Here is a 72,089-nt window from a genome sequence, read left to right as displayed (position 1 = left end):
GTAGTCAAACCCTTATAAATGGCTTATAGCACTTATGTCCTGGATCTACACGAGTTTATCAGCAACGAATTAAAAGGGGCATGAGTTTCGCCGGTATATCACGAAGTAAAAATAAACCTCATTATTGCCAGCTCTTCAAACTAAGAGATTCTCCACGTTGGCCATTATACCAGAGGTATAGGTAGGCAGTGCCTCTTAAATGGTCCATGGGCCATGGCACTTATGTCCTCGACCTGTACGAGTTGGTCAGAAGAGGGTAAGGGGAATACTCTAGTATATCACACAGTCCACCAAAAATAGTGACGGCTGCCCAAACTAAGACATTTTTAGGTGCGCCCTTATACTAGATGTTGGAGTAGTCATTCTCTTTAAAATGGCTCATAGCACTTATGCTATAGACCCGAACGAGTTTGTCAACAATGAGTTAAAAGGGGGATGAATTAGCCCGGTATATAACGAAGTTGAAATAAACTGTTGCCCGCTGGCTAAACTAAGAAATTATCCACGCGGGCCATAATATGAGAGGTAGAGGAAGGGATTGCCTCTATAAAATGACCATGAGCACGTATGACCTAGACCCGTACGAGTTAGTCAGCAAAGTGTAAGGTTGGTACCCTAGTATATAATAAAGTCGAACTAAACTATTGCTGGATGGCTAAGAGATTCTCCGCGTGGGCCATGATACCAGAGGTAGAGGTTGTCATTGCCTCTAAAATGGCCTAAATCACTTATTTCCTAGAGAAGTACGCGGTATCATCAAAGGGTTTAAAAGGGAGTTGGAACCTCTGTTTACAAAGAAGTCGAAATAAATTATTGCCGGCTTGCTTAAGTACGAGATTCTCCAAGTTGGCCATTAATCCTAGGTTAAATGTGTGCATTGCCTTTTAAATGGCTGATAAAACTAACGCCCTAGACCTGTACGAGTTTGTCAGCAAAAGGTTAAAGGGGGGATGCGATGCCTCTTTTTACAACGAAAATATAAATTAAGCCGACTGGCCTAACTAAGAGATTCTATACGCGGGGTATTATATCAGAGGATGAGGTAGGCATTACCTCTAACATAGCCATAACACGTATGTCCCAGACCCGTGTAAGTTAATCAGCAAAGGGTAAGGGGGGTACCTAAGTATATCACAAAGTCGAAATAAACTATTGCTGGCTGGCTAAACGAAGAGATTCTCCACATGGGCCATGATACCAGAGGTAGAAGTGGCCATAGCCTCAAAAATGGCCACTTATGCCGTAGACCCGTACCAGTGCTTCAGCAAAGTGTTAAAAGGGGGAGGTGGCATCTATGTTTACAACGAAGTCGAAATGAATTATTGCCGGCTGGCCACACAAAGAAATTCTCAACATAGGCCATTATAACAAAGGTAGTGGTGGACATTGCATCTAAAATGGCCCATACTTCTTATTCCATTGATCTGTACGAGTTTGTCAGCAAACGGTAAGGAGGGTACCCTGGTATATAACAAAGTCGAAATAAACTATTGCCGGATGGCCAAAAATAAAAGATGATCCACGTTTATCATGATACCAGAGGTAGAGGTGGGCCTTGCCTTTAAAATGGTTTATAGCACTTATGCCAGCAAAAGGAAAGGAGGGTATTCTAGTATATCGCAAAGTCGTTATGAAATATTGCAGGCTGTTCAAACTACGAGATTCACCACATGGACCATGCTACCAGAGGTATAGGTGGTCATTGCCTTTAAAATAGCCTATAGCACTTATATGGCATATACCCGTACGAGTTTGTCAGTAAAGAGGTAAAATGGGGAGGTGGTACCTCTGTTCACATTAAAGTCAAAATAACTGTAGCCGGTAGGCCAAACTCCGGGATTCTCTACGTGGATCATTATACCAGAGGTAGAGGTTTATTTCGACTTCGTTGTAAACAAAGGTAACACCTTTTATTTTTAACCCCTTGCAGGCAAAATCGTACAGGTCTTTGGAATTAGTGTTATATGCCATTTTAAAGGCAATTACCATATCTATCTCTGGTAAAATGGCCTACGTGGAGAACCTCTTAGTTTGGCCAGCCGGCAATACTTTATTTCGACTTTGTTGTAAACAGAGGTACCATCTCCCCCTTTTGATTCATTATTGTCAAACTCGTACGGGTCTAGGGCATAAGTGCTATAAGAAATTTGTATGGCAATGCCCTCCTCTATCTCTGGTAAAATGGCCTACGTGGAGAATCTTTTAGTTTGGCCAGCCGGCAATTATTAAAGTGTATTTCGACTTCGTTGCAAACAGAGGTACCACCTTACCCTTTTAATTCATTGTTGTCAAACTCGTACGGGTCTTGGGCCTAAGTGATCTGTGCCTTTTTTAAGGCAATGCCTACTTCTACCTCTGGCATCATACCCCACGTGGAGAATCTCTTGGCCAGCCGGCAATTGTTTATTTCGACTTTTTTATATACCAAGGTACTTCCCTAACCCTTTGCTGACTTACTCGCTGGCTTATCCCTTATTGTAAGTGAGTAAGTTCAATAAATATAAGACTATATGCCAGGTCTTTCTGACAACCAATTACAAACAAATTGGGGTTTATCTAATGAGGCTTTTCCCAGGATGCAATTGCTCGTAGACTGTATACAGTTGACCAAATAATCCACAAATTCCGCAAAAGGATCTTTTAATTATAGGCCATGTCCATTTAGACATTAAGCAACAAAAGCCCAGCATGACCGATGCATTTGTCTTTAACATCTCCGATATTGATTCCGCGTGGCCTTCCAATTGACATGAGTGTCCATTGGTGTTCATTGTTAAACCTTTGGAGCTATATCAGTTTGTGTGGAAATTAAGAGCACGATGACCTTCCCTTGGTGATAACAACATGACCAACAACCATATCGTGTGTTACCAAAAGCCGTCAGCGATAGTCACACCGACAATTTGCTACCTTCGTGGACAAAAGCCTGGCTTTTCGCTGGATCCTAATTAACATCTAGTGTTGTCACTACCATTTGCTGTAGAGATTTAGTTGCACAACATAACAGAAACATTCTTTGTAAATACTCTATGTTGATATTTTGACATTTGGATGGTTCATATACCAATTGTAGCCGAAAAATGATAATGAAACATTTCTGTTTAATATCGATCTATTGTTGGAATTGTAAATTTTCATATTCAATTTTTGTTTGTTTAAAGATGACCATTTTAAATAAAGATTTTAATTTTTTAAAAAGCAAGTGTTAGACTTGTGCTTTTATTGCCACTCAGTTCATATAACCTGTCATTTTAGTCGAGCCTGTAACTTTTGTTGCAGAAAGCTCGACATATGAATAGTGATCCGGCGGCGGCGGCGGCGGCGGCGGCGGCGGCGGCGGCGGCGGCGTAAGTTAACTTCTGAAAAGCTTAATATTTTAGAAGGTGGAAGAATTGGATGCTTCATACTCTGTATATAGATGCCTCATGTTACGAAGTTTCTGTCAGTCACATGTCCAATGTCCTTGACCTCATTTTCATGGTTCCATGATCACTTGAAAAAAAAGTTCAGAATTTTTGTAATGTTGAATTCTCTCTTATTATAAGTAATAGGATAACTATATTTGGTATGTGCGTACCTTGCAAGGTACTCATGCCCGTCAGACAGTTTTCACTTGACCTCGACTTCATTTCGTGGATCAGTGAACAAAGGTTAGAATAAGTTTTTGTGGTCAAGTCCACATCTCAGATACTATAAGCAACAGGGCTAGTATATTCGGTGTATGGAAGGACTGTAAGGTGTACATGTCCAACTGGCAGGTGTCATCTGACCTTGACCTCATTTTCACGGTTCAGTGGTTATAGTTAAATTTTTCTGTCTTGGTCTGTTTTTCTCATACTTTATGCAATGAGTCTACAATATTTGTTGTATGGAATGATTGTAAGGTGTACATGTCTAGCGGGAAGATATCATCTGACCTTGACCTCATTTTCATGGTTCAGTGGTCAAAGTTCAGTTTTTGAGTTTTGGTCTTTTTATCTAATATTATATGCCAAAGGTCACTATATTTGGTGCATGAAAATATCTTATGATCTATATATAAGTCTCCCAGGTTTTATTTGACCATGACCTCAATTTCACGGTTCATTGCACAGTGTTAAGTTTTTGTGTTTTGGTCTGTTTTTCTTAAACTATAAGTAATAGGTCAAGTATATTTGTTGTATCGAAGAATTGTTAGCTGTTCATGTCTCCCTGGTATGGTTCGTCTGACCTTAACCTCATTTTCATAATTCATTTGGTCTTTGTTTAGCTATCTTGGTTAATGTTAAGTTTATGTGGCAGTTGTAATAAATCTTTATACTTAGGGCTATCAACATAATATTAATGATGAGTAAAGTAGGCGAGACATTTCAGTGTGTGCACTCTTGTTTAAATGTGCTTATTTATCCGAGTCCTGGACTGCATTCCAGTGGCTTTCATTCGTTTACTTTTGTGTAAATTTTATACAGATCAGTATTTTTTCAAATGTTTTACCAATATTTTAGCTGCATGTAACATCTTGAACACTCAGAACAGCAAAAAAAAATTTAGATTTCAGAAATAAATAGCCTTTAGTCATCGACGAATAGCCGATGATTTCAAGAGTTGTTTCCGTTAAAGGATGATTCCTTTTTTTTGTGCAATACTTGCTCTTTCGGAGGCTCGAGGGTAATTTCAGCAAAAAATTTATCATTTTTAGCTCACCTGGCCCGAAGGGCCAAGTGAGCTTTTCCCATCACTTGGCGTCCGTCGTCCGTCGTCGTCGTCGTCCGTCGTCCGTCGTCGTCCGTCGTCGTTAACTTTTACAAAAATCTTCTCCTCTGAAACTACTGGCCCAAATTAAACCAAACTTGGCCACAATCATCATTGGGGTATCTAGTTTAAAAAATGTGTGGCGTGACCCGGCCAACCAACCAAGATGGCCGCCATGGCTAAAAATAGAACATAGGGGTAAAATGCAGTTTTTGGCTTATAACTCAAAAACCAAAGCATTTAGAGCAAATCTGACATGGGGTAAAATTGTTTATCAGGTCAAGATCTATCTGCCCTCAAATTTTCAGATGAATCCGACAACCCGTTATTGGGTTACTGCCCCTGAACTGGTAATTTTAGGAAATTTTTGCTGTTTTTGGCTATTATCTTGAATATTATTATAGATAGAGATAAACTGTAAACAGCAATAATGTTCAGCAAAGTAAGATTTACAAATAAGTCAACATGACCAAAATGGTCAGTTAACCCCTTTAGGAGTAATTGCCCTTTATAGTCAATTTTTAACCATTTTTCGTAAATCTTAGTAATCTTTTACAAAAATCTTCTCCACTGAAACTACTGGGCCAAATTAATCCAAACTTGGCCACAATCATTTTTGGGATATCTAGTTTAAAAAATATGTGGCGTGACCCGGCCAACCAACCAAGATGGCCGCCATGGCTAAAAATAGAACATATGGGTAAAATGCAGTTTTTGGCTTATAACTCAAAAACCAAAGCATTTAGAGCAAATCTGACATGTGGTAAAAGTGTTTATCAGGTCAACATCTATCTTGTCTTGAAATTTTCAGATGAATCGGACACCTGTTGTTGGGTTGCTGACCCTGAATTGGTAATTTTAAGGAAATTTTGCTGTTTTTGGTTATTATCTTGAATATTATTATAGATAGAGATAAACTGTAAACAGCAATAATGTTCAGCAAAATAAGATTTACAAATAAGTCAGCATGACCAAAATGGTCAGTTGACCCCTGAAGGAGTTATTGCCCTTTATAGTCAATTTTTAACCATTTTTTCGTAAATCTTAGTAATCTTTTACAAAAATCTTCTTCTCTGAAACTACTGGGCCAAATTAAACTAAACTTGGCCACAATCATCATTGGGGAAACTTGTTTAAAAAATGTGTGGCGTGACCTGGCCAATCAACCAAAATGGCTGCCACGGCTAATAATAGACCATAGGGGTAAAATGCAGTTTTTGGCTTATAACTCAAAAACCGAAGCATTAAGAGAAAATCTGACAGGGTTTAATTGTTTATCAGGTCAAGATCTATCTGCCCTGATGTTTTCACATGGATCAGACAACTCGTTGTTAGGTTACTGTCCTGAATTGGTAAATTTAAGGAAATTTTGCCGGTTTTTGTTATTATCTTGAATATTATTATAGATAGAGATAAACTGTAAACAGCAATAACGTTCAGCAAAATAAGATCTACAAATAAGTTCATGACCAAAATAGTCAATTGACCCCTTAAGGAGTTATTGCCCTTTATAGTTAATTTTTAACATATTTCATAAATTTTTGTAAATTTTTAGAAAATATTTTCCACTGTAATTACTGGGCCAAGTTCATTATAGATAGAGATAATTGTAGCAACAAGAATGTTCAGTAAAGTAAGATCTACAAACACATCACTTAATCACCAAAACACAATTATGTCATGAATTTATCCATGTCCATTGTTTAATATGCACAAGACCAAGGTGAGCGACACAGGCTCTTTAGAGCCTCTAGTTGTTTTCATTACAAATTTTATTTATTACACTATTAGTTATAACTTTATGAATTGGCTTAAAAATCAACCCAAAAAATCGAATGATTTTGGCCTCAGATTTATTTTTCAAATGTTTATATCACTGTAAAAGCTCCAAATGGTCTCCCTTTAGTGCAATAATGACATTTTGATTTGGCATTAGAATTAAAATGTCTTTTTCAACTCATCGGTGACCTATAGATATTTTTCAAATATGCTTTACGTAAACTAAACAGTTGTAAAATTAAATCGATTTCTGTAATTTAGTTCTTTTTTTATTTCGATATATATATCTCTCTATTTCTCCTATTAGTTCAACTTAAAAAAAAAGTACCTTAACAAAAATGGTTGCTTCTTTCGAGGGCAGATTGTGAGCTTAAGTGAACGATAACCCCATGTTTTTATTTGATTTTTCTATTTAGTATATGATAAAAGTTCATCTATAGAAAAACAAGCAAAATCCTACATGTATATTTAAAAAATAAGGGATTAATACCCTCCAGTCCCCTTAACGACAAAAAAAAAATAAATAGAACATTACGTTTAAGTATCACCTACAGTATTTTACAACCTCCATTGGTGATACATTATATGTATTTCTGCTGTTGTTTTATATAAGTTATTGTCCTGAATAAACATCTTTATGCGTTTTTGCGTTTTTGCGTTTCAGTTTTTATTGTGAAATTTCTTCAATCAGCCAAGACAAACTTTAAATTTCGCCTTAACGATGTTTTCGCGAGAAATCCATGTATTATTATCGAATTACTACATTTAATCATTGTCTAGTGCCCTAAAATGAGATTTTCTGAGACGCTGGGTTTGAAATGGGATACCCTATTTAATTTAAACAATATTTGCAATCTTTTCAAAAAGATGCAAATGGGAATTTTCGTTCCTTATGAAAGTGTTCGCAAGGAGTTAAATTATAAACTCCTTATAGGATTATCAAAAAGCAACTATTAAGGACCCCCTTGGAATAAAGATCTTCCAAGACAACGTGTTCGAGAGTTTGAGTTTAATACATGACTTTTTAAAACTTAATGGACGGAGCAGGATTATCTTACTCTTCCAGTTAACCATACATCATCACAGTTGCATTGGTTCTTGTTGCTCAGATTTTAAATTTCAATGATTTCGTCCGAGACCACAATTGTCGTCTCTTGATTTTCGTTATTAGTCCCTAGTGATAACAGTGGGTTACTTGCCAATAATTTTTATACCCCTTCCAAATTTATTTCTCCTTGTTTAATGCCTCACATTGTAAGTAGGGGGGGGGGGTGATTTGGTCCAGCTGAAAAAGGTTAAAAATTAGCACTTCGAAAGCTGTCAAAAGATTTCAAGACACCCTAAACACAAAATTGTCCATATTTTGAGTTAGACGCGATGAAGTTTTCTATAATTTTGATATAATTTGTCCCAAAATTAGTACAACACACTGTAAAAGTTTCATTGAGAAAGCGCAGGTGGGATTTTTTAAATTTTCATTTATGTTCTAAAAGAAATGCACTACGAATTAATTGTGTTCTCGGACCATTTGTTTTGTGGACTGTTGTGTATCTTGTTGTTTTTCATTCAGCTGCGGCTTTGTTGGTTTGTTTCAACCCTTTTTAGTGTGATTATCCTTTGGTACACTTTGCCTCTCTCTTATATATGATATCGCAATAATTATATATATGTAAGCGTTCATATACATTTATATGGATACAATATTGAATTAAAATAGATATAATAATTAGATGAGTGAAAAAAAAGAAAATGAAGTAATAATTGTACGTGTGAGGAGTTGGCATTCTTATAAAAAAGAAGATGTGGTATAATTGCAAATGAGACAACTATCCACAAAAGACCAAAATGACACAGACATTAACAGCATTAGGTCACCGTACGGCCTTCAACAATGAGGAAAGCCCATACAGCATAGTCAGCTATAAAATGCCCCGATAAGACAATGTAAAACAATTCAAACGAGAAAACTAACGGCCTTATTTATGTCAAAAAAATAAATGAAAAAACAAATATGTAACACATAAACAAACGACAACCACTGAATATACAGGCTCCTGACTTGGTACAGGCACATACATAAATAATGTGGCGAGGTTAAAGTCTTTTACACTAGAAATTTATGTATTACTGAAAAATTATTACACCAGGGTTTTCGATATCACAAACTAGTCAAAACATTTACTAAATTTTATCATCGGTATAAAGACATCATTCGTAAATATAGCTCCACATGCAGACTTCTAATACGTTCAGGTATTTCACATCCAATTTTTTATGGAAATATTCTTTATAAAGCACAAAGGTGTCAGTATTCACCTCAGAAACTTACAAAACCTTTGAATAGACTTATTAAGAAGGGATATAATTACGATACTGTTGTCAAGTCATTAAAGATTGCATATTTTGGCGTTAATATTGAGTCACTGATAAGGTCTTTGCATCGGAACTAAACACATTTATTCTAAAAACAGTTGTTGGCATGACACGGGTTATGTTCTTCTCGTATATGTTATGATGGTATGATACTAAACCCCTAACGGGAAGGATTGTGCCTGATGTTCATATGATGAAATCATAATCTTTCAGTCAGTTTAATAGAAGTCTGGAGCTGGCATGTCAGTTAACTGCTAGTAGTCTGTTGTTATTTATGTATTATTGTCATTTTGTTTATTTTCTTTGGTTACATCTTCTGACATCAGACTCGGACTTCTCTTGAACTGAATTTTAATGTGCGTATTGTTATGCGTTTACTTTTCTACATTGGTTAGAGGTATAGGGGGAGGGTTGAGATCTCACAAACATGTTTAACCCCGCCGCATTTTTGCGCCTGTACCAAGTCAGGAGCCTCTGGCCTTTGTTAGTCTTGTATTATTTTAATTTTAGTTTCTTGTGTACAATTTGGAAATTAGTATGGCGTTCATTATCACTGGACTAGTATATATTTGTTTAGGGGCCAGCTGAGGGACACCTCCGGGTGCGGGAATTTCTCGCTACATTGAAGACCTGTTGGTGACCCTCTGCTGTTGTTTTTTATTTGGTCGGGTTGTTGTCTCTTTGACACATTCCCCATTTCCATTCTCAATTTTATTTTACACTAGAAATATTTTAGATCTTGTTATATAGACTAATTCTTATTCATTCTGGTCGTAAGTTAGTCTGTCATCCTCAAACGTGTGAGCAATGGTGTACGTACACCAATTTGTAGAATACATGGGATATTCAAAGACTTAAACGAACGTTAAGTCTCAGAGGCATGACTTTTTATTAGTTGTTAGTGGCTTTGAAATAGCTGTCAGATAACTGCGAGTACTCTCAGATCTGTTCATTGTGACTTTTTGTGTCGGGATGTATAAGTACCCGGCCACGTCCACTTGTATTTGTGTCTATCTGATGAGTTAAGCCTTTTTCAACTGATTTTTATAGTTCGTTCTTATGTTGTACTGTTATACCACTGTCCCAGGTTAGGGGGAGGGTTGGGATCCCGCTAATATGTTTAACTCCGGCACATTATTTAAATCTGTGCCTGTCCCAAGTCAGGAGCCTGTAATTCAGTGGTTGTCGTTTGTTTATGTGTTACATATTTGTTTTTCGTTCATTTTTTTACTTAAATAAGGCCGTTAGTTTTCTCGTTTGAATTGTTTTACATTGTCTTATCGGGGCCTTTATAGCTGACTATGCGGTATGGGCTTTGCTCATTGTTGAAGGTCGTACGGTGACCTATAGTTGTTAATGTTTGTGTCATTTTGGTCTTTTGTGGATAGTTGTCTCATTGGCAATCATACCACATCTTCTTTTTTATATGCTCGAAACTTTAGAATATTTTAGAAATTTATCAAATCAAATAATCCTTGAGTGATGGTTTCGTTATTGAAATTCTAAATTGATGTTTAAATATTATATATGATAATCATACGAATAAGTCAGGAACGGAGTTTCAATCTGTAATTCAATAGTTGTTGTTTGTTTCTGTATTTGTTTGTCGTATAGTGTTTTGTAAATCAATGGTTTTCTCGTTTGAATAGTTTTATCATTATGTTAAATGGTGTCGGCGTTTGCTACATGTGGAAGTGCACACATTTACGACATGTTATTGCTTAAACGCACAGTTTCTTCTTCCCGCTAATAATATATAGTCACCATTTGCACTTATATGCGAATGGCCGATTGACAGTCGCTCCAAAATATTTTGCAACATTTCAGTTAAAAAAACTTTTTTAAGTCTGGTAATATTTTCGTCATATTTCCAACAACTTTATTTTTCTTAAACATTACAAATATTACAAATATAACAAACAAACAAACTTCATTTTTGGAACACTATCACAAAGTTTACGTAATACATGTGTAGCTATTTATTTAGATAAACTGTATTAATCCATACATTTCGGAATTATTTAGCAACTATATCCAAATGACGAGGAAGTTCGAGGTTATTCCAGTAATAAGATTAAGGAAACTTTGGTTAACACAACAGCATTTTCAACAAAGTAGTTTATTTTTGTTTGACAAACTCGAAAAGAGGGGGAAAAGTAGTAAAATGGTTACTTAAGCATTTACTTAATTTCTATCACGAAATGAATGCGTTTAATATTTTAGATACAGATACAATATAGTGCATTCGTAAATGTAAAACACTTTTTAATAGAAAAATTAAAAGAGATACATCAACAGTGTTTATTTTAGAATTGCTCAAGTCTGTAGGGCTTATTCCCGATTGTCCCACTTTTTTTTAAATTAAGAGCTCATATTGTCCCACATGAAAAGTTCTGACTGGTCCACATTATTTTATGAGGCGAAATGTTCTTATCCCTTGTTAGATTGTCTCTATGGTTTTGTTTCAGATATATAAGCCAAAATCTACATTTTATGCGATGCTCTTCTTTTAGACATTGCGGCCATCTTAATTATTGGGCGGGGTCATCGGATACTTTTTTGAAACTAAATACCCTAAGGATGATTTTGGCCATGTTTGCTTTAATTTTGCCAGTAGTTTCAGAAGAGAAGATTTTTGTAAAAATTAATGACGACGACGAATAATGAGAAAATGAGAAAAGCTCACTTAGTCCTATGGTCCAGGTGAGCTAAAAAGCAAAACGGACAAAAAGCAACGGACAAAAAGCAAAAAGTGTCGGACAAAAAGCAAAATTATCGGACAAAAAGCAAAACGGACAAAAAGCAACGGACAAAAAGCAAAATTATCGGACAAAAAGCAAAACGGACAAAAAGCAACGGACAAAAAGCAAAAATATCGGACAAAAAGCAAAATAATCGGACAAAAAGCAAAAGCGGACAAAAAGCAAATCGCGGACAAAAAGCACCGTATCAAACGTCACTTTCTTACATGGCATCAATTGACAATTGATGCTATGGGACGTACGCGCAAGCGCAGACGGCATATGACAGATTTTAAATACATGTTTTAACGTTGTTTTCTGTCAGTTTCATTAGAATGGAGATAACAATATTGTATTTTAAGCTCTGACGGCATCAATTTGGGATTCGCCAGTAAACTTAATTTGCGACCATCAAATCCCCAATTGATGCCGTCGGAGCTTAAATACAACACAGTTATCTCCTAATTAGTTTTTGTCGAGGAAGAAATGATATGAAATTATAATAAAGCAGGGTCACCTGAATGACAAACCAGCCGATAAGTACCTGACATAGATTTGGTATAAAATTTGTATGGTAGGGTTTTATTCAGAAAATGTCAATGTGACCATTCAAAACTTTTTTTGGTTGTTTTATTATTTTGCAACCAATGCATAGGCATTGAAGTTATGATACAAAATACCCGACGTCGGCAAATGACGTCGGCAAAATGATACCCATCAGCCGAGGGCTATAAAATTTCACATAACTACGTGTTTTCATTTTTAAGGAGAGACGTATATTTAAGCACAGATACGGAAGCGTATTAGCGCCACACATTTTTTTTTTTATTTTTCTTCCTATGTTTGCATTATAACGCAAACCTTTGCGTTATAACGCAAACCTTTGCGATATAACGCAAACCTTTGCGTTACAACGCAAACCTTTGCGTTTTAACGCAAACCTTTTGCGTTATAACGCAAACCTTTGCGTTACAACGCAAACCTTTGCGATATAACGCAAACCTTTGCGTTATAACGCAAACCTTTGCGATATAACGCAAACCTTTGCGTTATTACGCAAACCTTTGCGTTATAACGCAAACCTTTGCGTTACAACGCAAACCTTTGCGATATAACGCAAACCTTTGCGTTATAACGCAAACATTTGTTTTATCTTATTTCTTATTTAAGATTCAAAGGAAACAGTAGTTATTAATGGAGGAGGCTGGATATAATAAAATTTATCACCTTTGTAGTAATTGCAAAGTAAACTGCTTGAATAATTAGATCATATCAATGACTAATAATGAGCAGAATAATATAAGAAGATGTGGTATGAGTGCCAATAAGAAAACTCTCCATCTAAGTCACTATTCGTAAAAGTAAACCATCATAGGCCGAATTACGGTCTTCAACACGGAGCATTGGCTCACACTAAACAACAAACTATAAAGGTCCCCAAAAACGATATCCAAGTTACTACTAGTATATATATTACAAAGAAAATTGAGTAAATTGAGGTTATACCTAAGAAAAAAATCAACCCTGCTAATATAGCTATAACCGAATATAAATATACTTCCAAAGTAAGCTCTCGTTTGAGAACTGTGTAAAGTAGGTTACATTCAAACAAGCTACCCTTTGGCAATAAATGTATAGAATGAAAATGTTTTATTAATAAAATTATGTTCTCTCTATTCAAATTGCTACCCAAGCATCTTAAAAATACTTCATTATATTGAAATGAAAATTCAATGACTTTCTATCAAAGAATCTTGATCATATTCTGAGATTTAAAAAAAATGTTTCCTTATTAATAATTCATTTTAAAGCAGAAAGATCATTTTGTCTATTTGACTTGGAGGTTTCACAATTGTATGACATTATTTTTGATCTTTCAATTTTAATATGACTATATACTATATCTATTTTCTTGTTAAATTATATACTTTTCTGATGCACAAATCAGTCTTAATTTATGTATAATTGCACTTCAATTATTCCATTATTCCTATGCATATTTATTATAATGATTTGGCCTTGTATGTATGTTTCTTTTTTTATCTACTAGTAAATCACATCCGAAATGAATGACAGACGGACATATATACAAAACTTAATGAATAATTGAAATAAAGATGTTTGCGTTATAACGCAAAGGTTTGCGTTATATCGCAAATGTTTGCGTTATATCGCAAATGTTTGCGTTACAACGCAAACCTTTGCGTTACAACGCAAACCTTTGCGTTATAACGCAAACCTTTGCGATATAACGCAAACCTTTGCGTTATAATGCAAAGGTTTGCGTTATAACGCCTTTGCGTTATATCGCAAAGGTTTGCGTTATAACGCAAAGGTTTGCGTTGTAACGCAAAGGTTTGCGTTATATCGCAAAGGTTTGCGTTGTAACGCAAAGGTTTGCGTTGTAACGCAAAGGTTTGCGTTGTAACGCAAAGGTTTGCGTTATATCGCAAAGGTTTGCGTTGTAACGCAAAGGTTTGCGTTGTAACGCAAAGGTTTGCGTTATATCGCAAAGGTTTGCGTTGTAACGCAAAGGTTTGCGTTGTAACGCAAAGGTTTGCGTTATATCGCAAAGGTTTGCGTTGTAACGCAAAGGTTTGCGTTGTAACGCAAAGGTTTGCGTTATATCGCAAAGGTTTGCGTTACAACGCAAAGGTTTGCGTTATAACGCAAACATAAGAAGAAAAATAAAAAAAAAAAAATGTGTGGCGCTAATACGCTTCCGTACACAGACCTGTTAAAACATGGTTTTAAATTGTGTTCTTGTTATCTTAGGTTTTCAATTGTGTTCTTGTTATCTTAATTTTTTTTAGTTTGCATAAATAATCAGGTTCACTGAAATATAGGTTCTTATCACAGTGCATGTTAACAGCAATATTGTTTTTAAAAACGTCCGTCTCTGACTTTATTACATATTTGTTTTTATCTTACTGAAAAAAAATGTTGACATGATTGTGTATTTTTAAAGGTACACGTTGAACATTGATATCTAAAACTTATTTATAGTATAATTAAACATTCTACAGTCCAGTGTGTCTATATACAGCTATGACTCGCGTGTTTTTTTTTCTTTTTTTCTTTGGATCACCTCTTTACAGCCACAATTTAATATCATAGGGCATAACAAGTATTGTTGACGATATCGAGTGGTAATCGCGATAACCTCAGTCAATATGTATAACTGCAGTATGTCGTGTTTTGTCCTCGTCTTCTAAGCTCCAATCCACATTTTTTTTATATCTATCATGGCATACGCGGCGAAATGTTTCGACCTTGAGTAAAGTTATCCCTGAAAACCGTTATTTTGCAATGCAAGACAACAATCATTAATCATCATTTAATAATTTATGTAGTACATGCTGACTAAAATCAACTGCCAATAAGAAATGAAAAATGCATATTATAGATCATGAAGTTCCGGTATATTGTATTGTATTACAATTAGTGTATAAGTTAATTCAATGGACAACTTGTATTATAAATCCGTAATGGAATATACTGTAATAACTGCATAACTGCTATTGTTAACAATCACTCAACCGAGCAATTTTTAATTTCACGGCGAGATAGCTTTATCAATTAGTTTCATATCACAATGATAAAACGTGCAAAAATTATTCCATTTAAATGAAGAAAAAAATCTTTGACAGCATTAGTACTCAGAAAATGATGTCAATTAAAAATTTCAGGTCCGGAAAACTAGTTATTGAGCTGGTTGCACTGATGAAGATATTGGAAATTTTATTTGAAAACAGTTCTGTTAGACTTTTTCAAGGTTCGTTTTGGTGCCACTGACTTGCCTAATAAAGACGAATCTTTTGTATGGCATTCTAAATTATAAAACTTACTGCTTAGTGCTATCTTTTATGACCTCTTGTTTGATTCTACTGCTGCATGATGAACATTTTCTCCAATAGTATCACCAGTCCATTACCTGTGCTCCTTTGCTGAAATAAAATATCAATGATGCATCCATGTTATGTAAAGCATTCAAAACGTTTTGTTCTCCCTAATCATGAATGACCCTATACTTACTCGTTTTACTAACGATTGAAGGAGTTTAGAAAACATTTTCAATGAGAATTAGCCCTGCCTCTTTCATAATTGAATGTCCCCAATATAAAAACCAACAGTCAATTTACCAATTCTCGTGTACAAGTGTAAGACAGTCACTTAAACAAGAATACTTAAAACAAGAATGTGTCCCCAGTACATGGATGCCCCATCCGCACTATCATTTTCTATGTTCAGTGGACCGTGAAAATGGGGTAAAATCTCTAATTTGGCATTAAAATTAGAAAGATAATATCATAAAATACATGTGTACTAAGTTTCAAGTTGATTGGACTTCAACTTCATCAAAAACTACTTCGACCAAAAACTTTAACCTGAAGCGGGACAGACGGACGGACGCACAGACCAGAAAACATAATGCCCATAATTGGGGCATAAAAATGTTTGTGGGAACAAGAATGTCGTTTTTGTCATTTCAAAATACGCCACGTAGGCACATATTTATTAAACACGTTTACCCAGCAATTTTACTTTATTTATATTTGCCAAACAAAGCAAAATGTCAATAAAAGTGAGTTTCAAAACAAACGATACATAATTTAAGCTTAATTGTTATCAGGTGTCATGGTTTGTTCAATCGACAAGATATTTTGAATAACAATGTATCAATATATATAATTTTCATTTATTTTACCTGAACGGAAAGAAACCAGTTTACCGTTGTTTATAGAATATGATAAAAAAAAAAAAAAATATTGGTGCAAGTACCATGAATTAGTAATTATCCGATGTTTGAATGGTTTTCTTTTATTTCTACTAGTAAAATCAACTTTTTTATATGCGCCGTACAAGCTGTAACATATACACTAAACCTCAAAGGATGTTACATTCAAATAACCATGACACGAGAAAACTGAGCCCAATTCATTTAAAAAAATATTTTTATGACAAACAAATTGATAAAAAAGTGAGTTCACTAATTGTGTCTGACAGGGTTTGCTGGGATGTTCGATTTCAATATGTCTAATATATAATGTAAATCCGCATTTACGCGATATTTTTAGATATTGTTTTTGATTCTTTTTTTTTTTTTTAAATGTTTTGACATTTGTTATCTGTTTTTAAGACACATAAAATATAAAATTTGAATTTCGTGTACAAGTATTAATTATTTGAAATACAAATATTTTGGTCATCATTTTGCATCTGTGAGTTGCTTATATTTGATGCAGTTATATTCGAATCATTCAACAAACAGAAATACTTTACTTACGTAGTGAAATACCTCTCTATTTCACCCACTTTGTCCATAGAGTTATGGATCTTTTCTCATCTCTTGGCGTCCGTCGTCCGCCGTCGTAAACTTTTTCTAGAGAACCACTGAATTTAACAAAACCAAACATTGCATGAATATTCCGTATGGTGTTCTGACCATTGTTGTAACTTTGTATGCGTTCAATCATCCAAGATGGCCACCAGCGTGGACTTAGTTTAACATAGGACTCTATGAGCAATACTTACACATGTTTTGTTTTAAAGAACCGCTGAATGGAACGAAGCGAAACATGGCATGAATGATCTGTATGAGGTGCTGACCAAGTGTTGTTACTTTCTTGCAAATCCATCAATCAAGATAACCATCAGAGAGGGACTTAGTTTAACATTGGATACTATGGGAAATACAAACAAATGTCTTCTTAAGAGAACAACTAAATTGAGAAAAGCAAAAATTGGCATGAATGTTCCTAATTAGGTTTTGACCAAGTGTAATGACTTTGTAGCAAATCCATCTACCAAGATGACTTACAACGGGGTTTAAGAGAGCGACTTCACTCAACTTAAAGATGCAAATTTGATCAGATGAGACTTTGCTATGTAGTACCACTTATATATTCGTATAAGTGGATCTTAAATGGAGTGGCAATTTTTGTATCATACATTCCGTTTTATTGCAAATACAAACTTACATTTGATGTGACTCATACTTGAAGCAGCTTTTCATTTAAAGAAGAAAGGCAAAAAATACCATAGGACATTGAAAACTCACAATTCGAAGAACAACTGACAACGCCAAGTCAAATAAAAAAAAAGCCAAGAAATCGTCAGACAAACAAATCCAAAAACCATTAGAAATTAAGAAGAACTCCATAAAAAACTCGGGGTTAACTTCGGTACTCCGGAAATGTAAGCAGTTCCTGCTCCAAATATGACATCCATTATTATCTCATGCAGGTTAAAATCTGGTAATAATTCTCATGAGACGATGTCACAGTCGAGAACAAGAGGGCATACATGTACTGTGGTTTCGACAACTAAAACATTCCGTAACACAGATATTCCACAACGTTCAACCAACTCGTGATGGCGTATGTTAAACTTTCAAAATTCGCCATTCAAGAACTTTGCAACAAATTTTGATGAAGAATACAACTTATAGACGAAATCTTTAAAGGAGTGTTCCAACGAAAGCTGTTAAAGCCAATCCAAAATGTAATTTGCAAAATTATTGTTTGTTTTGAAATTTCTCAGCAATTACTATTTATACTTCCTTGTATAGGAAAAATATAACATAATGATTTCTTTAAAATTAAAATATTTTGAAATAAAAAAATAAACTGCAGGAATTTTTAACACGCCTTAAACAACACTAAGGAAAGGTGAATTAAACTAGAAAATTCCTGTTCGTACAGATCAACTGTATTGTAAAACTTTCCCCATTGTTCATGAAATTTACTTTAACAGGAAAATCAATCTGAACAGCAATGGCAGTACCACGGTTGCTTAGTGACAAGTGGAAGTCTATGAGGACATGTTATATAGATCTATATTATATACAGCCGAGATCATTGAGAAGACGTACGACATTTAAATTTCAACAATGTCCGTAATACTAACTGCATGTCGGAATGCTAAGCAGAGAAGCATTGAAAAGGCTTTAAAAGAGAGAGCAAAAAAACAGTAAGTAGAGGTCTTTTAATAATTGATGATCAGTGCTATCTATTTCTAGTTTCAGGTGTTTCAGGTAATATCATTTTCACTATTGTCAGGATTCTTAAACTTTTCATCGATTTTTGTCAATACCTTTTAATTGTTCGGCAATGATGATTATTATTCGACGATGATTTTTCAATCGCACGCTAGCAAGTCAATGAAGCAATTATTATTATGTTTATAAATCAATATCGGTAAAATATTTACTAGATCCGAAATACCTGTGTCTGAATATAGGTTGGAAATACAGCTGATTTTATTTAATATTGTGAAAGTAAAAGCTGAAATATGTCAAGCCTTTTGACAGCTTTCCGTATTTCTCAAATGAGGAAAGCTGAAATTAAAAGAAAGGAGAAAGCAGCTGAAAAAAAGAGAATGAAAGTGCTACGGTAAGACAATTTTCATGTAAGGTATACATTTATTCAAGTTGTGCCTTTCAACGAATTAAATTTTTAGTGTTAAGTTAAAAAAAAGCTGAAAAAAATATATCTAAAAAAAAATGTTGACGCAAAATCGTGGAAAGTGTCTGCCAACAAAGCCATTAGGTGTAGTTATAATTAAAATCAGCATTTATTGAACTTTTGCCAGGTAAATATTCATACCTTTATTTACATTCAGATCCTTTTCAAGATCGATTCGAGATAAAAGCCTGGCTTTTCCATTAACTTGGATGAGTTTAACAAGCGGTATACTTATTAATATACAATATTCAATGATTACTTAGAAAGCTTCCGTAATTCCATTATTATAAAAAAAAACATATTTATAAAAATGATGACCGACTTAGGGTGAAGGGGTTACATTTATCAGTCTCACAAATCTTGATATTCATTGTTTTAAAGTTGTATTCTATTGACATTACTATACCGTCTTAATTGCAAATACTTCTTCTGTTAATATTTTTTGTCGCATGCTGATCTATGATTAGTTTTTCCCCACGTGTGAATGTTAGAAGACTTGAGTCGTAAACACACTATTAAGATTCGAATAATACTTAAAGATATTAACTTCTGATGACAAATGATATATTTATAGACATTACTTAATGATTTTTGGTCAAGCACCTTACTCGTGCCATGAACAAATGTTTTGTTCCAGCTTTTTAAAAATATCTATAATTATTTAAGGAATGACTGTAATATTTTTTCTGTCTATGAAGAAATAACATAAAAATTTGGTGCACACTGAATAACGCGCGTAGCGGGTTATTGAACAGTGTGCACCACATTTTTTATGTTATTTCGAATAGACAGAAAAAATATAACAGTCATTTCTTATAATTTAATTCTAAATTCCATTTTAAACCGTAGAAAACCTTGAAAAAACGTTGATGACGTCACGGTCACATGACTAAATTATGTCTATGGTCTGATAACAAAATAACGTCAGCCAATCAGAAGACGCGTTACATCCAAAATTAAATTATTGACAAATATAATTATGGAATTATTATTACCAACAATCTTCATAGTCAAACAATAAGCATGCTTTGATTTGAATTTCAGATACAAATCCGTTAAAAAATAAACAATGTTCTTTGGCACCTAAAATGAACAATACTGAATTAGAAAATTCATAAGTAAAGACGGTTACTGAACTTCAAGAGAAAAAAATGCGCATATTTTGCAGTTGATTTATTAAAGCTCTCACTGTGTCAAAGATGATTCATAAACTTAAATAATCACTCAGTAAAAAAAAAACTAACTTTTTTAAAGTTTACTCAAGCCCAGTTCACTTGATTCAGTCTTTTTAGAACTTCCTAGATACCGGTGTCCGATATAAAACAAATACCAAAATGAATATATATTTAGAGCTGAATTTCGTAATTGAAATCGTTAAAAATATAACAGCAACTCTAACTATGTCTGAATATATTACCATTATCAAGCAAAATGCACACTCAATTAAAAACAAGTCTGACGTTCTTTGAAACGAAGACCACTTATATTATAGTTATCTCGTACCATTGCAAACTCGTACCTATGTCAACTCGTACCACTAAAAACAAACTGGTACCAATGCAAACTCGTACCACGGTTAAGTCATAATTGTCTCTAAAAGGAATTTTATTTAATGAGATAATTTATTTATATTGTTTTAAAAGGTTTAAAATTGTTTATGACCAACATTTAGAAAGTATGAAATTTATTTATATACAATATTCAGCTCTATGCTGAACAATACGACCATGCTTCTTTCTCAAACGGAAGGTCAATACAAGTCTTCCCTATTGTCAAAAATCATCTGTAGCCGCAAATTGGCATCTCTCCTTTAATAAAGGTAAGCAATTGATATATGAAATTTATAATGATGTGTCTAATGGTATTGTGACTGGCAAGCATACTGGTAGGCAGAATAACAAAGAATAAGTTTCTTTTTGATGCTTTATTTACCACAACTTCAACAACATACATGTATAAAAAATCAACAAAACATCAAATATTACTATACTTTTTTTCAAGAAATACACCTTATCTTTATTTCACATATGTATCATACACAAACTATTACATAGATATAGAAATGTCTTTCACATAGCATTAAAGTAATATGTTTCCAAACAGATAACTGGCACTATAGTTACATAAGAACTGGCACTATTGTTACATAAGGTATAAAACCTAAATAAAGCACTAAGTATATTGAACATATTTTTAATGGTACTAGTTTGCAGTGGTACGAGTTCTGAATGGTACGACGTATGGTTAACTTGCTTCCATTTAAATCTCATACAAATCTCATAATCTTTTATTGGTTGTTTCATTTACATTATGAATAATAAAATATATATATTTAGTATCAGTCTCAAGTTTCATAAAACTCTTAGTGATAAAATTTCGTTCATGTATTTACAACAACCACCCACCTTCTATCGTATCTATGACGGAAACCACACACCCTGGTTGCTTTTCTTGGAAGCAAGAACTCATGTTATTTTCTAGCCTCAACAGCTACTGATCTTCTGAATTTATCTTAATATTATATTATTGTTATAATTCTGTCCTCAACGATGATACCTGGATAAAACTCTTTTATTTTGTCACTACTGATTAATTAATAGTATCTACTTAACGTCCAGTGGTAAATATTTCATGCTTGTTTAGACGGTGAGATACCAATAATCCAACGCAGCTTAGAAAAAAACAATAAAAAGAAAACAAAAACCCGCCGCCATGTTTTTCTATCTGTTCAGCTAAGCTCGGGATTTTAAATGGAAACACCGTCTACTGGTTCTGTAACGATGTTTTCTTCTTATTATGTATATTGTTCAATAGATTTTTTTCAATTTTGAATTTTGCAATCGTATATAGCTACCCGGCTCCTTTCTACTCTTTGAATAATGAATAAGATGCGTCCGTGAATAAGTTAATCTCGCGTGGAATAAAATTTGTTTCAGAAACCACAACAAATGATATTTGGCGCGTGTAGTGTAAAGAAAAAAAACCCAAATCCCCAAATTGATAGAGAACTTTACAAAAACAATGTATATTGAATTCAGTTATTTCTTCCTTTAATACACACTTGTACTTTGTAACAATCGATTAAAAAATGTTATATACAAATATCTACATCTTCAAATATTGACAAATTTCGTGAAAATCGAAAAGCTGCACAAAAATCCATATTTTTAAACCTTTTAAACCAAAATATTACAAAACAGATTGACAAAATGTTTTAATAACGAGCGCCCTTCAAAGAAAAAATTGATTCAAGATATTTGTATGTAATTGAAATCATCGTTAAAAAAGACCAATCTCACAAAAAAGAAGGGTGTTAAGTTTAGTCCAATCATTGCTACTTTTTTTGGAGAAAGTCGGGCAAGGTACTTATATATTCCGAAAGTGGTAACCAAAATAAAGATAAAATGCAGTGCTGGATTCAAATAATGGAAATATCATTTATAACATAACTTTTCAATTACATAAGTTGTCATTTTTCGGAAATTTAAAATATAATGTTATATATACAAAACTCTAAATCGTAAAATGGATATAACGTTGTTTTTGTCAAAATATACCGTAGCATGCGACAACGACAAAAGATTAGTTTATATTTCAAGCTTTTAAAATTGATAAAAAGCCAAATAGAAACATTCAAGATTTATCAATACCAAATTCTTTATAAAAAAGACTTTTTTTTATACATAACGAAAAACATCCACTTAAGATAGGAACATGCAGATGAGAGGAGTTAAGTTAAGGCTAGTCCTTAGACAATGCAACCCACCTTAAGTAATCTTGGGAATAGAATAATAAATTAATAGAAAAAAAAACCCTATTGTGTCTGTTTGTTTTGTTCACGCATCGGTGACAATATAATGGAATTTGATGCGACTGTCATACAAGTGAGAGGTTTAGCTAGCTATAAAACCAGGTTCAATCCCCCATTTTCTACATTTGAAAATGCCTGTACCAAGTCAGGAATATGACAGTTCTTGTCCGTTCGTTTTTGATGCGTTTTGTTATTTGATTTTGCCATGTGATTATGGACTTTCCGAATTGATTTTCCTCTGAGTTCAGTATTTTTGTGATTTAACTTTTTAAAGCAAGACATAAAAAGTTTCGGACGACACACCTGTAAATGTAAAGGAACCCAATACTAATTATTAAGAAGTAAAATCACAACAAGTACTGAACTCCGAGGCAAAATTCGAAACATATTGTAATCAAAAGACAAAATCGAAAGCTTACACACTTTAAACGAATGGATAATAACTGTCACATTCCTGACTTAGTACAGTCAGTTTTATGAAGCATATGGTAGATTGAACCTTGTTGTATAGCTATCTTAACCTCTCTCTTGTATGACAGTCGCATAAAATTCCATTATATTGACAACGATGTGTGAAGAACAGACTTAATAGGTAAACATATCAGAGTATACCCATAACCATGTCGTACCCATAACCATTTCGTGCCATCAATTTCGAATTATACCAAAAACCACTTCGTACAAAAAGCCATGTTCAGGAACTTATGGTACGAAATCGTAATTTGAGGTACAGAGTAGCAATGTCAATAAGAGAAAAATCGATTGTACTGGGTATTGTTATAGCATAAGACAGTGTGAAAAACTTAAAACGGTGTCTTCGTAAATTTTGACATTAAATAGTTTTATCATCAGTAGAGATTGATGTTATTATTTTTCATTTCATGTTAAATTCTGTTATCATCAATTACGTTAGCAGATCAATATAAAAGCGGTCATCATATAAAATTTGTCACATATATTATACAACAAATTAAATGTTTTATGACTTTCCTAGTAATCGTTCCAAATATAAGATAAAAAGATATCAGTACTAGTTAAATTCGGCATTTGATATGCATAAAAAGTCTTCTTCCGCCACGGAATGCTAATAAAAGTTTTTATACCTCTAAAACTCTTAGGTTTTTAATGTTATAAGTATATGTATTTGAAAGGTCAGATAACTTTATCGGAGTAGTAGAAATGTCAAAGTATACTTCTTGTGACTTAAAAAATCAGATTTCTTATTTCAGTTTCATTAATAGCTTATCAATATTTTCATGTAATATAATATGTAATATTTTAATTTACTTTATATTAGGTTTACTGGTAAAACCTATGGTTCGATATATTGGTCATTTTTTTACGTGTTTAAAATTACTTAATTCAATAATCATTATACAACTTCGAAAAAAAAAAAACCAATACCGAAATTAAGACTGGTCTGCTTATCTTTAACACTATGAATAAATATGTTGGATAAACTTTAGAGTCTTCACGAAAAAATATTTGGTGCTGTGTGGCACTGTTAAAGTGCACAACACCGCTAAAGTCCACAACAAATGTCCGCTAAAGTCCACATCGCCGTTAAACTTTTTTTTTTTGATTATCAAAAATCAATTCGCTTTTTTTACACCCTATAGTATAGATCTAATAAAAAGCGCAATCACCAAATACGTTATGTTCAAACAAGTTTCTCCAATCATAAAAAGCAGACAAAACACTGAGTTTTATCAATATCTACTTGAAAACAATTGATATTGGAAATACATGTATACTGAAAGATTATCACGTTTTGGATATTACTGTTACAGTAGACTAAGACATAGCATAAGACATCCTGGTACAAAATATACTGTAATGAAATCAGGAAAAAGCAACAAAAAAATGAAACAAAAATAGCTTTGAGTTTATCAGAAGCAGATGTAACAGCACGATGCCAATGTGCATCAAATATTTAATATAATATTGCAGGGTAGAATTAAGCATAGTGAGGGATCGAATAATTACATCAAAAGTGTTAGCTGAATGAAAAATATTATGAAGTCAATGTATGACAAAGTATAAGGGTTGACAAATTGGATTCTGTATTTAGTGCATGGATATCACCATTAGTATAATTAAACTGTTCTTGTATTGAGAGAGTAAAATACCATGGTGTGTATTGATGAAACATCTGAATCAAGAGAGGTATGCGTTAATAGTATAAATCAGCAACCAAACGGTGGCAACAAAAGATAAAAGTAAACATTTTTTCGTCAATCGGGAAATGTCTAGACAATGTGTCAAGCTCCATATCAATACGAGGCTCAGGCAGAGAAACAAAAAGCCTATAGAAAAACTAACATGCATTCAACGCCCTAAAAATAAAGGAGAAAACTGATTAAAAGTGAAAAAAAAAAAATGTTTAAACGTAACTGGTGTACAACAAAAAGTTTCTACAAAAAGTGGTTCGATATCATTGTTGGTACAAGTTTCACCATCCCAGTAGTCAGCACATATAATTATTCTCACATGAAATATTATTGAAACATAACCTTTGTCAACTTAGTTTGAAGGTTAAAAACCATCAAAAGTCTTCGATATATTTAAGTACTTATCCCAAGCATGGATTGCCTTAGCGAGATTTTGCACAACTTTTGGAATATTTGGTTTTCAAGATTAAAAACGTATTAACTTTCTTATTGGTTTTACAATAACCTTCTGCAATTTTTGTGTTCATAAGGCGTGTATCTAGCGTACACAACCATAGATCTGGTGTCTTTGATGAGTTTGTGTTCAGTGTACAATAACCGATACATGTGGCAAGACATCTGAGTTAATAAAACATGGAAGGAAAATTGACTTTCCCTTCCCAATTTAGCTTACTTCATTTGGGTTCATGCAGCCTTCAAAGACTGAATGATCAATCAGTGGCAGTCCAAATTTCCCGCCACTAGTCAAGGTCTTTCAGTTTTGCAGTACCTACATATTTTATTGGCGCTTTCCTGCATACATATGCATGAAATAAATGCCGCAAGATGTCAAGCAAGCAACAATAAATCAATCAATGTATGACTGATAACGAATATTTCGTACTGGAGTATTTACCCCCTTGTAAAACATGCATCGTGTCGCCATTAACACAATAAAAAGCTGTCGTGTAAAAAGTTTGCTTTAGCTATAGATTTTTCAGTTCTCTGTAAAAACATATAAGTGCTGTGACATTTAAAATAACACCATGAAATATATAACAGCACTGATTCGAACAAAAAATTCTCTGAAACTGATATTATCAAGATGCTTGATTTCTTGATTGACAACATATTTGTTACGTTCGGGGGACGTGTTTTTCAACAGACTGTCGGCATTCCAATGGGAACAAACTGTGCCCCTCTACTTGCCGACTTGCTTCTTTATTATTATGAGGCTGACTTCATGCAGGAACTTCTTAGGCAGAAAGATAAGAAGTTAGCAATATCCTTTAACTCTACTTTTCGCTACATAGATGATGTTCTTTCACTAAATAATTCAAAATTTGGTGACTATGTGGAACGCATCTATCCAATCGAGCTAGAGATAAAGGATACTACAGATACAGTTAAGTCGGCCTCATATCTTGACTTGCATCTAGAAATTAACAATGAGGGTCGGTTGAAAACAAAACTTTACGACAAAAGAGATGATTTCAGCTTTCCAATTGTGAACTTTCCATTTCTAAGTAGCAACATTCCAGCAGCACCTGCATACGGGGTATATATCTCCCAATTGATACGATATTCCCGTGCTTGCATTTCCTATCATGATTTTCTTGATAGAGGGTTGCTGCTCACAAGGAAGCTATTAAACCAAGAGTTCCAAATGGTGAAGTTGAAATCATCCCTTCGTAAATTTTACGGACGCCATCACGAGTTGGTTGACCGTTATGGAATAACCGTTTCACAAATGATATCGGATATGTTCTTTACGTCGTAACTACAATCCCCTTCCCTTTCATGAATGTGACCTACCGAATTAGACCATTTACCGGATTTGGTATCACATAAGCAACACGACGGGTGCCGCATGTGGAGCAGGATCTGCTTACCCTTCCGGAGCACCTGAGATCACCCCCAGTTTTTTGGTGGGGTTCGTGTTGTTTATTCTTTAGTTTTCTATGTTGTGTCGTGTGTGCTGTTGCTTGTTTGTCTTTTTCATTTTTAGCCATGGCGTTGTCAGTTTGTTTTAGATTTATGAGTTTGACTGTCCCTTTGGTATCTTTCGTCCCTCTTTTGAAATAGTCCACGACTTAGTCGTGGCCTGTTAAATGACAGTTTTCTTTTCGTTTGTAATTATAAGCAAAAAGCTTTCTGTACATGTTTTGCATATATTTTCTAAAATAAAACTAACAATTTTAAGTCAATTGCAATGCTAAAGTTACAAAACTAGTATGCAATACTTCATGTATATTTTAGAATTTTCTTTTATTTGTCATACCACATCCTGGCCATGTCATAATGCGAAAGTCCATTCGGGTTTTAATATGTTGCTGCTTTATTAGAAGCGGAATCTCAACATTAACTGGGTTTTTCACTCTTTTAAGCACCTTTTGTGCCGACATGAATTGTCATTGATATGGTTATATTTATAAATTTACTGTTTACAAATTTTTGAATTTTTTGAAACACTAAGGCTTTTCTACCTCAGGCATAGATTACCTTAGCTGTATTTGGCAAAACTTTTAAGAATTTTGGTTCTCAATGCTCTTCAACTTCGTACTTTATTTGGCCTTTTAAACTTTTTTGGATTCCAGCGTCGTAGACGAAACGCGCGTCTGGCGTATATACAAAATTTAGTCCTGGTATCTATGATGAGTTTATTTACAACCATTGGGTCTATACCACTGCTGGTGAAGATTTATTTCTCCGAGGGTATCACAAGCTAAGTAGTCAGCACTTTTTGTGCTGACATGAACGTTCCTTGAAATGGTTATATTTATTAATTCACTGTTTACAAATTTTTGAATTTTTTGAAATACTAAGGCTTTTCTACCTCAGGCATAGATTACCTAAGCTGTATTTTGCAAAACTTTTAGGAATTTTGGTTCTCAATGCTCTTCAACTTCGTACTTTATTTGGCTTTTTTAACTTTTTGGGATTCGAGCGTCACTGATGAGTCTTTTGTAGACGAAACGAGCGTCTGGCGTATATACAAAATTTAGTCCTGGTATCTATGATGAGTTTATTTACAACCACTGGGTCGATGCCACTGCTGGTGGAGATTTATTCCCACGAGGGTATCACAAGCCCAGTAGTCAGCACTTTTTGTGCTGACATGACTTGTCATTGATATGGTTATATCTATAAATTTAATGTTTACAAATTTCCAGATGGAATTTCCAGTTTATGTAAAAGATATATAGACATCTATTATCATTCTTGTCACATATATGCTATTTACTGTTTCAATACTACATATTCAGAATTCTACTTCAAAAATTTTTCCAACAGAAAGAACCAAAATCGATATCTTTTAAAATCCTCCTACCTGAAATCCTGGAAGAATCTATAAAAGAAAGATTAATTAGAATAAAAGAAAGAATATATTAGCATTGATGACGTAATTTTAAATTGCAATGCTCGGAAGTTAGTCCATTTATTTGAAAAAAAATGTGATCATGCAAACCTGAAATTATACTTAAAATCGGTTATCAAAAACCTAGCAAATAACTCCCCTCCCCATTTTTTGACATTATTAGGTCTTTCCACTTTCCGTGAAAAGACCTTTTGTTTTTTTTCTGATTATTTTTCTTTTTTCTTCTGCCGACTGAGATGCTTTTTTGTTTTACAACATATCGAATGGATTTTTGGCCAATGATGTTGTACAGTAATGGGGGTTTCAAAACTCACCCTGTGTGACCGAACACTTATTCTTATAGGAGTTATCTCCCCGCGTCCTCTTTTTCTTGTTATCGCTTTATCTCTAAAACCTTAAAAGATTTTGGCAAACTGTTTTCACCAAATTGTTAGTCTACTCTTAAGAATGATTTAATTTATTTGACTTAAGTGATCGGAAGACATCTTATGGGAGTTATTCCCCTTTGAAAATTTAAGATAGGCGATTTGTTGGATAAATTCATACGTTATAAGTTGTAGAGGCCTACAGTCTTTTGATATGAAGTCCTTGGTCCATTTGAAGTAAATTGAGGTCGAGGTCAAAGGTCAAGGTCATGTAAAAAAATTTGAATTTTGCTTGTTATCGTTATTCCAAAGAAACTGTGACAATAAATGATATGATGTGTTTGCCAAATAACTGTTTACAAAAAGGCGCAACTTCAACCTATTTAAGGTGAAGAGTTTTGGTTAACCCTTATAAGAGTTTTCTCCCCTTTTGTATTTGAAATCAGTATTTCTCCACAACCATACAAGTGATTGACCTCGGGCCTTCCGATTTGAAACCACTGAGCTATGACCTTGAAATTGAGGTCAAGGTCGAAGGTCAAGGTCATGTTATAAATTTTTGAATTTTGCTTGTTATTCAAAAGAAACTGTTACTGTTAGATTTGCTTGCAGAATTACTGTTTACAAAAAGGCGCAACTTCAACCTTTTTCAGTCGAAGTGTTTGGATAAACCCTTATAGGAGTTTTCTCCCCTTATGTATTTGAAATCAGTATTTCTCCGCAACCATACAAATGATTGACTTCCGGTCTTCCGTTTCGAGTTCACTGACCCATGAACTTGAAATTGAGATCAAGGTCGAAGGTCAAGGTCATGTTCTAAATTTTGAATTTTGCTTGTTATCGTTATTCAAAAGAAACTGTTACAGTTAATGATATGATTTGTTTGCCAAATTACTGTTTACAAAAAGGCGCAACTTCAACCAATTTCAGTCGAAGTGTTTTGGTTAACCCTTATAGGAGTTTTCTCCCCTTATGTATTTGAAATCAGTATTCCTCCACAACCATACACATGATTGACCTGGGGTCTTTTAATTTTAGATCACTGACCTATGACTTTGAAATTGAGGTCAAGGTCAAATGTCAATTTGACGTTCTAGATTTTGACCTTGGCTACAAATTATTTCCTGTTTATAATAAAACAATTAAGTCTTCTGCATATATCTATTAATCTTATTTTTTTTATATCAATTTGAAGAACCAAATTACATAAACAAGGAGTGACATTTTCTAACATCGCTTTTTAAAATTTCATTCTTATTATCGAGGTTAAAAAACTTCAATAGTTCTCTGAAGAATTGGTTTTTAATATATATATATATTTATTAAGAGCCCTCTACAAAGAAATTTGTTTTACATGCACACGTATCTATAAAAAAAAAAAAGGTTTTTATCCAATGCAATCATAGGTTTGAACGTTGTTTTCCGTTTAGACTTGTATGTTATATAATATGTAGAGCCTATAGGTGGTCGGGGTCTAGCGCGCCGGGCATAGTGCAATGCGATTTGGTGCCACGATATCTCAATAGCATGTGTCGGCCAGAAAAGAACAAAAAATTTGCTAAAGCAAATTAAAAAAATCGAACATTGTAAGGGTGTTATTTAGACGAATTATATTTACTTAATATTTTGATATTTACATGAAGCTCATGGAGAATCACATTATTTCTATAATGTGATTCTCCGTGAGTTTCATGCAAATATCAATAACTATGTTTTTAAAAATATCTAAACAGTATCGTATATTGATGTATTTAAAATAATTACCACTCATTCATTCTACTTGCTTTAGGTAGCACGGTAGTACAATGTATTTGCATTCCAGAATTTAGGTTGCTCTTTTGTGTTACTCACGTTAATTTATCTGGACAGTGTGATTGGACACAACAATACAGTATCAACTGAAAGTACTTTCCCCAACCGAGGGATGTATCAGGTGTAGAAAAATATAAAATAATTTACATACAGATAAGATGTTTTTTTAATTTTGTATTCACTGCACGATAAAAGACATAAACGCACTAGTGGCCTGATGTTTTTAAAGATAGCAAAAAAAGTAAACGGTCATGACACATTTTCAAATTCATTTCTGAATAGTAATATGAAAGTACTTCACTGTGAATGTATAATTTTTGGCAGTGTTAGAAAGGGATGACAATTCTAAAAAGGCTATCGTTATCCCTTATTGGCCAGGAAATACTACAGGGGGGGGGCAAGGGGGGTCCCAATAACAGCAAAACAGCAAATTGATTTGGCTCATAACAGATAACAAGGATTAAAATGGACAAAAACAGATAACAGTAAATGAAATATTAAAATAATATGGTCTTTGACAAATCAGTATTTCTTATTACGGATATAATCCTTTGTAATGCATTCCATTTTCTATGACTATGTTTTTAGTATTAATTTATGTATCTAGAATGTGTTTAAATTACAGCTCAATATATTATAATATTTTTTATACGCTCGTTAACGGAACGTATTATGGTATACTGTTGTCCGTCTGTTCTCAACATGTCGGACATTAACTCAAAAACTCTTTTTTGCATTAAACTTTGGGAAATTGTTTATATCTATTGACGTAAGCTCCTTTTTTGCTTGCTTTTTTTTTTTTTTTTTTTATAAATTTTAGATTTTAAGTTTCTGGGTAATGGGTTTTTATTCAATAAAATTGGTGTTTTTTTCAGTTTTCTGATAATATTTCAAAAATGCTTTCACAAAGCAAGGAATTTTGGTGAATTGTTTATATCTATAAACATGAGGTCACTTTCAATTTTTATAAATTTTAGATTTTACGTTTCCGAGTTAACGGGTTTATTAATTAAAAAGGGGGGATTTTCCAGTTTTCAGACATTAACACAAAAATGTTTTCAGCAGTTCTCATGAAACTTTGCTGAAATGTTTATATCTATTGTTGTAAACTCCCTTTCGATTTTTATTAATTTTCGATTTTATGTTATTGAGTTAAGGGATTTTATTCATTAGAAAAAGGTGGTATTTTCTAGTTTTCAAAAATAACTCAAAAATGCTTTCAGCAGTTCTCATGAAACGTTGGTGTATTGTTTATATATATTGACTGAAGCTCCCTTTGTTGCTAATAAAAACAAATGACATAAAAGAGTTTGAATATTCTGACTTTTTCTAAATGACCATCTAATGAGGTGAGTGATTTTTTCTTAATAAGACTATGAGGCAAAGTGGTATATAGGGTAGAAAAATCAAAAGCACCAATTATAAGCATGCAATTTATCAAGTACTTCGAACGAATTTTGACACTCCAAAAGCAATTTTTTCCACTTTTTCAAAGGCCTTATTTGATCAATTTTTTTTATCAGGTTTTTGATTGTACCAAGTGTACTAGTAAATAGAATACATAGTTTAGTAGGGAAACAATGGCTTGAAACGAAATAAATCTTTGTTTGTAATGAGGTATGTGCAGCTTCGGACGCAAGTACATGGTTGGAACTTTCATTGTACAATGCATTTGGTTCTGCTTTGAAAAGAATCACAGAGCTGAGTCTATGTACCATATTATATAAAAGGTTAAGTGGTTGTTAGGACCTAGTCCTTAATTGAGATCCTTGTCAGATATTCCTGGCCATATGTTTTCCTTTTTGTCATATTAAGAATTGTTTTAGTTTAATATGTTCGTAGGGGAAACAAGGAACATTATTCTCATACAAAAAATTAAGATAATTCTAAATACACATTCATAAAAAAATGGAATTTATTACAAAGGATAATCATAAGATATACTTGAATTGTCCTAGACCTCACTTCTGTGATGGGTATATGTTAATGGAATCCTTCTCTGAATACGGGACAAACATATTAGTAGTGGTAGACCCCAATGTCCAATGATCTTCAATTTATACCGAATATTGACTGTCAAAAAAAAATGCTAACATTCCAATTTTCAATAACAGTTAACAGAAAATACATTATCACAATAACAGATAACAAAAAAACTAAAAGCCCAATAACAGCTAACAAAGAATACGACAATAACAGCTAACAGCAAATTCAAAATAACAGATAACAAAGAATTAAATTGCCCCATAACAGCAAAACAGTTAAACCCCTTGCCCCCCCCCCCCTTTACTACCGTTCCACCTTTACAACAAAAGTAATAACATAAAATCAAATAGTTCTTGATTTGGGTCGGCAATTCCCGGGTGCGGGAATTTCTCGATACGCTGAAGACCCATTGGTGGCCTTCGGCTGTTGTCTGCTCTTTAATCGTTAACTTGGTTATTCACCATATCCATTCTCAATGTTATGCATTCCTCTGGGTTTTGCTGGTAATGTGTTTTGAAATGATATAATTTAACAGCTTATTTATAAAAAATAAAATAAAAAAATTGTGTCAAGTCAAGAAGATCTTGTTACACGATGCCCGTAAAGTTACATAATACAAGTAATGAATTATTGATAATAAATCATAATTACACTATGAAATATAAATCAACTATAATACATTAGTGTTAATGAATAGTTACTGTTGTCAGGTCATTAAGGATGGCATATTTTGATATTAGTATTGATTGGCACATTGGGTCTTTGCATCGGAAATAAACATATTTATCGCTATTTTGTGCATTTTTCCTTTCATCTTTTTTTGTGATAATTTTCATATCATGCTACTCACTTAAGATGGATAATTATCGCTAGAAACTAAGCATGCACGTGGCGTTGCTTACGAAATTGACATGAAATTGACAACGTCGTCATAGGTAAAATATCGATTAATAGATTATCATTGTTCATCTCGACTTGATTGCCTTTCTCGCTTTCGCCGTCCCGAGAAAATCAATCTCGTTGAGATGATCACCGATAACTTATAATTATTCTAAAATCAGTTGTTGGCATGTTAAAAGTTCTTCTCATATATTTTTATGATTTTATGATACTAAACCCTTAACATGAGGGATTGTGCTTGATTTTCATGTGATGAAGACATAATCTTTCAATCAGTTTATTAAGGTCTGAAGCTAACATGTCAGTAACTACTAGTAGTCCTTTGTTAATTTATGTATCATTGTCATTTTGTTTAGTTTTTTTTGCCTGTTCTGAAATCGGACTCGGACTTCTTTAAAACTGTGTTTTACTGTGCGTTTTGCTGTTAATTTCTATTTTTTTACATTGGCCAGATATATAGGCTCCCAAAAACATGTTTAACTCCGCCGCATTTTTGCACCTGTCCAAGTCAGGGGACTCTGTTTTTATTAGTCTTTTATGTTTTTTTTTCAATTCTTGTTCAATTATTTTTTTTTTCGAGTTTAGCATGACGCCCATTTTTACTGAACTAGTACACATTTTTATTTAGGAGCCTACTGACGCCTGATTTCTGGTTGCGTTGAAGACCCATTGTATAAATGGCTTCCGTAGTTCTTGGCAGTACTCATTTTGAAACAAATTTGAAATATTGAGGTTTTTTGCTCTATATTGCATTTTTTTGGTTTCTAGATAAACATGTTATTGTTTAGTAATACATAAATCGATTAAGTAGTTGCAAATTAAAATTTTAAATCCAACAATATTCGTTATTACGTTTTGGTGATAAAGAAAATCATTATTCAAATTTTACAATTGTATAATTATATTGATATAATCAATATTATATTTTCGTAGTTAATAACAAAACTCATCGGAGAAGGAAACATAATAGAGAAGTGTAATGGAAACTTGAATTATGCATAAAAGTAGGGATAAAAGTACAATTTAGCTATCGGTACTTGATGTTTAGATACGTTTGTAAATAATTTCCGTTACAAAAGCTATTTGCATGAGGGTCCCAGATGGGTTTACAGACAAAAAAATGAATAAAAATAACGGACAAAGAAATAAAGAATTATAAAAATTAATGGGAAACACATTATAGCTGACTTTGTGGTATGGTCTTTGCTCATTGCTGAAGACCGTGCGGTGACCTATAGGTTTCTAATGCCTGTGTCATTTGGTCTCTTGTGAAGAGTTGTCTCATTGGGAATTATACCACATCGTCTTTTTTAAAAACGCGTAATGCTTTAGTATAAAAAATCTAAAATTATGGGCAACATACTAAAGAATAATAAAAAGAGTTGTCTTAGAAATCCAAGGATACAAAAGTTGATCCCCTCCCCCTCCATCAAGATCCTCATCCATCGTATTATCATTGCATCATAAACTATAAGATACAGTAATAATTGACACCTCCATAACGTTTGACGCAACATCGAAATAGATTGAATTGCTGATAAAACTCTATTGTTCAAGACAAATGTGTTTTTCCAAAATCAGCATATTAGAATGTCTGTATAATAAATACAATTGCAATGTTTTTATTTTGAACTAAAGGTTATAATCCTCTGAGATTCGATCAATCGTTTCACAATATTAATAAATTAATAGCACTTACACAATAAAATTGAGAATGTAAGCATGTGTCATAAGTAGGAAGATTTGTATCTTTGGCTTGAATCACCCGGTCGAGGAAAGTTATAGTAGAGTTTCGTCAAATAGAGGTCATATTATCCGCACTGCAGACAGTATGCAACTTAACTGACGTCACATAACCGAAGAACGTGGGATCACCCCCTTTTTTTATGGCGTTCGTATTGCGCAGTCTTTAGTTTTCTGTGTTGTTTTTGTATGCTATTGTTTGTCTGTTTATTTTTTTGACTTTTGAGTTTGAATGTCCCTTTAATATCTGTAGCCTCTTTTGTAATCCGTAATGTCTCTGTTTAACAATTCTTTAATACTTTGATGTCACAAGAGTGTAAAGATCTAACTTCCTCAAGCATTGTTAACCTTTGATTTGAGTTTTTCAGGTAAACTACCCGTTTTAGGCTTTATATTCTTATTGTTTGGCTTCGGACATTCATAAAAAATAATACAGATTCCGTATATTGCACAAAGCACAATTGATACTTTGTGTCTTCGTGTATTATATATAATAAACCAAGAAAATAAATCATATTAAAAAAAATCAGTTGAAATACTACTTTTTGGAATTATCAAGAGTGAAATAGGAGAAATCAATAATATTTTTGGTATTTTGCATTTGCTACTGTGCTCTTATAGTAGTAATATATAAAGGTTTGTTTCAATTGACCAATGGGGGTTATCTGCCTGATGTATTATCAAGTATCTATTGCAACTAAAGGGTTATTGTAATATTTGACCCTTAAAGGTTTTCTAAATCAGTTTGTGGTATTTTCAATCACTATTGATTTTGTCAAATAAAACAGATAGGATAAAACAATTTCTTTATGTTATATTTTGAATAATTTTAGTTACTTGCATTTAATTCCGATGTTTTAAATATCTTAAATGACTTTGAGTAATTTGATACTTGCAAACTGCATATAATAATTGCAGTTAATGTAGTGAGTGGAGGTATATGCAAGATGACAAACAAGTTCTATCCTTTTCAAATATGAAAAATAATGAAACCCACATATCTTTTTGAATTCAGTGAATGTGTGTTAATTGCAGAGACAAAACACAAAACATAATGCATAATGATTTATTGACAAAAGGAAGTTACAAAAATAAATGATATACATTACTTATTCATATAGTAATGCCTTTTCTTGAAATGTAAAACGAAAACAAGAATGTATTCCATGACGTAGAAATACGTTAACTTGAAGGAATGCGAATGACGTTGAAATGACAGTGACGTATCAATGTAATTTTCGGAAAGTTTAAATTCCAATATTTACTACTCACAAATAACTATCAAACAGCACGAACTACCAAAGATTATATAATACACCATTTGACATTTACAAGGATCGCGTGGGAGTTCAGGTTTATACAATTAATATCACAATTTATATTACTCAAGGTGACTGCATGAAATTGATGGGATAAAAGTTATTATATTTCAAAGATAATCATCATCTCCTATTGAAATGTATATTTCAATTGTGTTTTATGGTTTTCAATAATCTAAATATCATATTTACACGTTTGAACAGTTAGATTTAGATGAAATTTGACAAATGAGCGAAAAATGTTATTCTAAAACTCACAATATAAATCAGCTTTTATGTGGTCTAGTTTAATGCGTTTGTTTTGTTTATCTAATTTGCTTCTATATTCTTAAACTATACAAAGACGCTGTCTTTTTCTGAAAAAAGAGGATTCTCGGTTGCTGATTGGTCAACAAGTTAATCTACTGTAAGTCTTTTTGACACATTGAGGTTGTGATTTTGAACTCACACCTTACAAATGCGGTCGACTCCTATTTTTTTTTTTACTTGGATATTCATTTTTACTGCGGACTAGGATATTAATTTTTACTGCGGAAAGTCGGCGGTTCTCTCTGGGCACTGCGGCCGCCATGAAATAGCCAATAGTGTTGAAAATTCTGATAAAACACAAAAAATCATTCTATCAATATCGACCGTCGAACTCGTGAAAAAGTCTCGAAAACGCTAGGTTATCGAGAATATATTTCGCTTCATTAATTAACTAATCTTTGCAGGAAGTATAAACAATTTTATTTCGCAAAAAAATAAAAAATCGTGTAGCTACGTTTTTCAACAAGATTTTCAAGTTATTATTGAATTTATTGAAAACATATGTTGACAAAGATCTTTAAATAATTTACCCGTCATCAAAACGACCTCAAGTATCGTTGTAGATATGCCTGTCCAATGAATCAACCCAGAAAAGCAATAGAAAGTCCGGTTTTAAAACAAGTTTGTTTGTCCTTGATAGAGAAAATATTTTAAAACCTGAATATATAGTGACTAAAGTTAAACATTGGATTAAATTGACTTGTTATTTTCATTTCTGTTAAATCTAATGAAAACTGGAAACGATAAACCAACTTAAGGTATAAACGGTTCTTCTATGTCAGATTTAGCTCAGTCACAATTTAAACATTGCTCCATTTTTACCATGGAACTTAACTTAACCCTCACGTTTTGAACCATTTCAGAACAGAAGAAAATTTAAGATTTAAAATATTCAAAGAAATGCAGTCGTTGTTAGTTTAGATGTTGTTTTTAAAAATGACACAAATCATTACAAAAAAAAGTTTAGAAACAAACACAAAACTTCAGTTTATGACTTAATAACGTTTATACACTAATGAAGTTAAAAAAAAAGAAAGTAATTTTCAGTTAAAGATTGAATATTTTCATTTGCCACTACATGTATTTGAAAAAAAACCCCGGTAGTACATCTTTTGAAAAAATATTATAAATGAAAATGAAACAAAATTTGATTCTTTATGTGCTTTTCCCCCAAGTCATTTGCCTGTAGTTTAGTGGTTAACATTAATTTAGATCATGTCTGTCAAATTTGTGTCTGTAAATTATTTTGTGTAAAATTTAGCCTTTTGATTTCTCTATTGAATTGCTTCAAAGTTTTCATGATGGGCCGTTTATAGCCGACTAAACGATATGGCTTTTCCTCATTTTTAAACGCCGTACGGTTGTTTATAACTGCTTCTATCCATAATCATTTGGATTTTGTTGGATTGTTGTCTCATTGGAAATCATACCACATCTCAGTATTTTTATATTTTCTATTACTTCAGAAACCGAAGAACAAGCAAAAGCTCATATATGCCATCAATATTAATAACAACAGTTAATTAGAGGAAATATTACGATTAAACATTATTTTTGTCTAAAAGCTTTTTCTTGTATCAACCATACAATTTATTGTCGATTTCTATATTGTCTCTATAAAAAAAAGTATGTCAAACTATTTACATGGACAATCAAAATTAGAACCTAATGTAAAAATCACAGCCTTTTTCTTTTCATTGAATGATTTACTGCTTTTTCCCACGACATGCGGAATAAAATTGCTATAATCGGACTCATTTCCAATTAAACAGTATTTTTAATTCAGAAACAAACACAAATTAAATCTATTTTGGCGATAAATCTGAAATCTTTTCTATTTTCCGATTCCGCTTTTGATTTGACACAATTAATGACGTAGTTAATGTAACGGAAAAGCAAGCATGTAAACACAAGAAACAACTAACGTATTTTTGTCACAGTGAAATGAAGCAAACACGCATTTAAGTGTTGTGAATGGATAGCATTTTGTGCTATTTTGTATAGATACACACGTGAGGGCGTTAGTTCTATTTGTTGTATACATTATAAACACCTAGATAAATTGTAAATGCAAAAGAATAGATATCAATGATTTAGAAGGATGTCTTTTCCGCAATTTGATATCATGTTACGGAAAAGCATGATAAATTCAGGATATCAATTGAATGTAACAACATCGAGGTAAAATTTGAAAAAATCCAAGTTTTTATATCCCATTTATGAGCATTATGTTTTCTAATTTGTGCGTCCGTTCGTCCCGCTTCAGGTTAAAGTTTTTGGTCGAGGTAGTTTTTGATGAACTTGAAGTCCAATCAACTTGAAACTTAGTACACCTGTTCCCTGTGATGTGATTTTTCTAATTGTAATGCCAAATTAGAGATTTCCTCCCATTTATGATCCATTTAACATAGAAAATGATAGTGCGGATGGGGCATCCGTGCACTGGGTACACATTCTTGTTTTTCTTCATTTGATCTGAATGTTATAGGATATTTACTTTTTTCTAATTTACTTGGTTGCAATAAATGTTGGTTTGGTTGAATAAATTTTTGAAAAGCGAAACAACTATCTTAGTTGACGTGTCAATTTGATAAATAAAACAGAGTATATTATTTTCAGACGTGAAAGGAAAGAACAACAACAAGCAAGATTATTCGAAGAATCACAAATAGACAATAACAATCCCATATCTAATCCAGTGGATATACCGGAAGCACAATACCTGCCACCTGACCAAGATGGGGAACCAGCTACAAAAATCTGGACTTTCCTCCTTGATGAAGAACCATATAGCATCGTATTCTGTAAGTGCTAATTAAGAGATCTCAAACATCAGTCTTTATTAGATACACATGTACATGTAAACAACTCTTTTGGAAATTGATTTAAATTAAGGACCATACCCCCCCCCCCCCGCCCTCATGCAAAGCTCCGAGGTTCATAATCAAGCATCGTCTTCTGTAAGTGATAATCAAAATCTCAAACATTAGTCTTTGTTATATACATATAAGCATCTCTTTTGGAAATTGATAAATTAAGAAATATACCACATCACACAAAGTTCGGATTCATTGTCACCATTTGGTTATACTTTTGTGTTCCGCATACATATGAAACCTATAGAATATTATAAACACTATAAAGTCTCATGCTATAATCTGAATGATAATTGACAGAAATTGGCAAATGAATTAAAATCATCATGAGATCTCCAAGTTCCCAGCAGAAAGCATAGTGAGTTGAATGAGTTTGATAACACTACTTCGCCCTCCAAGTCTCTCTCCTATGTGAGTTCATGCGGTTCCAGGCAGTTTCACAACCAATGTTGTTTGTAACTGGATTTACTGATGTTAGAACAGATTGCTATGCGCTACTCTAATAATTAAATAAAATATCATATGATTACATGTACTATACCAATGCTTATTACCAAGCATGGCACAATTTCAGCGGGCGGTTGCCAAAAATTGTCCGTTGACGAAATCTTTTATAGGTTGTTCTCACTGCTGAAGGCCGTACGGTTACCTATATCATTGCTTACATGCACTTTATTTGAAATTTGGTGGAAAGTTGTCTAATTGGCAATCATACCATATATCCTTATTTTTATATAAAAAGAGGGCCGAAAGATACCAGAGGGACAATCAAACTCACAAATCGAAAATAAACTGTTAACGCCATGGCTAAAAATGAAAGACAAACAGACAAACAATAGTACACATGACACAACATAGAAAACTAAAGAATATACAATTGATCAACTACAAATTCCTCTGGTTAGAATAATAATCAAAGCCCATACCGCATAGTCAGCTATAAAAGGCCCCGATAAGACAATGTAAAACAATTCAAACGAGAAAACTAACGGCCTTATTTGGATAAAAAAAATGAACGAATTATGTCTGTTTTGTTCACGCATCGTTGTAAATATAACGTAATTTGATGAGACTGTTGTAAAAGTGAGAGGTTTAGCGCTATAAAACCAGGTTCAATCCACCATTTTCTACATTTGAAAATGCCTGTACCAAGTCAGGAATATGAAAGTTGTGGTCCATTCGTTCGATGTGTTTTGTCATTTGATTTTGCCATGTGATTAGGGACTTTCCGATTGAATTTTACTCGGAGTTCAGTATTTTTGTAATTTTACTTCTTTTCTATTGGTTACCGGTACAATAGTGTTCTTAATTTGAGCACTCAGCAGTTTTCACATATATAATTGACAAATGTCTCTGTTGGGGTCTGATTCAGACGACGTTGACATCATTTGATATTTTGCTTATCTAAAGTTTTTTAGAGATGCTAAATTAGAAATTGGTTTTGCGAATGTGGCTTTCTTAATTTTGGTACAATTGATTAACTTTTGGATATGCTTACATTGGAACACCATAGATTGCAATTGTTATCCCGATACACCTATCCTTTCAGGTTTGTTTTGATGTGAATTTGTATTGTCCAATGTAATGTTGGTTTGGTTCCGGTATGTTTTGGTCGCAAGATACCTTTTGAATTCGAATGTTACACGCATGATTATAAGTTATATGTTCAACACCATTTTCAAGCACATATTTATGTCAGTCAACAGCATAGAATTTGGCTATTAATTTTCGCATATATATATATATATATATATATGTCTTGTGGTTAAGTGTAAGCAGAGTTTGTCTTTGGTTTTTGGATATACTGTGCACTAACTAATGTTTTCTTGTTTCAGTTACTGTGACATTCTTTTAGCCAAAACCCATGAAACTACATTTTCTCCCTTCAAAGATAGAATTACAATTTTATGCTCTTTTAAATCATGGCATTATTATCAAATGTATCGCTTTTTTTCTCATTATACTGATGTATAGTGTGGTGCTTTCGTATTTGTTTATATTTAGAGGAAGCACTTATTCGTGTCTAAGTAACATTTAAATGCATTGATTTCAATGAATATAGTCTAATACACCCGGTGAGCTCTTAGAAACACGCAATTAAAGAGATTACGTCGGTCTGTTTCAATTTTACAGCATTTCAATTAATAGGCCTTTTTCATCTTTTAATTAGATAAATGATTTTGAAAAATCATCATTTGTACTATACATTTTCAAATTAGTTCTCTTCTTAAAAGGAAGAAGGAATTGCTACTAGACTTCTTTGTTCTTGTTTCGAGTTTTATAAAGCAAACAGGAAATGACGTCATAAAAACATGCTGGGCTGATCAAATATTGGTCAAACTTTAGAATTGACTCTAGCCAAAAACATACTTTGATTTTGGATTTTATTACAAGTTATAAAAGCAATCGATCTATAAACCACATTTATGAAATTCTATGATTGTAGTCCTATACACTAGAGTTCCGCTATGATGTTGTAAATTTCAAATGAAATAGATTTCCTGCGATTATCACAGTATTGAGTGACAGAATATATTTATTGATGTCTTAATGGATGAGATACAGAGGAAGATTGATTTTATGAAAATAAAAAAATTCTGACGACACAAGAAAACAATAAAATTAAAATAAGTTATTTTAAGAACACAACACAAATAATGGAAAAATTATTCTGTTATGGAAAAGATCTTTGTCTATATCCGTTCTCTTACGAAAATACAACCGAGGTTTCGTATTCCTGGTGACTTAACCATAAATAGACGGTCAATAAACTCATTAACGTACAGAATACTTATAAAACAAGAAGAGATATGATTTCCAATTTGACAATAATCAAGCAGAGCCCTTTCTATGTGTTTTTTTTGTATTTTTCTGTGTTATTTGGTATCTTTTGAAGAGTTCTCTTATTGGCACATCTCTTTTACTCTCAGGAAACAACTGTAGGTCATCGTACGGCCTTCAATAATTAGCAAAACCCGGACATTATTCAGATACAAAAGGACTCATCACGATCTAATATGAAAAAGTTGAAGAAAAAAAAAAAAACAATAAACGTAAATCACATTTGATAAACAGCAACAACGACAACCACTGATTTACAGGGTCCTGACTTGGGACAGGTTATTTCAACAGCGATTGGTACACTATTTACAATTAAGGGCAGTGGTAAAGTGATTGGGAATATTTCACATGGGTTGAATAAGCAGTTCTTGATCTAGAGGAAATGGTAAGATATGAAAAGGTAAATGGGAGCCCGACGTCACCATTAAACTATATGTACGGTTCTTTGGACCGTATTTTGACTAAAAGAATATTTTAACAATCAAAAGCTTGGAAATTGTTTTTTTTTGTTGTCGTTGAAAGGCAGATGTTATTAGTAGCTTTCAATGCTTATAGACCTTTGTCCAAAATTGCATCAAATCCCTAATAATAGACTCAAATGATCCAAAAATTTCTTCCTATATGAAACCACAAATAAGTGGTTTACAAATCACTTTAAAAAAGTCGCATCATATTGAGTTCATTCATAAAATAGCCGACAGCAAAAGGCAGACAATAACAAATAAATTTTTTTAGCAGATTATACATTTAATAAATAAAGCGAGAATTAATTATAAAATCTGTATTATCTCTGCACACATAATGTTAAATACAAGACACTGAGACTTTATTGATATTCGGTGCAATCTGTATTTTGATTAATATTAATAGTAAAATTATGAATAATTCTTTTGACATTTTTCAGATAAAGATACGCTTGATGTCTACCTTAATGGTGAGGAAATGGATTGCTTGGTAAGTTTCCATGTTCTGTGCTAATATACTGCTAAATATAATGAACACTTAGGCTAAATAAAATAGTGGTTCCAGTAACATCTTAAAAAAAGTTAGGGTTGGAGGAAGGGATTTTTCTTATTGAGTCTATGTAAGCAACATTCTGACTTAAGTGCTTTGTGAAAAATGACAAAAAATCTTTAGGGTAGGCTATTATTAAGACTTAAATTAATGTTATTAGGATATGTATTTTGATAAATGAAACATGTTAATGAAGAATACATCAATATTAAAGAAAACAAAGAAAATCACACATGCTAAGCTTGGAGATAAAAGCCTTGTTTATAAATGGTTGAATTTTTGGCACATCATGATAGTCACTAGTAATAAACACACTTAAAAAAGGTTTGTTTCCAAAAAAAAAATCTAGGACGGAGGGAAACTGAAAATGTTACAGAAAACTATTTTAATTTAGAATTCTTGATAATTAAAAACCTTATCTTTGTACTAGTTAGGATGTTTTCTGTTCAGAAAAGAGTAAAATCACAAAAATACTGACATCCAAGGAAAATTCAAAAAGGAAAGTCCCCAATCAAATGGCAAAATCAAAAGTTCGAACACATCAAACGAATGGACAACAACTGTCATGTTCCTGACTTGGTACAGGCATTTTCTAATGTAGAAAAGAGTTCGGTTTTCAGTCTATTAAGGAGGGAAAAAGAGTTTTATTTCTTCAAATTGTCAAATATTTTATATGATGAAATATAATTATAACAAAATTAAAGTGTTACATGTTTAAGTTAGTAAAATGTTAAAGGTATTGATTAGAGTCGTGACTTTTCCCCCCAAAGAATATACCTCTATCATCTTAAGATACTATTAATTGGTATCCATCATCATTTCCTGAGGAAAGAAGCCTGCGATTTTATCTTTAAAAAATCTACTGTCGTAATTGCGATTGGATTGATTACTTCCTTTGTTTTACTATCAGAACCTACGTTTTTAGGCTTTAAATATAGATTCCAGAACGACGTTTAAAATATAAGGGAATGTGAATAATTTTTCTATTAATTTTGCCATTTTAAGTTATTTTGGACACTAGTGGAAAAGTTGTCTCTCTTTGCCAATCATAACTGACATCATATTTTATATTTATTGTTTTTAGTTTTTACCTGAAAAGGAATATCACTTCACGTCCTTTGTCGAATTTCTATGTTACAAACGTTGTTTTTTCTGACGAAAGCCAGTAATTATTTCGGTTTTTGACTTATTTAAAAAGGACGCTTTTCTATTGTAACGGCGTACATGATGTCGAATTACTCTGATTGAACGAAGTAACGGATTCGAATTAAAACCATCAAAAAAGATGTATGCTACATTTAATTTTTTTAAACCCCAACAAAACCATAATACCATTAGAAGAAATAAAATTTCTTTCATGGAAATAAAATTTCTTTCATGGAAATCAAATTTCTTTCATGATATTCAAGTCTCAATCAACAGTCTTTTCGTCATATTGTTGTATTTTATGATACTGCGGAAGCACTCGGTACTTTTTGAGAAAGGTTAAACATGTTTTTACTCCTACATTTGCGTGTTTTACGAGTTGAGTGTTACAGTTGACGCAGGCATGCGAACTGAATAAATATCATGGTCCTGAATCATTAAATTATCATAACTGAACATGGAAACCTACACATGTCAATATTAACGCATTATTCTTTTTTAATCCGCTTTTGCAGTGTATATGATGAAAACTTAAAAAAAAAAAAAAAAAAAAAAAAAAATGAGAAGTATCGAAAATTGTAATGAAATATTTTGTTCAAGTTAAAACTAAGTCTAGAGCTCTCACAGACATGATTAGCCTCGAAAAAAATTGGGTCCACTGTTTAATGTGTATTTTGAGGTATCTCACCTACGACAATAACTATCCGGCGGCGACGTAAACTAGATACCCCGTTCACACTATGCCTTTTTAAACTGGGTTATTTGTATAAAGCTTTATATTTCAGTTATTAGAGTACCTTTATCCTTCAAAGCAATTATACAGATTTTCATGATTGAGCAACTGCTAAAAAATGTTTTAGTTTTTTTGTCATGTTAATTTCTCACTTTACTAGCTATATGAGTAATATGACAACTTTATTTATAGATGGGTTCCTTTCAATGTTAACATGTTCGTCCTGACCTTGATTCCATAGTCATGGATCATTTATAATGTTGAATTCATGTTATACTTGTAGGAAAACTTTTGAATTCACCTTTTCCTTAAAACTTGCAAAATAAAATCGATCATTGGCAGTATTAAAGCTTTTCTGTACAAAACGGGTACTTTTTAACCATTTATCACCTTTATAAATCATCCCCTAACTCTGATGTATTTTAAACTATATATTTATACAAAAAAATTTCACTTATAAGAACGTTGCTATTTTGCACTTTACCAGCAAAGATCTTTTTGAATAAGACGGAGATGATGGCATTCTAAAATTTCCATCCGCAACATTTTTTTGACACAGATCATTTGAATATTGACAGTATTATTTTATCTGGAAATTCCAATAGCTTGCATCATCGATATAAAACAAAATGCCATTTGATTTTCCAAGTTTCTCTTTATATGGTTTAAGAAATGAAACAAGTTGTACTCTAGATTAGACCATACGATTAAGTTCAATCTTGAGGATGTGGATAGGGGACGGGGATTTACAGATTAGAGAATAATGGGCAAAAAATAAAAAGAATTGAGAAAAATGGAGAAATATTTAAGAATAGAGAAAAATGAGGTGTTAAGAAATAACGAATATAGAATATTAGGCAAAAAATATAACTGAGAATAAAGAAAAATTGCATGAAAAAATAAAGAATAAAGATTACCCCTATAGAGATCCTCAATCATGTTATGAAGCAAAAACGCTCTAGTCTAACAAGAAAAAGCAGCATGAAGTAATTTCCATTGATGCTAATACCTTCAATATTGATGGAATCTCCGTGGGATTCCTCTCTTCAGGTAAAACCGACAACGATACATTAATTTAATGATTCTTTTTGCTTATAGGTGATATCTGAGCAGACCTAACTTAAATACACGATATACGAATCGATTATAGGACCAAATTGAATATTAAAACTTTTAATATTTTCTCGAATATATATTTTCATTGAAATAACGATTTTGTTATCTACATTCTGCAATATAATCTATTGATTAAAGTTATCCAATAGTTGTCGTCTGCTTGGCACGAGACTATGAGACATATTGTTATTAGCAAAGAGAATACAGGAATTTGAAGTCAGACCTGACGTGACAAGTAAATAATTCAATTCGAATTATTATTACTCATGCCTTAAAGGGGATACCAGTATTCTGCAAAATAATCGATTTGTAGATTAGTTTCTTGGCGCCATCATTGTTAGAAAAGTATAGTATTTCGAAAAAAAATAGCATACAAACTGTGTTCGCAAATATTGTCTCGACTTCCCCAATGTAAAAGGCATACTTCTAAAATAACAAAAGAACAATATACATGAGACAAGTTGACTAGCTTGTCATTATTGGTTTCGAATCATATAGCCATTTAAGATTTTTTTCTCACTTTTGGTACACATTCATATCCTCAACTAATCCTGTATTTTATTTAGCAGAATATTCATTTTCACCCCGTCTTGTGACCCCCCCCCCACCCCCCACATTTTCACCCCAGTTCTTTTATATGAATTAGACCGTTTGTTTTCCCGCTGGGTCCCTTAATATCTTGCTGTACTGTGTGAGACAAGGCTATAGGCGGATCCAGGATCCAGGCAGAGTCCTCCTCCCTATTATAGAAAGGTCTGCATGGATCCGCCCCTGCTCCGTGTTGAAGACCGTACTTTGACCAATAATGGTTTATTTTTACAAATTGTGACTTGGATGGAGAGTTGTCTCATTGGTACTCATATACCACATCTTCTTATATCTATTTAACGACTAGAAAATCAAATGGTTCATATTAAATAGCAATTACATTTTTTTTCAGAACAACTTTCCAGACGATGATCACAGCGATGCTACTGTTGATTTTTGTGTTGGAGCCCACAAAGCTAGGATTTCTCTACAGAGTGCCGGTTGTAGTAACGCTACAATAAACCAGATGCTCACAATTGACGGTATACCGGTCCCGGAATAGAAATGGTTCCTCATCCGGAATGAAATGGCCAGCTGTTATATACACAGATACTTTTTACATTTTTTTTTACATATGACACGAATTTTCTCTAAATTCAGACATTGTTTTTGACAGAAATTATCAAAAGGGAGATATTTTTATCTCTTTTTTTTACCTGCAAATAATGTCTTCAAATCTAAAATGTGATATTCAATTTAAACTGTGATAATTATGTATCAGCATATTTTGCTATCTGCATTATTCTTATCCTAATTTAAAAATTAAGGAAAAAGAACGATTTTTCAAAATTGAAATAGTTTTATTGTGCAATTTGAGAAAAGAAATGAAGACCTTTTCTGGTCAGGAAAACAGAGGAATAAAGAAAGATTTTATTATTTGACTTGTGCTTTCGAAGTACAGAAATTTGTATTCAATATCTGAGGCAAGTAATACTCAGGAAGATTTTTTTCTGGAGAGACGAGACAGGCAAGTTATGATACTAACGGATGAATGACTTTGTATTTTTCATATTTATGTACATTTTATCTATCAATGCACTTGTTATGGTTACAAAGATCCCGTCCATTATCGAGTGATTTTCCAACGCAAATGGTATTGTCCCAATTTTTTTTGAATACACACGTTTTGCCTATTTTTTTATACAAATGCTCAATTCCATATAGGCAAGGTCATTTCAGTTACAAGTAACTCCCCCCCCCTTTCTTTTTTTTTAGCAATCAATGCATTTGAATGGGGACATATAGTTGGAAACCCCCTTATCCTGGGTTGGGAACCCCTATTAAAAATGACTGGATCCGCTATACTGAGCGAGTGCTTTGCTATTTAACAGTTTATGGATTCTTCTAAATTTGAATGATAAAAAGCCGATACCTAATATTTTAGTTTTCCATATTTTTTTTATGGAATATGATAATCATGACCCAGACACTCAACAGATTTGTATCAAAAGATATGATATACCATTTTATGTTGTAGGGTTGCTGTCTTAGTGACTTATACACAAAATCTTGTTTTATCTAACAAAAAAAAGGCTGTCACAAAACATAATTATTACAGTAAATTTTCTGGTCGATGCCCAATTAATGATATTAAAGGAAATGTTTTTTTTTAATGAAAAAAGTAATACAAAATTTTCAGTCAATTATAGAGCTGTAGAAATTATGCTGTATTTTTTTAGGAAATAAAAATAACCAACTGGCTGATGCATCACAGTAACGGCAAATTCGAAATAAGTAAACATTCACAAATCGGACTGTGAAACCACAAACATTCACAAAAACAAGTATCGAAATTTTGGATAAAACATTCAATACATCGTTTAAATAATTAATATTTCGTTCGATTTTTCATCAGGACTCTTGAAATAAAAAAATACACAACATTAAGTTTCAATTATTTTTGCTTTATTTTCCACCGGAACAATACCATGGCTTTGGAACATTTTTCGGTAGAAGTTATCCTCGATCATAACATAGTATATATATTTACAATAGGGTTTTGTATTTATATGACTTGAAGATATCTTTTTAGAAATTGCCTGTTATATTGTTATGTTTATATATCATGTTATAGCAAAAACATATAAGTGATTTAATTTGTCGTATGTAATGTTGTCCAAATGTGTGTTATTGTAGAAATTCAAAGTATTTTTAAAACCGTGTTTATTTTTTATTGTTTCAACTGCTGTTTTTTGTGATGACACTATTGTCTGATGTGCTGATTGTTTTATATAATATTAAGAGATATGTTAAATTTCTAGTTTTATTGTTAGATAATGCTTATATATTTTAAATGATTCTACTTTTTTAAAGAAAATATCTACAGATAATTTTTAACTTTACATTTTATTTTTGTTTAATGTTAATTTAGTTTTTATTCATGTGATAATGATATATAAATAATGCCAACTGTCCTTAACGTTAGATTGTTTGCAGTGAAAATTAGTATTTGTCCATCAAAATGCTCATTTTGTAATTCTTCACTAAATTTAGAAACTATATATTGAAAATTAACAGAAAAACTTGTTATTTAATGAAATCCTATTTAAATTAATGTGATACCACTGTGATTTAAGACACCAAGATAATATGTGACTGTCTTCAACTCTTTTTTTTTGGAAAATAGAAATATGTGATTGGCAAATCCAAAAAAAGTTAATTCACAAGCGTCAATCTTCGATCAGATTGTTGAAAAATTAACCAAAGTTTGTATGTGCATGTTTGAGGATTATTTTAGTTGATTTTTGTCTTTTGTTTTGTGTCTGTAGAATTTTAAACGTTTATAAGTTATTTGAATAAAACTAACACCACATGAAAATTTTAATATGCAGAAGTTTTTCAACGTTCATAAATTATAGTATTTCGAAATCATCTTTGGCTGTTGTATGATCTTTGGTCGGGTTGTTGTCTCTTTGACACACTCCCCATTTCCATTCTCAATTTCATTGAACAACATTTTTCTTTTAAAGAGCTATTAAATAGAGCTGCATGTTTGTTCATAAATACAAACGAAAGAAAAAGACCCACGTATACATTCAAAAAATTATACTCCTTTGCATGGCCTCAATCTGACATAGATACCCGCCCATTTCCACATTAATTGTGTTAAAGGTTAATGCAGCCATATGCAAACAAATATAATCCATTTCACAGTTAAATGGAATAAAAAAGAATTGATCAAAATATTGTAATAATCAATTGATACATTTTAAAAGTTTCATTAGTTTGTAAAGACTTATTATAATTTTAATTGCACAGATAAAAATGTACCATTGTCAACATTTTGAATACGGAACCACATAAACTGGGTCTGTGGTCAATGATTATGGATTTTTCTTGTTTATTATACGTTTCTTGTTGAAACTTATCATCTCTTATGGATTTTGTGAACTTTGTTAAATTTCATATTTATATTTGCTGAACGTTTACGAAAGGCGTTATTATGTAGCGCATTGATACTGCATATATATGTTATGTTAGTAAATATATGTAACAAAAAGTATTGACAATTTAGATATTAAAATGCTCTTTGTTAAATTGCTTTCAGTAGAATTTCCTCCCCATTAACTCCCACCGTTGTAAAACATGTTTTGTTATTAGCAGTTATTTGTTTAACAAATATCGTTCAAGGAAAAATGCCATTTGGTGCTTGCTAAAACAAGTATTCACAATGTTAAACATTTTGTGTTAGATGCTCTTTGTGTTTTATTTATTTGGCTTCCAAAATTGTTTGTCCAAACCTTTAAGAGAAAGGGTTCTCTAAAATATGGTATGATCTAAACTGCAATTTGTTTCATACATTTTGTTTGAAATCGCTGCAAAAGGAGATGTCTTTACCACTGTCCGTCTGGCCACAACTCCCTTTTGCTCGCATTGTTTTTATCAATTACAAGTCATAGATTCTTTATATTAGACAAACAGCTTCATTTGGTTATGCCATACCGTTTGACAAGATAGGAGTTCCTCTTAGATCTACTTCTTGTTTATCGAAAAGAGATCTTGAAGATATGGATTTTAACTGATATGGGGTTGAAAAGTGACGAAGCACACAACACAACTTGTGTCAGGTTGATCCTATCGTATTTTTGATTAATGCAATACTATGATATTACGTATGAAAGATTGAAAATAACAACACTGCCTAAGTTAAAAGGACAGAACATAGACGACTGCAGATAATAAGTTGGCACCGTAAATCACGGTTATTTAATTTCTAATAGTCGCTGCTGCATTTATAAACAACTTTTTAAACTACCAACTCGGTCGATTTATTGAATGGTTTAATATATTATATATTTGTGAAGATTACATGATGACTTCTATATTTTTTAGGGTTATTTGTATCGTTTAGTTGCTGTCTCGTTAACGTACAACTAAAATATCTTTGTATACATATTATATCGATATCAGTGGGCACAATGCGTGTCCTTGAAATAACTTTCATTACGATCACTCAATCAATACTTAAGGAGACCTTCATCAAGATTAGAACTCTCAACCAATTCTTCTTGAGATGAAACACATTACACGCGTTATTGTAATAAACTTCACCAAATACGCTCAATCGTTACTTCGGGAGAAGCAATACGTTTCACATGTTTTTACTAGTCTTCAAAAAGTACGCTCAACTCATATTTCTGGTGGCGATATACGTAATACGTGTTCTTAGAATAACCCTCACTAAGTATGCTCAACCCATACTTTTGGAGCCGAAATACGTTACACGTATTCTAGGAATAACCCTCACCAAGTACGCTCTACCCATACTTCTGGTGGCAAATAACGTAACCCGTGTTCTTAGAGTAACCCTCACCAAGAACGCTCAAACCATACTTTTGGCGTCGAAATACGTAACACTTGTTCTTAGAATAAACCTCACCAAGTACGCCCTACCCATATTTCTAGTGGCGAATTACGTAACCTTAGTAACCCTCAGTAAGTACGCTCAACCCATACTTCTGCAGTTCTAGGGTCGAAATACGTTACACGTGTTCTTATTGATAGAAGAACTCTCGTCCTGAATATGCATGAAATATTTGCCACTGGACGTTAAGCAACCAACAATCAATCAACTAATAGAATAACCCTCATCAAGTACGCCTGACCTATACCTTTTGGGCAAAATACGTTACACGTGTTCTAAGAATAATCCTCACAAAGTAAACTCAACCCATACTTTTGGGGGCGAAATACGATACACGTGTTCTTACTAATAGAGTCATCCTTACCAAGTACGTTCACCCATGCTTCTGGAGGAGCAATACGATATACATGTTTTTAGAATACTAGTTACCTTCACTATGTACATTTAACCCCTTCTTCTGGAGCTGAAATACGTTACACACTCAACGAACCAAATCCATGACGGCAAACAAGAAAGAGTAAAAAACGTTTCAAGGTGGACTAAAAATTAAGGTGTATTAGTTTTACTGCATAACTTATACTGAAAAAAATACAAGTTACAATTTAGATTGGTAAAATAACGTGCGATAAACCAAACCATTTATACAAAAAACGACACTTATATTGGAATACCTTAGACATAAAGTTGTCTTCAAGTTAAGTTACTAACAAAGTGTGGACGATGAGAATCAGTCTATTTACTTCTTTTAGGACTGATTAGTGCCGGATTGATTAATTGTTTGATTGGTGGTTATCACCACTTTCAATACTATTGTGTTATTTCGTGGTGGTAAGTTTTTATTGGTGAAGCATGCCAATGGGACCGGAGAGAACCATCGAAAGGAAAACGGACAAACCTAGACAATTAAGATTCGAATTCGGAGAGAAACTGCCATGTGCAGGATTTACAGTCACAACCACAGTGTTTGCCGTCATCGGATTTGGTTTAGTCTTAGATGCATGATTTTTTTTATTAGTTGTTAGTGAACTAGCTGTCAGATAACTGCGAGTACTCTCAGATTTGTTCATTGTGTCTTTTTGTGTTGGGATGTATAAGTACCCGGCCACATTCACTTGTATTTTTGGCCATCTGATGAGTTAGTTAAGCCTTTTTCAACTGATTTTTATAGTTCGTTCTTATGTTGTGCTGTTATACCACTGTCCCAGGTTAGGGAAGGGTTGGGATCCCGCTAACATGTTTAACCCCGCCACATTATTTATGTATGTGCCTGTCCCAAGTCCGGAGCCTGTAATTCAGTGGTTGTCGTTTGTTTATGTGTTACATATTTGTTTTTCGTTCATTTTTTTACATAAATAAGGCCGTTATTACATTGTCTTATCGGGGCCTTTTATGGCTGACTATGTGGTATGGGCTTTGCTCATTGTTGAAGGCCGTACGGTTACCTATAGTTGTTAATGTCTGTGTCGTTTTGGTCTTTTGTGGATAGTTGTCTCATTGGCAATCATACCACATCTTCTTTTTTTTATATTGACAGACTTTTGATACAGTAGATCGATTTCTTAGACCACCAGGCCACCGAAGCCCCGGTTACCACCGAAGACTGACTTATTTACTAGACTTTTATACATTTACATAGATATTTTTTAATTTTTCTTCAGATCTCTTGTCTTCTTTTTCAATCGAATTGCATATTAGTAATATACCTTTGGACAAAATACAGTTGACTAGTGGAGATGGTACATTGATGAGTCGAGGGTGATCATTTTCAAGTTTACTACTTGTTGTAGTGTTACTATGATCACTTATCTGTTAATCATTCCTTATTATTAGAGAGTTCCCCTGATTTTTTCCCCTAATTCTTTTTTTGGTTGTTTTAAAATTGTTCAATTACAATAAAAATTAAAGCAATTATCACAGTTGAAACCATTTTTATCCTACTAAAGTTACAAAATCCCCGAAACCTGTGCAAGTCATTAAAATGTAATATGACCTAACAAATGTTGAGCAGATCAATTCAATGTACATGATATTTATCCTTAAAGGTATTTCGCTGTAGTCTTTCACTTCACCGTGCTTTCAAAATGAACATATTCCAAATTTGTCTATGTGTTATGGTTTGTTTTGGTTTGACAGCTAGCTATAGGATCCAAGCCAAAAGTACAAGTAAGTAAATCATTTCGCGTATAATATTCTTCTACTACTTCTAGTTCCTAAATGTTAAAATACGTCTACCAGGAATATGATATAATTTTGTATTTGGACAATACACGTAATCTGAAGGTCCAACCATGTGCGTATATAGACAACTTACTTTTTTTCTTAAAAAAATCAAAAACAAAACAAAAAAAAAACAAAAAAACAAAAACAAACCCAAAACAATGCAAATACTTTAGTCCGAGGCTTAATTTGAAAGAGTAGGTTACCGTTCGTATTTTTCGTTTGAAAAACTTGGGGTTAAAAAATTATTATATACTATAGTTATTTAACTTCCCTTTTAACTTTTAAATTGGATGTCTTCGAATAAACCATTCGAATGCAAAAAATATAAATATGAAAGGGACGGTGAAGATTTCAGCCGATTTTAGATTTCTGGTAAAGTATTAAGTACATCTATTTATTGTTTAACTCTTATTAGTAATTCTATTTTGTACCACATTATGCTTGAAAATGTTGTTAAAAATGAACACATTTTTTTTTATTTTGCACTTAATTAGTTGAAAGTATAATATGACAACCCCCAAGGGTGACTGGGGAATAGAAATATGGTCACTTGGTCTTCTCCCGACCGGCAGTAAAACGCTTCCTGAAGTGGGGCGTCCGTTTGGCTGTGCGGGATGTATCAAGTTCGCAGTCACGTCCGGTCAGAATGGGGACGTTAAATCCGATGTCTCGTGTAGAGAGAGTGCCACGCTCTTTGCACGTTAAGAACCCTTGCAACAACTCTTTGAGGGGTCCGTAGGTGGCCTGTTGCAAGGCAAAATGTCTGTCCCTATCCAATAAACACTCATTTTCCAGTGGCAGTCCAAATTTCCCCGACCATCATCCCAGATGGTCTCTATTGTGACAATACCTACCTATTGTATTTATTATGAACTTGTTCTCGTCCTGAATATGCTTGAAATATTTGCCACTGGACGTTAAGCAACCAACAATCAATCAATATAATATGACAAGTATCCTAACAGAATGAAAAATATTAGTGTATTTTCAACTCTTTAACTTTATAGTTTTATGTCTTAAACACTAATTTTGAAATCACCATAGAATTGATATTCTCTTCTCTTTTTTTTTTTAAATATACAGATGCGGCTTTCTATGGAACTTTAACAAACAGTCAATTTCTCAGTGGTGCAAAAACAGTAGTGTATGATTAAGTGTACACCAATCTCGGCCAAGGTTATAACAACAAGGATGGGAAATTCACAGCTCCAGAAAAGGGTTTTTATTACTTTACTTCAACTTTGATGTCAGTGCACAATAAGGACTTACATGTTTTGATGATGAAAAATAAGAATGTAATTGGATATGGTCATGGTGCACGAGGACAAGCTGAAGTGGGTTCAGTGAACGCTGTCATTGAATTAGGAAAGGGAGATGTTGCTGAAATAGTCCACGATGCGAGACAAGGTGGTCAAACAATATACGGGGAAGGCTTCTCCTCATTTGCTGGCTATCTCATTACCAATTTATCGGACATGAATTCAGCAGAGTACATTGAAATACATCTGAAGTATAAATAAAATAAAATAGTTCTAATCTAATTCTGTTTAAAACGATTTCAAGTAACCTCTATTAATTCATAGTGAACTTTATGTATTTGAAAATAAAAGAATTAAGTAGCTTTTGAATTACTGGTTATTGGTTTTTAACATGTTAACAAAAGCCTTTATTATCCGTTTATCTAAATAAGAGATACTAAGGATTTCACAATAAATAGTTGCTATTATTCATCACTAAATGGATGATCATAATCAGATTTAAAAAAAAGTTCTGTCAGATAAACTATATAAACATTTGCAGTTCTAGTTGTAAAAATCTTCAGAATCCTGCTGGGCAATCGAGAATATACAGGATTCGTACATACGATTTTCGTTCGACTTTTATATTTCATGGAGCATGTCGGAAAAGAACTGATATTGAGTGGATGAACATGAGACAACACTACACTTCTATTGAAAAAAAAAAACACACACACATACAAAAAACTACCGTATTATAACAAAAAAAGAAAAAAAAAAAAGAAATTTTGATCATCTCCCTTTTGTGTTTTTGTCCTTTCAGGGTTGTTAAAACTTTAGTTTTGGTTTCTTATATATCCCTTCCTTATCCATTCCCTAGTAAAATCGCATCTTTGTTATCTTCAAGATCTTTTCACGCGTCATTGATATTGGTACCACAATTATGACATAATATTATATTTAATTTGTTGATATAAATGAAACCAAAACGTATGACTTCGTTTTGTTTAAATGCTTATTTCTGGATTAACTCTATGGTCAGAATTTTTAAAATCGAAAAGTGTACCAAAATGTGAATATTAAACATATACAATGCTTAGAATCTGGCGGATAGTTTTGCCATTGGCCCTTTCCTTGTTATCCCCCTTCTAAAAAATCAAAAACAAAAATTAAACAAAACACAAAAAACAAAACACAAATAGCAAAACATTTAGTAGTCAACTATACGTGTTCTCTGGTATCAAAAACGTTAACTTTAACCATCACTTGGTGTCCGTTGTCCATCTCCTGCCAAAATCATTCGAATTAGCAAGACAGCCAATAGAGGCTTTATAAAATGGTACAAACAGTTATCGCGTTGTACTGATTGCGACAATGACACCAAAGATTTTCCAAATTATTCCTTATCGCACATAAAGCCGTTAGTCAATCACCAATTAATCAATCCAACTGATTCATGCTAGAAATATTTTTTTTACATCATATTTTCAAAAACTGCATTAAAATTCCACCAAACTTAAACATAACTATGAATATAATGTCTTTTGAAAAGATTGTTATTTGCTCTAATCGAGTTAAAATAATTGGTGCTGACGTCAAATTAATAATGAAAATTCTTCTCCTCCTTTTTTAAATTTGTAGGAGTAATACATGAAATTCCTGTAAATTTATGATTCCTTATTGCATGCCGCGGGCAGGGTGGCACACATGTAATCAATTGACGCATGTGATTCAATTTATTTTCATTGAAACACTTTTAAACATAAAACAAGCTTCATATAAATATTTACAAAAATGAAAGGTTTATAATTTGCTCGGAATAAAAACGTATAGACGACATAAGCAATTTCTAATTCTGATTGATAAAGTTTCAAAACTTTCTAATCTGGTATCGTTTTTTGTAATGCTATGATTCCTCACAAGGCTATATAAGTACTAATGAAACCTTTATAAGATCAAAATCATTTATATTATCTTGAAATGGCAACGTCATTGTGAACCAACGAAATATGGTTATAGAAGTATGTCATTTTGTTTGATGTTGAAAAATAAAAATATTTATGATTTTTTCAACCACCTCAACCTTCATAAAAAATATGCATTTTCACATTTCACGTACATAAATGTCTATCAAAGACTATAACAATCAAAACGAAGGAGTAAACAAAGACTCACAAAACCAAAGGACATTTACATCAACAGTAATAAATAATAGTTAAGAAACAACACTAACTCCACTAAAAACCGGGGGTGAAATCAGGTGCTCCGAAAGGGTAAGCATTTCCTGAATCGTATAAGGTACCCGTCGTGTTATTTCTTTGTTCAGTTCGGTAAAGATGGAAGGTTATTATGACTGAGGAAGAATATCAGATATGATTTCTGACACACTTTTGTCATAATGGCCAATCAGCTCATGATGGCGACCGTAAAATTTCTTGAGTGCTGACCTTAAGGAGGCTCGCGGGTATAAGATAATGACATTTATTTTTCATTACAAATTTTATTTATTACCTTTAGTAGTTGTTACTTTATCTTATGGTACTAAAATCATTCCAAAAAATCAATTCGTGTTGGCCCAGGTGACTTTAAAATGTAGATATCATTGAAAACGCTCCAAATTATCTCCCTTTGGTTCAAAAATGCCATTTTTTGGCATTAAAATTGAAATATCTTTTTTAACTCATCGGTAACCTATATTTTTTATCGTTGTTTTCGAATAAGCTGTACATAAACTAAATATTTGTAAAATTTAAGCGATTTCTGTAATTTAGTTCTTTTTCTATTTCGATATTACCGCTATTTCTCCTATTAGTTCAACAGAAAAAAAGGTCTGGACATAAACAAAAATGTATGCTTCTTTCTCGAAGGCAGATTGTGAGCGTAAATGAACGGTGACCCCATTTTTTAATTTCATTTTTCTATTAAGTATAAGATAAAGTTTATTTATAGAAAAATGTAACGAAATCCTATATTAAATAAAAAAATTGATTTAGACCCGCGAGCCCCCTTAATCGAACTAATAAAGGTAACACGGTACACTTTTATGTATGTATACCAAAGAAGTGCATGTGGAAAGGATTTTGATTGTGGATAATATGGCACATATATCAGTCAATTATTGGACACAGTAAAGCATTTTAGTATAGATATATTTCAAATTTAAAACTATGCCATGTTTTGTTTCTTCTGATACAGACGGCAAAAGTTTATCAGTTTCGGGCTATGAAATCTCAACATCAAGTACTATAACCGCAAGAGTAAATAATTAAAAACGTTAATGAAGTAACGTTGACATAACAAAATTAGGTTAATCAGCTGATAGACAAAAATAGTTCAGCTCAAATTAAATCATATATCAATGCATGGAGAGTTGTCTCATTGGCACTCACACCACATCTTCCTAGTTGTATCTTATGAATGGACATTATTAGTGCGTTTTTTAAAGACATAACATAATTATTATGTCTAATAGAAGCAGCAACCACAAAAGCCAGGTTCATCCCTTTTGAAACAATATTCTGTGCTGACCTATATAATAATTCTCGTGCCTTTTGATTCTGGTTTGACAATTTCTTCAAATTAGTTGCAGCTGTACACTCATACATTTAGGAGCACACGTAAACATAGTTTGTACATGGTATTTAATAAATACTGAAGCTATTCAGTAACCATTAAGGTGACAGTAGGAAATGCCTCATTTATCATAAATTCAGTGTTTTCAATAACGTTATTTTTTTTTAAATTTTATCACATCCCTGACATCTCAGTTTCCTTGTGATACCTATTCATGAAGAGTAGGCGATGTCTTCGAACAAATATATCGAGGAAAGTTTGGTATCAATAGATCTTGACAAGTAATTTCTCTGAATCTTTTGTATTTCGTTTTTTTTCTTCATATTTTTATGGAAGCGTAATATACTGACTTGTAAAGGAATATGTAATTGATATTGATGTTTTCTTAGTATAAATGCAAAGAGGAATAATTCAAACTTGCAATTGGACATACGGTAATTTATACGATTAACAGAACAGACTTCTTTTAACTTTTAATTGAATTTAGCATATCATATATGTAAATGAAAACACAATGTAACTTTCAAAACATTACTGCTTACAACATACATTATTCTATGAAATATAATTCATTAATAATTTTGTCGATAATGATCGGATACGAGTTTAATTGTGCTATTGTCATCTAAAGAAACAGAAATACCCCCAAAATACCAAACTACAAGGAAAATTCAAAACAGAACGTCCTTCCACGAATGTCAAATCTAAAAGCTCAAACATACCAAACAATGGAAAACAACTTTAAAATTCCTGACTTGGCGATGTTATTTTGTCACAAACTTTTGCTTTTTACTTGTTTTATTTTTATGAAAATTGTACCGTTTGTTATCTATCTGACTGTAATTTACAAAAAGTAAAATCTCACAAATACTGAACTCCGAGGAAATTCAAAACGGAGAGTCCCTAATGAAATGGCAAAATCAAAAGATAAAAAACATCAAACGAACGGACAACAACACATTTGAAAATATTTGAAAAAAAGCGACTAGTTTAGATCAGTTTATAAATCAAACTGTTGCTACAAATCCGAAATCTTAATCAGTGGCAGTTGTTATATTGCTCCCTCGTTTTTTTCTTATGTTTGTATTATTTTCTTATTATAACAAATTATATGTGCAAGGTTAGCAACAAATCTATTGGGTCGAAGTTCAAAATATCAACGGAAATTTTGCTTTGCTTTAAATCGAGTAAAATTTCTGTTTGTGAGACGGCTGAACCTTTGGGGTTCGAAGTTCATCCAATAAATGAAATTGTTGCTTCATATTTTGTTGATAAACTGTTTCCTTAAAGTACATTACAGCGAACACTGATAGATCATTACATCTAAAACAATACAATAACATAAACAGTACACAAGTACTTCACATGGAGTTACATTTAAGAAGAGGAAAATGTATGAGAGGCGATTGAGCTCTGTATAGTAGTTCAAACAATCAGGGGAATGTTTATTTTGGGCAAACAACTATTTTTACTGCAGGTTTTGGCATACTTTAATCAGAATTGTAGACAAATGGAAAGTTGTTAGTAGATACTAAACTGGGAATGATAAACACTTTTAGCAAAAGATGAATTAAACTAGGCTTCACTTATAACATGTATTCACATTATTTGTACAACTTTCCTTACCTTTGAGAAATGGATGGAATTTCGTGACCTGAATCGTTCACGAAAATAAATATAATATAGTATAGTAACAATACACTATAGGTATAACAAGTTTTTCAAGACACAATTTAGCAATCAACAATTACATTTCATTTGAATGAACCAATTACAAATATATTGAACACATATCATAGTTTATAACACATAAGAAGCATTAAAACAAACGAAAGTATCATCTACAGACTAAGGTAGAGTGTTTAAGCTATCTGTATTTTTTGCAACAAACAAGACTGTTTTCGATATGCCAAACCTGATTTTCTCAACAATGCAATTTGGATTACAAGAAATAGCTGGAGTTTGACTGAAAGCAGATGGACTGACAATTCCAAAAAAAGTAAGTTTAATAGGATTACATGCTTCTTTGGGATTCGTCAGTGGAAAATCGTTTTAACCTTTAATTTAACACAATATATAACTAATCTCTCTGATATTTTGAATCTGAACCATCTCGGACAGGTAAACTTCAGATTATTTTCTTCAACTGTCTAAACTATTTTAAAATGTTTTAAACTGACACATTGACGCAATCTTATATTCCTGTTAATGTAGTTAAAAACAATTAAAAAAACAACTAAAAGCGTTTACTATAGCTATCACTTTGGTGTCCGTTGTTTATCATCTACTAAAATTATTGGAATTAGGAAATAGTGAACAGAAGCTTTATTATAAATACGAAGATTTGTCGCTTTGTACTTACAAAATATTATGCCTGGCGACAATTGTGCCTAATGTGTTCAAAATGATTTCTCATCTCGATATAGCCGCTAATCAATCACCGAATAAGCAGATATAATGCATAGAAAGATTCTAAAAAATATTATTACTTGCTCTGATTTAGTTGAAACATTGTTGCTTATGTCACACTAATAATTGTTAATTGTTCTTTCTCTATTTTAAAAAATTATTCTCCTCTTAATTTTTTTTTCAAACTTTTATTGAACAATGAATAATATTACTCAATACGGCATTCTGCTGGAAGGGTGGCTGACTTGGCACAAATTGGGCATATGGTTCAATTTCTTCTTTTCTGGAAAAATAAATTAATAATCTTAATCAAGTTTCACAGAAATATTGGCAAACAAAAAAGATTTTTATTTCGCTTAGATCGGGACAAAAACGTAAAGGCGACAGAAACAATTACTAATTCTGATTAATAATTTTTCATATTCATTCCCATCTAGTATAGTTTTTGTAATGGTAAAATGCCTTGCAAGGCAACAGTGATACTACATTCGTGCATTTGAGATCCAAATACAATCGTATTCACTAAATATTCCTGAAACTGCAACGTCAATGTGAACCAAAAATCACTAGAAATATCATATAGAATAATTTCATTTTGTTTAAGGTAGAAAAACAAGAAATAGAATGAAATTCAAAACAGTGTGGTTGTGGCCATTGATTGACACATTAAATTCATCCATTGACTGAGACAATTTACGTGAACATTTGTCTGTAACGACCACTGTTCACGACGTACCTACGATAGACATTTACACTGTGGGGTGACCAAAGGTTTCTTAACGCCTTTAATTATAAAATAATTCGAAAAATTAATCAGGAATTACCTTTATGTTTTGATTTATATAATTGATATAAATCAAAACATCGTGTTATTTCTGATTAATTTTTCGAATTACTTTATTAAGGTGTTGAGAACCTTTGGTGACCCCATAGTTTAAGTGTCTTTAAAAAGTACATAGTAAGCAGTGGTCGTTATTTATAAACGTTCACCTAAATTGTCCCAGTCAATGAATGAATTTAATGTGTCAATCAATGGCCACAGCCACACTGTTTTGAATTTCATTCTATTTGTGATTTTATCAACCCCCGATAAAATAATGCATTTTTGAATACATTTGTATTTCGTATATGCATGTCTATCGACTTATTAGAGTTAATTGTACAATTGTATGTATGTACAATTAAGATGTGCATGTGAAAAGGATTTTTAGTTTGAATAATTTGGTAAAAATGTTAGGGGCCATCTAAAACTTGCAGTGGGGTGAGAGTGTTTTGTTTGCTCCGTGTTGATGGCATCACTGCAACTTCGAGATTAAGAACAGTAACAAAATCTCTGTTCGTTTACTCCTTTGTGTGTTTTTCGCTGTGCTTGTACTGAATTGTGTCCTGGATGGACATTCCATATTCATCTTTTTTCCCTATCAGTCAATTGTTGGACAAAGTTATGCAAGCATTACATTATAATCTTATTTTTGCGAATGAACGGCAATAGTCTTTCAATCTCAGGCAATGAAACACATTCTTACAATGCCATCAATATTTGAATTATAATATAGTTACTTTTTTTGCTTTCTGAAAATGACATAAAAGTCTACATATTTGCAAAACGGTATTAATATTAGATGGTAATATAGGAAGATGATATTATAAAAATATTGACAACGACGAAGGCTATTTGTTATGCCGAAATATTTCCTAACACGATTTCATAACATCTTCATATATAACCATCTTAAATTACATGTAGTATCGTTGTGTTAATCTGGAGACTTTTATTATTTTTTTCTTACGTGCGCAATAATTCTAGCTATTAAAGACGTATCAAATTTTCGGGTTGGTCAGTTATATATATGTATATTCCGTTTAATTCATTTGTGTCGTGTGAATGGATATCCAAACTGTCCTTTTGTCTAAGTTGTGTAATTAATTTTCTTCAAATTCCGGTTTCCGAACTAAAATTATCAGTGCCAGCTGCATCCTTTTAAAAAAAGTAAGTCCACACTGAACGTGTGAACCAATAGAAACATTGTCATGGGTTTCGATTCTGATTTGGACATTCTTCAAATGTCTTACAGCTGTGATCTCATCCTTTGTAGTACCATAGTAGTAAAATCAATTGTAGCACAAACATAAATAAATCAGAACATTGCATTGAATTAATATATGCAAGATTTTCAGTAACCAGTGAAGTGACAGTGGAAGTACTTTAATTAAAATAAATGTAGTTTCAAACATTTGTTTCAATAATTTTCATTCAAAATCTCTTTCTTTGTGATACTTTTTTGACGAAAAGCAGTCGATAAGTTCGGAAATCAATTTGTAAAAAAAGTTTGGTATTAAGAAGGCTCGAGGATACACGAAAATCAGAAAAAAGTTGAACATGTTTTTTTTTTTCATTTCAATTTTATTTATAACTCTATTTGTTGTTACTCTATTATATGAAACAAAAATCCACCAAAAACATCAATTCGTTTTGGCCCAAGATGACTGTAAAATGTATATGTCATTGAAAAAACTCCAAATTATCTCCCTTTGATGCAAAAATGCCATTTTGGCATTAAAATTGAAATATCTTTTTTTAACTCATCGGTGACCTATACTTTTATTATTTTTTTCAAATAAGCTGCACTCAAACCAAACTATTGTAAAATTTAAGCAATTTCTGTAATTTAGTTCTTTTTTTTATTTCGATATTACCTCTATTTCTCCTATTAGTTCAACAGAAAAAAGTACCTGAACAAAAATGTATGCTTCTTTCGAAGGCAGATTGTGAGTCTAAATGAATGGTTAACCCATTATTTTCTCACAACCTTTTGTATTTGTTTTTCGTTCATGTTCTTATAAAAGCGCAATACGAATATATAGTGTTTTTCTAAAAACATCAAGGAATATATAGTTGACATTTATATTTGCCTAATATAAATGCAAAGAGGAATAATTCAAACTAGCAATTGAAAATCATTTATGTGATAAACAGTTCAGTTTTGCCATGTCTATATAAAAAAGACTATGTGGTATGATTGCCAATGAGACAACTATCCACAAAAGACCAAAATGACACAGACATTAACAACTATAGGTCACCGTAGGGCCTTCAACAATGAGCGAAGCCCAATACCGCATAGTCAGCTATAAAAGGCCCCGATAAGAAAATGTAAAACAATTCAAACGAGAAAACTAACGGCTTTATTTATGTAAAAAAAATGAACGAAAAACAAATATGTAACACATAAACAAACGACAACCACTGAATTACAGGCTCCTGACTTGGGACAGGCACATACATAAATAATGTGGCGGGGTTAAACATGTTAGCGGGATCCCAACCCTCCCCTAAACTGGGACAGTGGTATAACAGTACAACATAAGAACGAACTATAAAAATCAGTTGAAAAAGGCTTAACTTATCAGATGGACAAAAATACATGTGGACGTGGCCCGGTACTTACACATCCCAACACAAAAAGACACATTGAACAGATCTGAGAGTACTCGCCGTTATCTGACAGCTAGTTCAAAGCCACTAACAACTAATAAAAAAATCATGCAACTAAGACTAAACTATCAGTCCGTACACATCCATCATCCAATGGATTTAGTGTAAAGACGTCATAAACAGCCAGAGAAAAACATGACCTTGTGCAATGCCAAGTTACAGGTATCGACAGATTGTAGATCCATGAATATGTATATGCATATAACATACTAGTAATATTTAGTTAGCTTTTAATTTACTGATAACAAAATCAATATTTATACCAATAAAAACAATATTCAGTGATCTTTTTACAGTGTTGAATAGGTAACCTTTTAGAATAAGTTCAAAACCAAATCTTTATATCTATGGAAAAATTTAGTAAAGGTTTTAAGTAATTTATGGTAACGATATCCCTGGTTTAATAATTTACCAGTAATACATAGGTTGCGTTTGTTAAAATCAAAAACGTCACAACAGACACGGGCATAGCGAACAAGTTGTGAAATATAAACACCGTAAGATGGTGCCAAAGGAACATCACCTGCTAAAAATGGAAAATTAACAATAGGGAACGAAAAATCGTCTCTTTTGTCGTAAATTTTAGTGTGGAGTTTCCCGTTTAAAACCGAAATATCTAAATCCAGGAAAGGACAGTTATTACCGAATAAATTTGATTTATTTAAAGTAAGTTCCTTGGGGTAAATTACCGCAGTATATTGAGAAAATTCTTGATTATTTAACGAAAAAATATCATCAAGATAACGGTAAGTGTTGTTGAATTTATCAATTAAATGCAATTTCGACGGGTCTTTACTGATTTTAGTCAGGAACTGTGATTCGGAACAGTACAAAAACAAGTCTGCTATTAAAGGGGCACAATTAGTGCCCATGGGGATAACTACAACCTGTCGATAAACTTTGTTGCCGAAACGTACATAAATATTATCAAGGAGAAAATTAACAGCTTCAATCATCTCATCACACCTCCAGTAAGTATATCTAGCATATTTACCTTTCTCATTAGTGAAGAAGGCTTTAAATGAGTTGCAGCAAATAAATCTACATTCAGCTTTACTAAACGACCATTTAATTAAATAGGAAAACTTTTGTTTAATAAGATAGTGTGGAAGTGTAGTGTAAAGAGTAGAAAAATCAAAACTATTAACAGAATCAAAAGGACCATCAAAAGCACGTAATTTATCTAAAACATGCAAAGATTTTTTTACACTCCAAAAATGGTTTATACCACTATGTTCATATATTTTATTACAAGAGTTTATGATAAGCTCTTTAATAGTAGTTAATGAACTAGTTACTTCAAAAGAGGGACGAAAGATACCAGAGGGACAGTGAAACTCATAAATCGAAAATAAACTGACAACGCCATTCAGCATTTATTTAGTATATCATTCAATTTAATGAAGTCAATGTCTCAAATGTTTTTTGCTCACAACATAAATTATAAGCCTGATTATGTGAAAAAGAATTTATCAATGGTTTCTGTTGTTTATGCTCATAAACGAAGTGATTCATGATAATAAATATTATAAATGTGTTTTGTCGTTTCGAAGAATGATGTTATTTTGTCAATAAATAATGTCCTTTTTTCCTGAACTTATTTTTATCAAAACTGTACAAAGTTGTTGTGGCAGTGGTTATATGGCGATATGTTTTTCTCGTATGTTTATGTATTATTTTCTTTTGATTACAACACACTATTAAATATATATAACTTAGGAAGTTTTTTTTTAGAAGTAACTATATGTATACACGTTTCAAGGTCAAGGCTCCGTGTTGAAGGCCGTACTTTTGACCTATAATGGTTTACTTTTATAAATTGTGATTTGGATGTAGAGTTGTCTAAATGACACGTATACCACACCTTCTTATTTCTATCAACATATCGTGGACTCTCAAGTGACTTACCCAATTTTTGTTTACTGAAGTTTGATTTTTCTTCAATGCAATGAAGCATTAAAACAAATTAACCTATCATTTGCATGCAATTTGTGTTGAGCTGTCTTTTGATTCATTACAATAAACAAGTCGTGGGAACCCTTCTTTCGATGTACAGAAACTGATTTTCTCAATTAAACGATTCTAAATACAAGAACAAACTGGAGTCAGACAGAACGCAGATAGCCTTGACAGTTCTAAAAGAACTAAGACTACACATGTAGTTTAATATGTTTACACGATAAGAATGGATTGTACATTGGGAATTCTTGTTACCATTAACCATTTGACAAGGAACCACAATTTACTGATATTTTGAATCTGATCCATCAAAGATAGGGAAAGTTCAGATAAGTATGCAATTATCAACACTACTTTAAAACTAACTTGACATTTACGTAATCTTTTTATCCTGTAACACTACAATGTCTTTAAGAAAATGGATGTTGTACTTAGCATTCAAGTGTTTGTTGCAGTTATGTGTTCTTCAATGTCAATTCAGAATCAGAACTTTACCGTTGACGAAACCCAGGATGAACGCATAGAACACATGGAAAATGTGATTAAGACTTTGGAAAATAGAATAGAAATCTTAAATAGTACAATGTCTAAAGGTAAGAAATAGTATTTACTGGTCTTATTTGTCTTCTGGATCGATTTATGATATTTAAACATCGGTAAAATACTATTGCTCAAATTTCAAATAACATGGATTCATGATTTTGCACTCTCAAAATATGTTTGTTTGAAAAGTCCAATAGAAAGTTGAAATAAATATATTTGACGCTGATACGATTTGATGAGTCGTTTTCTGAAGCTACGTTTTATTGAAAAACCATCGAAAGTTTAATTTTACAGATACCATTACAAATTGGTCCATTATTATTTAAGAAATGAGTCACGTAAAATGATAAAATACATCATCTCTACTTGCAAAAGACTATTTTAGGCCATACACATTTTGTTCCTTTGATATCAAAATACAAACTCTCAATATTATAGCATTAAAAGAAATGCTCACATGTACTGAGGGCGATGTTAAAGTTCTTTGTTGAAGCTGATTCAATGCAAACCTTTGTTATAAGAAAGGTTACAACATGTGGAGCAAGGTCTTCTTATCCTTCCGGAGCACCTGAGATCACTGCCAGTTTTTGGTTTGGTTCGTGTTACTTAGTCTTTAGTTTTCTATTTTGTGTCTTTTGTATTATTGTTTTTCTGTTTGTTCTTTGTCTTTTTTAGCCATGCTGTTGTCAGTTTTTATATATATATATATATGTGTTTGAATGTCAATCTGATATCTTTCGCCCCTCTTTTAAAATATATACTCTACAGTGATTAATTTTATACCTGGTTACGAAATTTATGGAACGCCGTAACTGCCTTATGGAACTTCCTTCTTTATCATGATGAAAATTTTCTCTATTATGATGAGGTTTTTCTCTATGATGATCAGGTTTTCCTTTATTATTAATTCGTTCAATAAAAAGGCTTCCTCGATTTGTGTATAGCAACTGTTATGGAATAATATTAAGATACCAATTACAATTACATGTACGATTAAACAATTTCTTTGCCCTTGAGTTTTATATGAAAAAAAAAAATACAAATAGAAATAAGAAGATGTGGTATGAGGGACAATGCTACAACTCTCAATCCAAGTTACAATGTGCAAAATGTAAACAGTTATAGGACACAGTAAGGCCTTCAACACAGAGTCGTGCCTCACACCAAAAAGCAAGTTAGAAAGGGTCCCAAAAATAGTACTAGTGTAAAACCATTCAAATGGGAAAACAAACGGTCTAATCGATATAAAAAAACAAAACAAAAACGAGAACCACATAAATCAAAGCGCGAAAGCGCTGTAAAGGCAGTTAATTACAGGTTGTGTGTATTTCTAGTCAGCTTTATCATTATCTTCCATAGTACAGAGGTGGTTTGTAGTATTTAAGATTTAGAGTTCTCTTGTACCTAGTTCACCTATATTTATAGTCTACTGTTTACAGTATATTTTTTGTACCTTGCCATGAAATGCATTTTTAAGACATAAAAGAACTTTTCCTTTTTAATATAAATAGACTATTTTTAATTATTGATTATATACGCATATTCAATGACTCCCATCCTATGAAAAATAGTTCACAAAGATTGAATAGTCACCGTACTGTGTGTATTGCAAGAACATCAAGTAACATAATGGTAAATGTACATAGTAACATGTCAACTCTTTTGATGACCATACTTTTTCTAACTCCAAGTTCAAGGCTCCAAGCAAAATTATTTTTCAGTATAAACATGATAAAGTAATCTACCGGTTTGAATGAAAAAGGAGTTATTAATTAAGAAAACAATGACATCTGGTGGTCATAATAGCTGTCTCATTAGCATTTTAACCACTTCCCATATTTGCTATTAAGACAATACATGTAGAAGTAAATGATTCCACGCAAAAACAAAACCTACTTGTAAATCTATCAAATTCTCTTTACGGTATGAGTTTTTCTCATTGTTGAAGAAATTACAGTAGTACCTGTAACTGCTTATACCCATTTCTTATGCACTTTAGTTTGATAAACTCACTAAATATCATGTATATACATTGTACCACATCTCCTTATTTTTATATGCATTACAATAACATGAACAATTGTAATTCACATCTATATATCAAAGCAAAATGAATTGCACCACTTTCATTTATGCATCTTTTGGCAAAATACAAGTTCTAAAATGACACAATATAAATTTATTTATATAAAAATAAAATTTAGTATACGATTCTTAACAGGTATAAAAAATGCACGGCTGTGTCATGATTTGCGAAATCTGTGCTGAAAACACAGGCATTGATGGTGTTTGAGTAATTCCATCTGTGAAGCTCAACATTAGCTCGTCACTTGGTGGTGGACAGTTATAAATCCTTTCTGCAGAATGAATGACTTTTCAGGAAAACAAATTTCACAAATCAAAACTTTCCTCTAGATTTCTCCTACAATATTCATCCAGTTTAGTTCTTTTGGTTTAACGGGACAACGTCCTTATTTTTGCAAACCATTCAGCCTCTTGCTTGCAAATGGTGCATGAAAATAGGCTGGAAATGGAAGAAGACAAGTCTCTTTAAGGTGGGTTTGTGCCCTGAAAAAAGTTTTATAACATTAGCTTTTTTGAAACTTGTGAAAGACTTATGCAACACACATACCTAAATAACTATAATTTAAAAGGAGCATTGTTTTGTTCCTGTTTACATATTGTCTTTTATGAGGCATAGCTTATGCGTTCCTGTCATTACATCATAAATAAACATAATTACTGCTAAAATAATTCTCAGTATGATATACCTCTTGTAGGAAAACCTTATTATTGTAGCATTCACCAAAATATCTCAAACAGATGACATTGAATCGTAATCCCAAAAATTATGACGTCTTGAATTAACCCCCTATGTATGAGCCATGGCGTTGATCCAACCTTTCCTTCTTATTAAGTCATTTGGAAATGCATGTCCTCCTCTTAAATGACACTCAGGTACACAACAAGGACTAGGCATCGTTAATTGTCTTGATTGAAAATGTGGTTGTTTTGCAGTGCAGAAACAGAAGTTAAGGAAGGAACCGGACGGTCTCACTAATAAGAGACAAGAAGAATTTTAGCGACAAACAGGGACAAAAAGAATAATTTAGTGAGGAAGCGACAATAACAAACAAGGGACACACGAATTGCTATTCTCTCAAGAGGCTATTCTCATTTGGTGTGAAAGTGTGAAGCCACACCTATTAATGATATCCTAATCAAGAACGTCGAATTTCACTGTTAATAAGGAAATAATATTGCGTGGTTTTGATTCAATAAATTCTTTAAAAGTAAGTCGGAAAATCTTTGTTTTGATTTCCAATTTTAAGCGTGTGCATAAAACATATTCTTTATATTCAATAAAAACTAGACAATGATTCCCTTTCTTCTTTATAAAAATTTAATTTTTTTTCTATCAATTTAATATAAAAAATGTTTTATAAGGACAAATACAAATATAAGTGTGGTTCCAGTAACCCAACTCCCTACCTTAAACCCCTGACCCTAGAACTTTTTTTCATTTCGGAAAAATAAATTTTCAAACGATCAAATTTTGAAGATTGTGAATTAAAATAATAAAATTCGTAGATTTCTGTCATCTGAATTTCCATCAGAAGTATCTGTTATTGATAAAATGCAAGATTTGTTGTCAAAATGCAACAAAATTAACTAAAAAGGTAAATGACTGTCTTTATTTTGCAACTAAACACTTTTAAAATAGCCGACTTCCGGTATTGATGTGTATAATACTGGAAACAATTTCAGTAAACACGAATTTTTTTTGGATTTTGACAATCCAAAATAAAATTTAGAAAAACAAGAATGTGTCCATAGTACACGGATGCCCCACTCGCACTATCATTTTCTATGTTCAGTGGACCGTGAAATTGGGGTCAAAACTTTAATTTGGAATTAAAATTAAAGAGATCATATCATAGGGAACATGTGTACTAAGTTTCAAGTTGATGTAACTTTAACTTCATCAAAAACTACCTTGACCAAAAACTTTAACCCGAACTTCGCACTATCATTTTCTATGTTCAGTGGACCATGAAATTGGGGTCAAAACTATAATTTGGCATTATTATTAGAAAGATCATATCATTGGTAACATGTGTACTAAGTTTCAAGTTGATTGGACTTAAACTTCTTCAAAAACTACCTTGACCAAAAAACTTCAACCTGAAGCGAACGGACGCACAGACCAGAAAACATAATGCCCTCTACTATTGTAGGTGGGGCATAAAAATAGATAAATAAAATTTGCCGACCTACCGACCCTATTTTTCAAAAGTATGTACATGTTACTGGAACCACACATATATTTTTATTTGGCCTAACCGCCCCTTTAATAAAAATAATACACATATTGTTTTTCAATATCTATTGGGAATACGTTGTTTCAATGATATTTTTTTACTCATGTATCGTCGCTAAATAGTCTTTGTGCGCTTCTTATCGCTAAATTAATTTTATTGTCGCTTCTTATCACTTTTTGACGCTTCTTGTCTCTATTTAGTGAGACCAAGATGGCTACAACGGCACCACCTATTCAGGAACGATAATTTCATACTTTATATAACTGAGACCAAAATAACTATAACGT

At 32.5% G+C, this 72,089-nt stretch overlaps 1 protein-coding gene and 1 pseudogene across 2 annotated transcripts; both read left to right on the top strand.

The window, feature by feature from the left end:
* The first annotated feature begins 18,455 nt into the window (after positions 1 to 18,455).
* LOC143068689 (fas apoptotic inhibitory molecule 1-like) lies at positions 18,456 to 48,688 on the top strand. Of its 2 annotated transcripts, none has more exons than XM_076242929.1 (4): positions 18,456 to 18,596; positions 39,484 to 39,668; positions 43,486 to 43,535; positions 47,531 to 48,688. In XM_076242929.1, the coding sequence occupies exons 1-4, from the start codon at positions 18,517 to 18,519 to the stop codon at positions 47,678 to 47,680; spliced, it is 465 nt and encodes a 154-aa protein (XP_076099044.1). In that variant the 5' UTR covers positions 18,456 to 18,516; the 3' UTR covers positions 47,681 to 48,688. The 2 variants fall into 2 exon arrangements, with proteins under 2 accessions (XP_076099044.1, XP_076099043.1); XM_076242928.1 differs by lacking the exon at positions 18,456 to 18,596 and adding an exon at positions 18,838 to 19,018.
* Positions 48,689 to 54,153: 5,465 nt separating this feature from the next.
* LOC143068688 (heavy metal-binding protein HIP-like) lies at positions 54,154 to 55,844 on the top strand (annotated as a pseudogene).
* Positions 55,845 to 72,089: the final 16,245 nt, after the last annotated feature.

Source organism: Mytilus galloprovincialis, chromosome 3, assembly GCF_965363235.1.
Source record: "Mytilus galloprovincialis chromosome 3, xbMytGall1.hap1.1, whole genome shotgun sequence".
In the NCBI taxonomy this organism is placed as follows: Eukaryota; Metazoa; Mollusca; class Bivalvia; order Mytilida; family Mytilidae; genus Mytilus; species Mytilus galloprovincialis.
Note: the sequence above shows the minus strand (reverse complement) of the source record. Positions and strands in the feature narration are given on the sequence as shown.

Coding starts and splice junctions, on each gene's coding strand:
- LOC143068689 (XM_076242928.1), top strand. CDS start 18,918: ATGTCAAGCCTTTTGACAGCTTTCCGTATTTCTCAAATGAGGAAAGCT. Junction 19,019..39,483: donor AAGAGAATGAAAGTGCTACG/GTAAGACAATTT, acceptor TATTATTTTCAG/ACGTGAAAGGAAAGAACAAC. Junction 39,669..43,485: donor ACCATATAGCATCGTATTCT/GTAAGTGCTAAT, acceptor GACATTTTTCAG/ATAAAGATACGCTTGATGTC.